The sequence below is a fragment of the Perognathus longimembris genome, chromosome 16 (genome assembly GCF_023159225.1).
Source record: "Perognathus longimembris pacificus isolate PPM17 chromosome 16, ASM2315922v1, whole genome shotgun sequence".
Lineage (NCBI taxonomy): Eukaryota > Metazoa > Chordata > Mammalia > Rodentia > Heteromyidae > Perognathus > Perognathus longimembris.
The window spans coordinates 43520119-43592207 of record NC_063176.1 but is presented as its reverse complement, the minus strand read 5'-3'; the positions used below and the strand labels follow the sequence as shown (position 1 = coordinate 43592207).

General features: G+C 35.1%; 1 pseudogene; it reads right to left on the bottom strand.

Moving 5' to 3' along the window:
• Positions 1-20751: 20751 nt before the first annotated feature.
• On the bottom strand, positions 20752-55197 carry LOC125364530 (annotated as a pseudogene).
• Between the last annotated feature and the right edge of the window lie 16892 nt (positions 55198-72089).

The following is a 72089-nucleotide window of genomic DNA, read 5'->3' as shown; positions in this document are numbered from 1 at the left end:
TTTGAAACCAACCCTTTCTCCTAGCCACACATTGCAAACCACTAAAGAGTGTTATCTCCTCCCTAGTACCTCCCTTTTTTGCTGTAATTAATAGTTTGTCATTCACATTTTTCCCTAAGTGCAGATAAACACCTCAGGCCAGTTTTTAGGCAAGAAGCACTTTCATGGTGGAAATGTGTGTGTGTCCTTAGCCTGACCTTCACACAATAAAATGCTTAAATCTTCATGCATATGGCTTGCATCTCATGCATATACTTAAAACTATGGCAATTTTGTACATGCACTGCTCTCTTCTAAATATGCTAAGTGACAATCCCATGGAGATAAGACCATTAGCAATATTATGACATTCTTCCATAATCCAAACATCACAGGAAACTAATATTTTTATAACCTGCTTCCTCTTGGGCTACTTTACTTGAGCTGCCATTTTCCTTAGCAGCATATTTTCTCTCTATTAAATTCACATTTTACACTTTATTTTATGTGGGCATGTTCACTCACTTCTTTACTGGAGAAGCCATAGTTATGGGGATCCAGAAATTGGCTATGAATGAGACCACTCAGATGGCAATCAAGGATGGAAAGAATTTTATTGAGCAAGAAAATACTGGCGTGTCAGGACTGCACTCGAGGTTGGGATCTCAAGGTGCAGTCCTGAGACATCTCAGAAGGCTGATTTAAAACCCCCAAACCACAAGAATTTTCCCTTTTGCCTAATTAAAGTGGCTTTTCAATTTTGAATTGTCCAGGAGCCAGTTAATTACTTTCAAGAAATATCCAGAAACCAGTTTCACTACTTTCTCACAATGTCCAGAAACCAGTTTCAAACAGGTCAGGGAGTCTTGACCATAAAGGAAACCACCTGGCCATATGGTGACGAAACAGGTTATAGTTTTCCCTGGGGGGATCCAGGTGAGGGCAATTGCAACTACATAATACAGGGCAAAGGGCCAGTTTCAGAAAAGTTTCACATTGACAATGATATTAATACCAAACAATATTAGCAATCTTTGTTGTATAAAGTTGGTATAGTAACAGATTTATTATTTACATCACTTCATAATGAATTCTGTATCTTCACTTTGGAGACCATGGCCTGGTCTTTGTTCTCTGTCCTCTATGTTAGACATGGACGCTCTCAAGAACCCCATTTTTTTTTTTTATTGTAACAAGCTAATACTGTACTGAAATTCCTATCAACCAGCCCAGATCCCAAACTTTGTAACTTTTGTCATTAAAATGAAGACAAGATATATTATTTTTCCCATATGAGAAACACCGGCAGAAATCACAAACAATTTTGAGTGCTTGTAAATGATCTTTAGATGAGCAAATGATAACTGAGCAGAAAGGTTGTAAGATAATCATTGGATTTTCAATACGCCTGAAGGACAAGTGTCTCTTGGTGGTTGCTAGTTTTTGGTGCTCACCTTTTTAATTTTTATAAAGTTTCTTTTAGTATAATAGGATGTCTGTATGAAGGTGGAAGAAAATGTTTACCCTTTCTAGATGGACAGGTAAATGAATTTCAGAGAAAGCCTTCCCCTGAGCTCAAGTAGGAAGAAACAACACAAATGTAGGCAGACCTTGATTCTGCATTTACTTTTAAGATCTTTAATTTCTTTTATGTTGAAATGGAAGGCCTTAATATGCTAAAAATAATTGCCATCATTTCAGAGATCCTTCTCTGAGCCTAAAAAACAGTGTACACTTACGAAGCTTTAGAAGTTAAAAGTTAACCTGTACTAATTATTCCCTATGAGGGAAACCATAGAGTCCTTTTTTCTTTGGGTCTGGCTCACTTCACTTAGTATGATTTTTTTCCAAGGCCTTCCATTTCCGTATGAATGGGGCAATATCATTTTTTTTCTGATAGAGGCATAAAATTCGATTGTGTATATGTACCACATTTTCCTGATCCACTTGTCTACTGAGGGGCATCTGAGTTGCTTCCATATTTAGCAATGACAAATTGTGCTGCGATGAACATTGTTGTGCTGATGGCTTTAGTGTGTTCTAGTTTGTGGTCTTTTGGGTAGATGCCCAAAAGTGGGGCTTCTGAGTCATAAGAAAGCTCTACTTTCACTCTTTTGAGGAATCTCCATACCCCTTTCCAGAGTGGCTGAACCAGTTTACATTCCCACCAACAATGTAGTAGGGTTCCCTTTTGGCTGCATCCCCTCCAACGTTTGATATTGCTAGTTTTCCCGATAATGGACATTTTTACTGGGGTGAAGTGGAATCTCAATGTTGTTTTGATTTACATTTATTTTATGACCAGTGATGTAGACCACTTCTTCATGTGTCTCTTGGCCATTCTCATTTCGTCTTCAGAGAAGTCTCTTTTTAGGTCTTGATCCCATTTGTTGAGGGAGCTGTTGGTTCTTTGGGGATTTGTTTTGGAGGAATTTACTTTTTTTAGTTCTGCATTTATTTTACATATGAGACCTTTGTTTGTTGTGTGACCTGTAAAGACCTTCTCCCTATTGTGGGCTTTCTGTTTATCTTGCAAGCTATGTCCTTTGCCCTGCAGAAGCTCTGCAGTTTGATGCAATCCCATTTGTCCAACCTTTCTTTGATTTGTTGCATTTCTGGGCCTTTGTAAAGGAAGTTTCATCTTGTGTCAAGGATCCCAAGTGTTTCCCCTATTCCTCCTTGTAGTGTTTTCAGGGTATCTGTTTTTACTTCGAGGTCTTTGATCCATTTGGAATTGATTTTGGTGAAGGGTGATATATAAGGATCTAGTTTTAATTTGTTGTGGGTGTTGAAACAGTTTTGCCAGCACCATTTGTTACAGAGGCTGTCTTTCTTCCACCCTATGTTTTTAGCTCCTTTATCAAAGATTAAGTAGGCATAGTTCTGTGGGTTCATTTCTGGGTTTCAGTTCTGTTCCATTGGTCCTCAGGACTGTTCTTATGCCAATACCAAGCTGTTTTTATTGCTATAGCTTTGTAATACAGCTTGAAGTTTGGTATTGTGATTCCTCCAGCACTGTTCTTTCTCCGTAGGATTCTTTTTGCTATTCCGGGTCTTTTATTGTTAGTACAGGTTTAGGCTAGTCACAGCAGAAGATCACAAGAGCCCAGTAGCTATGCCCTTATGAACACATAGATAATGTTAAATGAAATGAACTTCATGTTATAGAAATGAGTGTTATATCACTGTTGTAATTATTTTCAACATGCCATGTGAAACCGTAGCTTTTTTTGTTGTCGTTGTTGATCCTCTTGTATCCCCTTCCCATGGTTGTCCCCACGCTATCACTCTATCTTATCTGAGTACCCTGGATACTGTATATGCCTATATTAGAACTAGGGAAGGGAAAGGGAATATTAAAATCGAGAGACAATGGATAAAAAGACAAATGATTCCACAAGCAATACTTAGAAAACTATTTGGTGTAAACCAACTGAACAACTCATGGGGGGAGAGGGAAGAGGGGAGGGGGAGGGGGGATGTGAGGAAGGAGGTAAAAAATTTTATAAGAAATGTACCCAAGGCCTAACGGATGAAACTGTAACCCCTCTGTACATCACTTTGACAATAAGTAAATAATTATTCAGAAAAAAATAAAGGTACTGAGAGAGTGAAAGAAGGGGTGACATTGTCCCAAAAGAAATTTACTTATTTACCTGACTTATTTAACTGTACTCCCCTTTTACAACAGCTTTACAATAACAATAAAAATATTTTAAGTATATAAAAAAAGAAGTTAAGAATTAAAATGAAGAGTTTTGATTTTCTAATTAGTATATTCTGCAATCGTGGATCGTGGTTTCTCTTTTCTTTCTTTTTTTTTTTCATTTTTCTTTTTTTGGTCAGGTGTGGGTCTTGAACTCAAGGCCTGGACATTGCCCCTGAGCTGCTTTTTGATCAAGGCTAGGGCTCTACCACTTGAGCCATAGTTCTAATTCCATTGTTTTAAGTACTTAATTGGAGATAAGAGTCTCATGGTAACTTTTCTGTCTGGACTGGCTTTGAAGCACAGTTCTCTAATCTCAGCCTCCTGAATTGCTAGAATTACAGTTGCTAGGAGATTATGTATATATATATTTTTCCTAAAAATTTGTTTTATCATATAACTATAGCACATTTCCAATCTCTATATAACTTTTAAAAATCTAAACAAATCCACATATTTTGCTTACTTCTAAATCACACATGTACTTACATTTCTGTTTCTTGTAAGTCACACCTGTATTTACATGTCTGTTTCTACTTTCTTCCCCACCTTTCCTTTCTTCACCTTCAGACTTTTGAACATGAATCCCTGTTTTTCATTATTTCATTTTTGTCATCATTTTCCACCTTCTCTAAGCTTTGTCTTTGATTCTTTATATTTTGCTTGCACATTTCTACTTGCTTGGAAAATACACCTCTCAAATAATTAATCTAGTGTAATCATTTATGTTTGTTTATTTAATGCAACCTAGGCAAGGAACTCCTTGTAATCATTTTTATTCTAGAGAAAAAAGTGGAAGTGTGTAAGTTTTCTGGGTAAAGTTAATTAGCCTCTTAATTTTTCAATGTGGAAGGCTGAGAAAATAATACTCTTATCCATCTTGCATTCACTGTCTTGCTTTCTACTCTTTGCTCACATAATACAATATACGCTCACCTCAAGTGGAAATATCAAAATAAAAAAAAACAAAACAAATGCTTATATAGTCTTTTACCTTCAATTAAGTTAATGGGCTATTTCCACTTACATTAGGTACATGAATTTACCCAATATATAGTTTCTTACTATGGCTTTAATTTTATGAAGGACAAAATGACTAAGGGACATTTGAGAAATTATAAATTCAAATATACTAACTACCCATGCATGCAGACACATATCACAGCACTACATAAATTCGATGTGTTTAATAAGTTGTGTCAACTAGACACAAGACATTTAAACAATATCTAATAACCTATAAGACTGCATTTTATTAATTTCCTACTATATGAAAAACACAGTGCTGATATGTGTCAATCAAAGATGAACTGAGGTTGGGAATATGGCCTAGTGGCAAGAGTGCTTGGCTCGCACACATGAAGACCTGGATTCGATTCCTCAGCACTACATATATACAAAAGGCCAGAAGTGGCACTGTGGCTCAAGAGGCAGAGTGCTAGCCTTGAGCAAAAACAAACTAGGGACAGTGCTCAGGCCCTGAGTCCAAGCCCCAGGACTGGCAAAAATCAAACAAACAAAAGCAAAAACAAAAAACATAGATGAACTGACAGAAATAGAACTATTCGTAGATTCTTTAGAAGATTTTAAAAAAGCACCTATTGTAGCCATTGATTGAATCTTTCCTTGTAAGAATCTAAGTATATCCTCAACTCCAGAAGATTGAGGATATACTAGCATTTTCAAAGAGACAAAGCAAGTCTTCATTTTATTGAGAGATGTTTCTAAATACTCACTATCTTTTGAAGTCAAGCTCACTGGTCACTTTCCATGGTGAAATATTTTTCCTTGTCTTTTGCCATGTGAGCCAAAGGAAACTTTCCTGAACACATAATACTTGTTAGAGGTAACAAGTTTGACAAGAAGTGTACTCACTGCCTTACATATGTAAGGGTAAGCCCTCTATCCATCACCGTGACAATAAAAATAAAATAAAATATAAAAACATAATGTTTAAAAAGAGCAATAAGCCCCCCCTAAAAAAAAAAACTAGCACAATATCTTTCCTCCCTCTTCCTCCCCAAAAAGAACAGGTATCTAAAATAATTATATGCTATATTATTTTAAATGAATTACTCTCCTTTCTACATTTACTTAAGCTTTGAAAAATGACATGGGTAATATATTTCCCTTTGGATTTTTCCTAACATGAGGACAATAACAATACTGCTATTTCCAAAAGAGGGGAAAATTTTTTTTTCTGGTGTTCTAGTGTTGAATTACTCTTTAAAATGGAGCCTTTCATTAAATTCAATTAAACATTAATAGAGACTGTACCCAGAAAAAAATATTTTTCCCCACTGAAATGAAGTCATTCCACCATTGAAAACATAGCGGGTGTGTACATTAGGGTGGGCTGGATTCTCAATAGACTTCTATTTGTCTCCTTCCTTTTCAGAGTAAATACTGACCTGTTATTAACACTCCATGGAAAATCCTTTCTGTGATTTACATTTCCAGATCACTGTCTCCTTTGTTGGTTGCTACACTAAATACAGAATTCATTCATTGTTCAGAGTGTGCAGAAGCAGATGCTTCAGCTACTAATTCTTTGTCTCATTTGGAGCATTAAACCCAAGAGGTTAGTCCCTGCACACAGATCAAGGCTATCCTGTCAGCCTGCAGCCCTTTCTACACCATAGAGAGATGAAAGTTGAAAGTTTCTCTGTGCCCAGGGGCTGAATGGATGAGGAGCAGATTTTTACCTCCTGACCTCCTTCTTTCTTCTTGTGTTTTAAGTCTTTCTTACCTAGCTTACCTAGCACTGCTCCCTTCAGCGTCTTTCAATTCATTACTTGATTTCAGATTTTATGGTCATGTTGGTCTCAGATGAGAGTTACAGTAAAGCTCATCATTAAGAGTTATAATTTTTAGTGCTACCTATGATTCATGGATGCATTTTGAAATCAAACCACCCTAATAAATTGTCTTCAGCCTGTGAAAATATATCATGTAGTTAGCTTTTCCTTGTAGCATCATTTATAAAGACAGGATAATAAGACATTATGCCTGAAGAATATTTTTATTTAGATCACAACAATGCATTGGTGGATATTTCATAAATTATCTCAAAAGAGGACTGTTTCTGAAGAATAGAGACAAAATGTCCCTCAATGAGCATAGTTTTTCTCTAATATTTCTATCTGTCAGTATTATAATTTAAATCCAGTTATATATTCATGTGTTAAATTGGCCTTTCAAGATCCATTGACCAGACTTTCCAGTTTTTCTCCTAAGCTTGTCCTGAAAATATAGAGCAAGAATCTGGTCTATCTCAGAAGCCTTTTTTTTTTTTTTTATCCTCTTAACGGTTTTGATCACACACAATGCTTACTTCCTTTGAAGAAGTTGATCATGAGCACAAAGAGATAATTATCTACTGAAGTCTGAAATGCTGTGGTATTGTATTTCCCACATAAATTTAGGAGACAGAAGAATGTAGATGAATCTAGTGGTAAAAGTCCATTTTTAAGGAGTTTGGCAAGGAAATAAAATCAGATTTGTAAATCAGTTCACATTTTTCATTTTGGGAAGTAAAAATTTAAAACTCTTCAAATAAATGCCTAAACACCATTTAAATGGTTGCTAAAGAAAAGACAAATAAGCCTGGGTTAAAACAAGTCAACTATTATTCTCTAGCAATGTCATGCTTCAGTGGTATAAAATTTCTAAATATATTACTTAAGTGTATTAACATGTGTGCTACTAGTTGGTATATTAAATGATATTCACAGTCTCATATAGATTCTTATAATAACTTACAATGTATACTAAACTTTAATGTATTTCTTTCTCTCCCTGTAGATACTATTTCCACAAAGAATTCATTTGAACCTTTCTCTAGAGCCTTATAGAATGTGTTTAAGTATTTAGTAGAGTGTCACCTATGAGTCTGATAAAAGTTAAGACTTGTCTTTTGCCTGTTAAGCATAAAAGAAGTGATAGTCATTAATATTCTTTTTTCCTCTGAAAGACCATTCTCAAACTACAGGAATAAAATAGGTTTTCTTCTCTAATTGTAATTAGCCTAATGACCCTGAGAATAAAGTGACAGCACAATGTTTGCATATGTTAAGAAGAATCAGTATAGATGGCAAGTATGTGTCGGGACCTCAAGGATCCCTTCTCCTCGCTTCTCCGGAGGAGATGCCCAAATGTTGGAGTCTCTAGGACCCCCTTCCCCCTTCCGGAGGAATGCTTGAACCCAAATTATGAAAGACACTCAGCCCTACCCCTCCCACCGGCAGAAGGAATAAGGCATATCTTTGTGGACTTCGATGAGTTGAGGAGAAATGACAAAATCCCCTTCCCCTGTGGGCGGGGATTACAGCCCCCCAAGAGCTGGGTCTCTGTAGAAGTCCCCGCCATGATGGCACCCACGTGTTCACCCCCCAGGGGCAGGGACTTCTCTTCCAGTTACAGACAGAAGGGGAGGGGACAAGCTAAAGCCAACTGTGGCCTCTTAAAGGCACAGCTGTTCCCAACAAGTATGTTCATTTAACTTAATAAGATTTATTAGGTCTCATTCTCTAAAATGTACCTCCCAAATCCTCGAACTTCATATGTCCATTGAAAATATTTGCAAGACATGCAAGTCAAGATGCTCATTTTGTAGTACCACGCAGGAGGAAATGCCAAGTCTCTTGGAGGTTCCAGATCTTTCCATGTTGCTAAAAGATACTGGTTTAGAACCCTAACATGGGCAAAGACCTGAGCCGGTCTCAGAGGTTAAAAGGGAGGTGGTGTTTTTTTTTTTTTTTTTTTTTTTTTTTTGTATATTGTTTTTGTTTTGTTTTGTTTCAATTTTATGAACACAGAGTAGTCCTTTTAAATATTGGAATATTTCAAGCTGAAAAGTAACAGTAGCTGTATATTTTTTAACATCACTCTAATATCTTGATGGATTATGGCTTAGAGAGGTGATTGTGAAAATGATCTCTATGTCTCTTTAAATAATTTGGGTGAGTCTGTGAAGTTTCCTCAGAGATAATTTTTGTTTTAATTATGAAGTTATTTTCTTAAATCTTTCCATGGAAAATTCTTCCAATTATTTTATTACTCCTTTATACAGAGAAAAACGGTGTAACATGGAAATATATGACTAAAATTATTTTAAATGCTTCTTAACACAGACTTACTTTTGAAACTAAAAAAATATCAAAATGCTTATTGAATTAATCTTCATGTCTTTTGAGTGATCATCTCAAATGTATACTTCTTTCAACAGAGACAGATTGCCCGAAAGTGGCTTTCTGGAGTCAGGTACAAACAGGATTGACTTTACTACTTAAAGAAGAATATAATGTAGCCACAGTGATACTGGTAATGAACACTGTCAATTCAGGGATGACCTTTCCAGCAAGCAGGCATTGGTAGAAGTACCAAACACAATCTGGACCAAGTCCCGTGAAGACCGAGTATAGAGTATTTGCAAAAGGGATTTCGTAGAACACATAGTATACGGCAGATATGTAAATTACTTCAATCATTCAGCATAGTCATAGTCCTAATATGTGCTTGCATTATAGTTAAAGAATCAAAGAGTTTATTTCAAGACTAAAACAATAGGGAAAAGAGACTAAACTAAATTCTATTGATATAAATGACTGGAGAAATTTTAAGCAATGTAGTGAGTTCACCGAGTGAACAGACCGTTCATTGGGCAATATGAAAAGACCACTAGTGTTTGGTAATGGGTACTTATGGTAGGTAGACTCCGAGCCTCCTACAGAGAGTGGAAGATAAGGATACTAACTCAGGCTGTGGTTCCATTTCAGAGTTGGTTTCCAGGTCCTTGAAAAAACAAACAAATATTAATGGTCTGAAAAGGTGGCAAGAAGCTGAGAAAGGACTTACAAGCATAAGTGTTCTAAAATAAATGCTTAAGAAAAGAAACATTTTAGCCCTAATGTCAGGAAGAAAATCTATTTAGTTAATTAAACTGTGGGAAGATGGAAGGTGATTCTGTATGTAGGAGTGTGTGAGCGTGCATGTATACATGCATGCATGTGTGCACATATCTGTGAATGTTTTACTGTTTGTTATTGAAAGGAGGCATGAACAGTGAAAGAAAAAAATACAGATGAATTCGATGAGTAAAATGAGATCTAAAATTCCTCAGTAACTAATTAGCAATGCAAGTCCAGCACTGCATGAAAGGAAAGATATGCAGCAGAATGAATCCAATGTCTGCTAGAAAGAGAATCATTCTACCCCATGAAATGTTTTTGAAGTTATGAGTAAGCTAACATCCTCTGTGCATTTATTCTCCTTATAATAAGGATAAATTTGCTTTTCTTAACCAAATTTTCTTTTCTTTCAGCTCCTGAATGAGGAAGTAACCTTTTTTAAATACAAGGTTTAACATAGTATATAAAAACATCCTCAGCAAATAGTAGTTAATGCTTGCTCAGCTATCACTTTGCCAAAGGAATATGGGGCAAAATAGAAAATAATATTAAATACACTGACATGTTTGGAATCTCCGTGTATTTAGCAGTGTCATATAGATGATCTTAGCCATTAGATAGACAGGCTATGCTACCAACAGCACAGGTATTTGGAAAGGTTGAGAGAGATCTCACATGGTGAAGAATAGGAAATCCTACTATGTATATTATATACTATTCCTTATATGTATTACAGATTGTTAAAAACTTCAAACATGAGAAATAAATGCACCAAATAAAATTTGAAAAGAACCTGTTATATAGGAATCTGGAGGGTAAAAATAGCACAAGTAAAGACTTGTAAGTATAATGGAATATGCTGCAAACGGCTATGACATTTTTCCATGTGGGGGTGAGATTTTTTCCCCCCTCTGGATACAATCCAGCAATGTTACAGTTACGTAAGTCAGGAAATAAGTGCATTTCTTTATGAAAAGTATCATACCCTTCCCCATTCTCTCCCAGTTTCTCCCTCCAGAATTCTATCCCCTTCCCATGTTGCAGAGTTAATTCTCAACATGGTGTCTAGTCAGTATCTCTGCTGAATTGCTTCACCCTACATCCCACCATTTATGTGCTTCTTCTTCCCATCCCCGGATAAGATAAGATTATATACAAGACAAAAGGTATAAAAATCTGAAACTGGGACAAAAGATAATAAACCAAAGGTGGGGATGGTATGCGGATCACAAATACTCGCTTAACACTCAGGTGTTATGTCACTGTCTTGCTCTAGCCATGTATGTATTCACTGAAAAGTATGAGGAAGTTAGTATAGTTATGAATATATTTATAACTTAAAAGGCTACACATATCTCTATGAACGGTAATAGAAAAGAATATGACAGTTGCTTTACTCCAAAAAGATGAAAAAATTATGTTGTAGAATCTTCCTGGAATGTGTAATGCCACATTAAAAAATTAGTGACATCACACTACAAAAAATACAAATGAGTCTTTCTTAAAAACAATTTTAAAGTAATTGCATGTTTTTGTTCCATACCACACTGCTAATAAGTCATAGAATTGTTTTTTATTCCAAATTGTATATTTCCTTTCTTCTTTCCTCTCTTTCTTCATCTTTCTTTCCTTCTCTTTTGTTTTGTACTTTTCCTTCCTTCCTTCCTCCATCCCTCCCTTCCTCCCTGACTTCTCTCCTTCAATTATTTCTTTCTCCTTATTTCTTTTCTTGCTTCACTCCCTCTCCCTGCCCTTTCTCTCCCTCCCTCTCTCCCTTTCTTCTTTCCTCCCTTCTTTCATTGCTCCTTCTCTTTCTTTCTTTTCTTTCTTCCCTTCCTCACTCCCTCCCTCCCCTTTCTCTCTTTTCCTTCCTTCCTCCCTTTCCCTCCCTCCCTCCCTCCCTCCCTCCCTCCCTCCCTCCCTCCCTCCCTCCCTCCCTCCCTCCCTCCCTTCCTTCCTTCCTTCCTTCCTTCCTTCCTTCCTTCTTTCCTTCTTTTCTTCATTTCTTTTCTTTCTCTTTCTTGTACTTAAACATGGGCATGGATTCAGAACCCTGCTGCTGCCCTGCCACTTGAATAATACATCAAGTTCCAGCTATGTACCTTCATTGGGAATGAACTCTTACAGAAAGATCTGTCTACCCCTACTGGTTTTGAGCCAGAGTTTTCAGATCTCAACCCCCTGGTTAGAAATGATTACACAGCTGAGCCATTGGTGCCTCACTGCATGTAACATTTCTAAGCATTTCACAAAAGAAAATGCTTATTTCCTCATTTGGAATATATCTTTAGAGTCTCTGCATATGTTATTACTAGTACTACAGAGTACATTAAGTTGTAAGAGGATATAACTTTTTTTTTTTTTTTAACCAGTCCTGGGCCTTGGACTCAGGGCCTGAGCACTGTCCCTGGCTTCTTTTTGCTCAAGGCTAGCACTCTGCCACTTGAGCCACAGCGCCACTTCTGGCCATTTTCTGTATATGTGGTGCTGGGGAATCGAACCCAGGGCTTGAAGTACACAAGGCAAGCGCTCTTGCCGCTAGGCCATATCCCCAGCCCGAGGATATAACTTTATCTTGAGAAATATAAACATGGTTGTTTATAAAGTAAATGGACAGTGCTGGGGATATGGCCTAGTGGCAAGACTGCTTGCCTCGTATACATGAAGCCCTGGGTTCGATTCCTCAGCATCACATATATAGAAAAGGTCAGAAGTGGTGCTGTGGCTCAAGTTGGCAGAGTGCTAGCCTTGAGCAAATAGAAGCCAGGGACAGTGCTCAGTCCCTGAGTTTAAGCCCCAGGACTGGCAAAAAAAAAGCAAATGGACATATTTATGTCTACATTTGCATGCTGTGTATAGATGACAATCTCTTCATGTTAGTAGAGGCACTACCTCCCAGTAAAAAATAAAGTCTAATACAATGACACATCTTTGCCATGTATCAAATAAAAATACTATATTAATAATGTTGATAGTATGGATGCTTGTAGTAAAACAGGACATGCATATGCATGGTATGGAGGGCAAATAGGTAAAGTAATATTTGAGAGTTACAAGAAAGCAGATTTTAGCTTACTTTAGAGTCCTATGCTTCTTTATAAGTGAACAAGTTGCATAGTAAAAAGGTGAATTAGTATCTTCAATCTGACTGCTCTGCCATTCTTTTTTGAAGGTGACAAAAGCCATTGCTGTTTGGAGATGTTTCAGGACTATTCTCATTTGACGCTCAATGCTACACCGGGAAACCAGGGCTGTGCGGTGTCACGCTCAGCAACCGTTAGCTCACAGCAAGTTTATTGGTTCTCTGCATTTGAAAGTTGCAGGATGTGAATTAAGGCAATCACTGTTAGGTTGTTAGGTTGTGACAAGAGTCTGGGTGCAAGTAAACTGCATATTGAAAGCAATTAACCACAGGGAGAAACGGATTTGAAGAATGAGGTAACCAGATGCAGACATCTGGATAATGTTGATTGGCAGCCTAATGGCTCATGTTGTCACCAAAGTAGGTGTCCAGTGGCTGTTTCTATTCTTTCTTAACATAATCCTATATACAATGTGGCAATTTGGAGAAAAAGGTAATGGGATGAGGAAACTGGGAGGGCACTGAATGCTAGGATTTAGAAGTAGCTGGAAAATTTTCACATAGAAACTGTACCAGTCTGTGCCCCAGTGAGGAGCAGATGGCTTATTGAAATTAGCATAATCAAAAGAGAGTTTTATAAAGGAATTCACAAAAAGGTATGAGTATAATGTAGGTAAACCACAGACATTGTGCAAGCCCTTAAATTTAATGTTAGAGCTATTACTACCCCTGAGTTTCAGAGGACAAAATTTAGAAGTGTAAAGAATATAGAAGGAGAAGCTCTTCTAGAATAGCATTTTTCTTAGACTATCTGGAGTAAGCAAATTAAGAAGGATTATGGCAAATAAATTATGATTATTTTTAAGTAAAAATTAACTGGTATATTGCTACATCTGGCAATAATAGAACACCAATTGGTTGTTTTCTTTTGTTATTTGCAATTTTTTGTAAAGGCATTGTATTGTATGACATTCTTAGGAGAGGATCCCAAAGTTCAATAGCAGTGTGCATAGGATCATCTAAAATGAGTATTATCAAAATGAATTCCAAGAAATGGAAACAAGTGGGTTTTTGATTTTGCTTCCTTTTTCTTTTGTCTATTTAACTGTTCTTGATTTCTGTACCTATTGTCTTTCATGTAAGTTTATCAGTTTGGTGGGGGGGGGGCTAAGGATAACACAGAAATGATCGGACAGTGGTGAACAAATGTAGCAGTGACATTCATCAGACATTATACTGAAAATTATAAAACTTGTGGAGGAAGTAGGTCATGAGAGGGAAAAAAATGAGGGAAGAAATGACACTTTTTAGAAAGAAATGTACTCATTACCTGACTTGTGTAACTGTATTCCCTCTGTACATCACCTTTATAATACAAATAAGTAGGTAAATAGGAACATAAAATAACAGAAAATGCAAATTTTGTTTTAAAAATCACAACAGGTCTAAAATGTAAAATCTACAATGTAAAATGGTAAAATTTCTAGATGTTTCTTTTCACCAGCATTGATTCATGGACCATGCTTCCATAGCATTTCTTCAGAAACAGGCACATAGAGTGAATGGGGATGAGACGCCTTTAGAGCAAAGCAAAACATCCCCACTGCCCAGCTTCACATTTCCTAAAGTTCTCCACTAGTCAGAAGGAAATGGAAATTTCTCACATGACAATATAATTTGCCTTCCTATAACGAGACTAAAGTGAATGGGGAAGAATAAACTCTGAAAAGAAATGCTGAAGATACTTGGTACAGAAACCAAAAGCTATTGTGTCAAGCCATGTGTCTAACCAATAAGGCATAACCCTTTCACAGGTACTATTATGATTAGTAGCTTAGAGTCATCATTTGCAGAAACTCTCACATGTCTATGGTTATGTTAAAAGACTGAAAAGTTTTCAGCCATTATGATTATATAAGTACTAGAAGTCAAAAATTAAGAGAAGCCATTTTTGAGATTTTTTTCCTTATTCCATACAAAGTAATGGGGGAAGTATGTAGATATATCTGTTGAGAGCTTTATAAAGATTAATCTGATGCTGAAACTAATTTGCTGATTTCATGTACTTGTGTTTACATTAACTGACTTTCAGTTAGGGATTTCAAACACAAGAATGCATAACTCTGAGATTGTATTATAATGGCAAAAATAACCCATATTTGAATACCACTTTCCTCTTCCTTATTAGAACAATGGACCCGACTCTTTTATAGAGACCAGCTTTACCTGTGAATGTGAGCATCCTTTTCCCTGGAGGGACCTTTCACAATTCTTGGAATTGAGCAGAAATAAAACTTCCTCCTTATTTCTTGTTTGTGTTTGATGATATTTTAATGGCATTATAGGATAAGATGTTGTATCAAAGGCAAGTCCTTAGAGCTGATTGAATTCAATCAGAGTAATTTCAAACAAGTATATGAAGAAAAATTACTTAAGAAACTTGTTAAAAATATCAAGTTATATTCCCTGCCACCTGACACATCTGATCAAATAAATTCAGTATAGAAAGCTAGTTTCTATTTTTAGAGTGGCCTAGTTATTTAGATCTCAATGTCTTGAGCCATTGTGTGATCACAACATGTTTGAAGTTTCCTAGTACGAAATATATTTATACTATTTTGACATCTGCTTTGCTTGTCAGTGCTACTTCCAGGGGAGAAAGTGAGTTTCCCTGTCAAAGGCTTAATGTTGTTCTCCATGTCCTGCTCATTGACACTTGCATTTGGGTATTTGGTTTGAATATGAAAACTTTAACCTATCCCTGTCACAATGCAAAGGAGGGCATGACAAAAATGAAACAACTGGAGTTCGGTGTTCTACATTTCACTGTCCTGTGCAAGCAACCCTACATGCTTCAGGAAGGATATTAATGGACACCCCCACTCACATTTCTCTGCCTGATTTTACCACATTTCCCTGCCAATTTTCAAGATGAAAATTCTAACACAACCTAGCTTTCGACTGTGCTTATTTGTGGCTAAAGGCCAAACTCCTTATTTAGTACCTAGATAAAATATCAAAGTATTCTTTCAAATGTTATGTTTTTGCTGTATATATGTACACTGCATTCTTGAGAGTTTTCTCTAAATTAAATTATTTTTTAAATGTAAACACTTAGTCTAATGCTAAGTTTTAAAGTTAAGCAATCACAATATATGGACTTTCTTTTTATATAAAAATATGTTTTAGGTGCTGGGAATGTGGCTTAGTAGTAGAGTTCTTGCATAGCGTACATGAAGCCCTGAGTTCAATTCCTCAGCCCTACATAAACAGAGTAAGCCAGAAATGATGCTGTGGCTCAAGTGGCAGAGCACTAGCCTTGAACAAAAGAAGTCCAAGGACAGTGCCCAAGGTCTAAGTTCAAACCCCAGGACTAGCCAAAAAAATAAATGTTTCAAGATAATGAAACAGAACTTGCCCTACTTATAGGAACTTACTTGCTAAGATCCGAGACTCAAGGCTGTGTGTGTGTATGTGTGTGTGTGTGTGTGTGTGTGTGTGTGTGTGTGTGTGAAAGAGAGAGAGAGAGGGAGAGATAGAGAGGGAGAGAGGTGTATATATGTGAAAAATCTGGATGTGGTGAATTTCTAGAGATATAATAATACGTAATTTTTTTAATTCTTTGTTTCAGTGTGTGACATTAACAGGTTTATTCACTTAGAGAACACATTTAGGTGTATCCTCTTACATAGTCAAAATATAAGGCACATGTCATTGTGTGTATTTTCTGCCATTAATTAAAATATCATTTTGTGATGTATGTTTTTTTCTAAAAAAAATTATTTTAGTACCTTTAAGTACTTGTACAAAGCAGTTCATTAATACAATTTTAACAATTTTCCCTTCCTAGTCCTTCTCCACCTTTCACTTTTCTGCCTCCATAGTACCATAACTTGTAATCCTTATAATTCTTTCACAATTCTTTCCTATATAAAAGATTTTAAAAGTGAATACCTTTCATTGGTTGCTTCCTGTTGTCCAGCTGAAGAATCTATTTGATAGTTATCTTTCAAGTTATGGCATCTGGGTTGTGTCCTTGTAAGTGCCTCTTTTTATTTGCTTTATTTGAGTCAAGACAGTAACTTAAAAATTTTGTTTTAACTTTGTTAACACACAGGACCTTTTGCGTACTAACAGGGGATCTAAGGTGCATACCTAGAGGTGTATTATAGATTTAGATTTTGCCTATATGCCTCTAGAAGTACAATAAAAATAATACTTGAATCAAGAGATAGAATATACTCTAATTTTTTAAATTATAATTTTATTTTCTTTTTAGGAATGTAAATTATCCATTTTTTCTTCATGTCATTTTTATTGTTATTATAAAGGTGATATGTACAAGGCAGTTAACGAGAGATTATATTGTTTAATTTCCAAGCTTTGACAATTACTAGATAGGTCAGTAGTGCATATAATTCACATTTAAGTCACATAATTTCATCTGAAAAATATAAATGATAAATTACCCCATCAAGTACATGACAATACGTCCAATAAGCTTATCATAGTATTTAGTACACCAATTGTTAGCACTTCATTTACAACAATTTATCAGCACAATTAATAACAATGACTATTATTAGTTCATATTAACAGAATACTATGCTTGAAATATCTATTTTCCTTATTTTTTGTTGAATACTCAAAGTGGCTAAACACCTAGGGTTTAACATACACCTACTTGATGTTTATTTAAAGAACAACATATGGTTGGTTCGGACAATCAGCATATAGAAAGGGTAAAGTAACTACCAAGAGTACCTTTTTTTTTTTTTTTTAAAGAAATTTCACACTTACATGCGTAAACTTTATTGAAATACAATATTTTAACTTACAAACAAAACTATACTCTGAATATATCTTTAGGGTTCTGAATACAGTTTACCTAACCTCTATGTAAAATTGTTTATTTATTGCAAAATCTCAAGTTTGAGGTCAAGACCATAATTTTCTGTGAAATGAAACAGACACATGTATGTGAGGGTGTACATGTATGTATAGGAGAGAGGGGGATCATTTAGTATCTTTTATTTTATTTTATTTTTTATTATTATTTTTTTTTTTGGCCAGTCCTGGGCCTTGGACTCAGGGCCTGAGCACTGTCCCTGGCTTCTTCCCGCTCAAGGCTAGCACTCTGCCACTTGAGCCACAGCGCCGCTTCTGGCCGTTTTCTGTATATGTGGTGCTGGGGAATCGAACCTAGGGCCTCGTGTATCCGAGGCAGGCACTCTTGCCACTAGGCTATATCCCCAGCCCCTTTTACTTTATTTTTAATTTTGCTGTTATCAGTGACTCACAGTGGAAAGTATGAGTTCCTAGAAGCAGTTCTACCTTAATGAAATAATGACCAATGAAATCCTGCTACCTTGGAAAGTCCAATTGATTGCCTGAATATGAAGCTTGCATTTACTTGCACCTTTGTTTCGAGGTCAGTTTGTGTGCTTTTTCACTTAAAGCTATGAAAAATAGCTTTGGAAAATTAAGTTATGTACTTCCATTTCTATGTAAGACCTACATTTCATTGTTTACATTTGCAGTCTTTTCGACAGCGGAGTTCAAATGGCCAATGTTGATGTCCTCATATCGTGAGTCTTATTCTATATGTGGTCTCATCACTCTGAGATAATAGAGGTAAATTACAAGATCATAAATAAATAAGTAGTGATTGCCCTTGGGTGACATAAATACTGCTTTTAATTACTTTAAAGCAAGCTTTTTAAAGCTCAGAATATGAACTCATGATTTGATAAACACACTGGAAAAACAAGAGCCCTCATTTTGGCTCTTAATAAATTTATGAGGTTATGTTAATGGAAAGCCTTAGTCACACAAAGTCAGCTATAATGGAGTTGTGTCATCCTTGGGATAAGTGTACAATGATAGCAATAACTCAATGGATATAGAACATAGTTATTCAACTGGCTTTTGCTGCTCTAAGACAATATAAAATGTAACACCAACTGAAGAATGTATCTTTTTTTTTTTTTTTGCCAGTTCTGGGGCTTGGACTCTGAGCACTGTCCCTGGCTTCTTTTTGCTCAAGGGTAGCACTCTGCCACTTGAGCCACAGCGCCACTTCTGGCCATTTTCTGTATATGTGGTGCTGGGGAATGGAACCCAGGGCCTCATGTATACGAGGCAAGCACTCTTGCCACTAGGCCATATCCCCAGCCCCTGAAGAATGTATCTTTTAAATTTTAATCCTAAATTCTGCAGTTGATCAACCTTTACAATTATATTAACCAAAATAATATGTGAATAATTGTGGTAAGGAATATAGAATAGCTCTTAGATCATCAATACATTTATGGTTTCAAGAACTGTATATATTTTGTTTTTATTACCAGATTGCACCAAGTTCCTCCTCTCTGATTTCTGATGATGATAAAAAAAAGTTGAGAAAGTATTTGTGATTAAGAATGAGAACAGTCATAGATACAGAGATGATATATAACTAGAATTACAAGAGTATATGAGTAAGTGAAAAAAAATCTAAGAATAAACAAAGTATGAGAGGAAAGTAAAGCAGTGTCTACTGATGTCCAGAGTGCTACTATTCTGGTTCCCATTCTTTTATTCTTTGTCTTTCTCCTCACTTCTTGGCCTATTTAATTATTTACTGTTTTGCAATATAGGAAGATGAAATAAAAAAAATCACATTGCCTTTATTTTTTTTACTTTTGCTTTGTAACCTTTAAATTTAGAATATATTAATTGTACAAAGGATTTTCACAATGCTATTTTCAGAGATAGGTAGACAGACAGACAGAAATAGAGACATGTAGTTATTTCAGTTTGACTAATTTCTATAGATCTTTTTCCTTAATTTCGCCTCATCTACCAGTCCCATAGCCAAGCACTACACCTTCTCATCATGAAAACGAAGCCAATTTTCAAACATCCCACTGTGTTCACCCTCAGTCAATTCAAATGTTCTACATTACTTTAACAAAGTCCTCTGAATTTTAAGCTTTGCTATCACTTTTTATTTTTGTTGATCATATTTCCTCCCACTCCAGTGATATCTGCACTCTAGTCAATGTAAATTCCATGTTTCAAAATTGTAATATTTGTCTTGCATATACCCAACTGGTTTAAACTCAATTTACTCATGTATTTTCCCAATAAATTATAATGAAAGACTGAATATAATTTTTACTAAATTACTTCTTCATAATTTTTTCAGAAACTATGTACTTGAATATTTTCCTGTCATAAAGATTGTACCAAATTCTATAATGGTAACAAGCAATTATTCAATCTGTCCATCAACCTCATCCTTTATAAATAAAAATAACTAGCTCTTACTATCTGGTATATCAGCCACAGGAGGAATGAAGGCAGCACATCTCCATATAAAGATTTTGATGACCTTGGGTTTCTTCTTGATTTTTCTTGCTGTTCTCAATGTTATCTTTGGAAGGAGGGAATCTGTGGAGTAGTAATATATAGCTCTAATAAATAATTTATGTCTCTCCAATCTTTTACAATTGGACCTTGGAGGCATCCATCTTCCACCACTTTACCCTAAGTGGAGTCTTGGTATAAAGGTTATCCACACATTGAAAGAAAACAGGGATGCGATCTCTGCTGAGACTGGTAGCATCAAAAACTTGTCAGTGTTGACACTCCTGTTGTGGTTTGAGTGATAGGACCAGAGGCTCTTTTCTCACATCTAATTACCTTAAAGTGTTTTTGCTTCAATACAAAATAAAAATGTGTATTGAATTCAATTGAATAATTTTCTATTCACAATTCTTACTTCTATCCATGGGTAAAATTGCCTGCAATAATAATACACTGTATCATCATTTTAGGTCATCAAGTCACTTTTTCATCTTTTCAAAATTGCTCAGAAGTTTTTCATTCTTCAGAACATAACAGAATAGAAATTTTCTAGTCTTGGGAAAGACTTTAACTAAATTTAGGATTTTTCAGAGCTTGAAAGTCGCTTATGAAAATTTATATGGAAGTGGAAGATTTATTTTGTGTGTGTGTATGTGTGAGTGTGTGTGTGTGTGTAGGTGGGTGTGATCGCTCTCTTTTTAAAAAAAATCTTATACATGATTTCATTAGGCGCTGGGTAAGAAGTTTAGAACACTATTTTTGTAAGGATAAATTCCAATTGTTAGAGCAGAAACATCACATGTAACCTTGGGCCTGAGGAGCACCTTTGATTTGGGGTGGAACTTGTGAATTCCCGCTTTGTGCTCAAGCTCTGCTCTGTAAGCTCATATTTCTCTTTTTCCGTGTGGAAACTCTGGTCTTCCTGGTGTCTGAGCTACCGCAGCATTTTCTTGAAGTAATCTTTGGTGAGGTGTTTGGAGATTTTCGCCTTGCTGATAACAATTTTTTTGTGGAGGTGGCAATAATAAATTTCTGGTGTGATCTATGCAGAAGAACATGATTGAAGGTCAGAGGGACAGAGGGCTAGAGTGAGTCACAAAAGTCATAAACCACAGCCCAGCTGCTTTAATAATATCACCATCTTGCCTCTGGGGTGCCCCATGAGGATGATGGCGGTGGTCCCTGGAGGGATGCTGGCTCTCAGCTGTCGCATAGGCGGACTGATGGGCATTTCGCAAAGCGTAACTACCCTTTCATGTCACCACCAACTGGTTTGGTGTCACTAGCAAGAACCTTCTCGTTCTTTTACTTTCCAATCTTGCATTTATCAGCTGAGTACTTCCTCTTGTACGTGGATTTTCTGAAATACATCGCAGATGGAGGAGTATCTGCCAATTCCGACCAGAACTGCGTGTTAGCTGGAGGTCTTGCAGTTGAGATTTTTAAATTTTTCTCCCGAGGTCATGAAATTTGAGATAATTTAAGAGGACAATGACAAGATCCCTTTTCTAGTTTTAATTGTGTGTGTGTGTGTGTGTGTGTGTGTGTGTGTGTGTGTGTGAGAGAGAGAGAGAGAGAGAGAAAGGAGGGGGAGGGAGAAAGAGGAAGGGAGAGGTCAATATGAAGAGGGAGGGAGGGAGAGAGAATGTGGGGCAGGGAAGAAAAAAGAAAGAGAAAGGATAGAATTTAATTATTTTTGCTCGCATTGTTATTTCTTCAAGAATGGTATCACTACATGGTATTATAGCAATATTTCCAGTTATTTTTCACAATTGATATCCATATTGGTTGTAGTACTTTACTTTCAACAGAGTATTCTGGTTTGTTTCCTCTCGTATTCCCACCAGTACTTGTTTGTGTTCTGTTATTTTTTTTTCTTCCCTTCTCCTTCCTACATCTTCTGTCCCAAGGATAGCCCACTGATTAGGACCATGAAAAATTTTCCCACTCTAAGTAAACATGATCAGATTGGATCCCCTCAGATAAATCTAGGGCAATACCTCTTATTTCAAATGTTGAAAGTATAACTGTATGTCTAGCTCATGTTGAAATATAAGGCCATATATTCACATGTACTCAGTTTGCAGCATAAAGAACTTTGAGGGTGTAGGATTATTCTACCTGTAGCAATGAGTCCACTAGAAACAGATTACAGTGAGAAACAAATTCCATAGTTTCTTGGTGACCATGTGTCTGTGACCACTTGAGTTATGATGGTATCATCTGGACAAATATTCCAAATATCTGAATTGCAATTCTCTATAGCATCTACCACAAAAGGTAACTCCACTCCAAAGTATGTACTGGCTGTGTTGTTTTAAATCATATTGTGTGAGCCGCTTGATGATCATTATCTACCTTGAAAGACTTATCTAAGTACTACTGATCCTGTATCATTTTATGCCTATGTGATGATTGAGATTAAAAGGTGGTGAACACCATCAGAATTTATTTATATAGCCTAACAATTTCTAAGCAATATTTTAACACACTAAGTAAAATAATTTTTATCTTTAGAAATCTCTGAAAATTAAAATGATCATTTTCTTTTAGCAACAGTGCATTTCCTTTTTATAATCAATGAGAAAAAGTCAGTAAAAATACCTCATGTGCCTCATTACATAGTCAACAAAGATTTGGATTTGGTTGTGATTATAAACAAAATGTCATAGTGAATAGGGAATTGCATTTAGAAGTAACAAATCTATTGCAAATTGTTATTAGTGGTGATGTTATTGCGTGTATAATTAGAGCTTTTACAGATAAGAGATTTCCTTGGAAATCATATAAAATGCTGTAATATCATGTCAATTTTAGAATTAGACAATAGATATGCAAGTTTTAAATTTAAGCTTAAATACAGCGACATTTAGATCTTGTCTTTCCCAAGTTGGAAAAAATGTAACAACAAACAGTACCATTGATTCTTCCAATTAAAAAATTCTTGCTTAATACCCTTTAGCAAGAGAAATACAATAACAATTATAGTTATTCACAAAGGACTTTAGAAATGGTAAAAGGGCCAGCATGAAAACCCCAGTTTTTAATCTTCCAGAGAGAAACTGCAGTCTTTTATTTCTGTTGAGTAGAGTATAAGAAATCAATGACAGGTACAACTCTCTTTGGAATAACTTTTATAACCTTCCAGTGAAAAAGTGTCTATTCTTGGCATGCCACCCACAGTTCACTGACTTTGAACTAGTCATGTCCAATCCCTAGTCCAATGAGGCTCTTTTAGCTATCTCTTGTGGACGATTCCCCTGAGACTTCTTTACTGAGGTATTTCCGGTTGCTCTTCTCGTAATAAAGAACAGTCTTAGAGGACAGCCATGTTACTCATCAAATGAAGTTCATGGCTGAGTTATTTTCTTTGTTAACTTTTGAAGGTCATATCAATTTATAACTACATTTTTAAAAAGTAAGGATATTGCCAACAATTAGTTCTTTTATCTCCATGTTTCCTTATTTTAAAGAGCCTATATTAATCATATCTTTTATTGTTTTATTATTTGTGCAAATGAGTGAAAAGTACATTTTTAGTCATGACTATAAATAGAAAAAGAATGAGGTTCTTTTAATATTATTTATCCATTTGAAATTAATAGTTTAAATTACTTAAGATTTCAAAAGTACATTCTTTACTTTGCAGTTGTTAAAATTTTCAGGGTACCAGGCTATGTAATGCATTTTCCACAATTACTTGTTACATAGTATATACAATAAGCATTTATTGTGTTCTTACTAGTAAATACTGTATGATGTACATACAGAAGCAGGAAAATGTAGAAGAATTATTAGCTCTGGGACTCATTACCTTTCAACTGGAAGATAAAGAGAGGAAACATAAAAACCAATGTATTACAGAGAATATTAGAAGGTGACAGATACTAGGGAATCAAACCATGTGTGGGTGTTTGGGAAGGGTAAGCAATCAAATTTCCTGTTTCTTTTTTTGAAGAAACCAGAACACAATTTATATAGCAGGAGGCACTTGGACACAGTATTTCAAAAATAGTTGAAACTGGCAAGTGATAGTGACCAACAGAAACACACCTGGCCTCTTTGAAGAGCAGGAAGTAGGGCAATGAGATGCTATGGACCAGTGGGGTTTTGACTGCTCAGAACTGAAATGACACTGGAAAGCTACTGGTTGCTTTCTGAATTAGAATGCACACTTTTCTTGGACATAGCAGAGCAGGGAAATGATTTTACACTCTTGGCTGTATTTTAAAAAATAGAAGGCTGCTGCTTTTGAGAATAGTGGGAAAACTCAAGGTAGGTCTATATAAGGTGTATACTGGGTGCTGTGTTTTGTAAAAAAATAAAAATATGATCAAGTCAAATTGAATGTCCCAATGAATCAGGTGTTGTACTCAAATGCAATGTTCCTAAGCTGAAACATTTTTTTTTGTATGAGGACTTGAACTCAAGAGTTTGTGAACTGTCCTGTAGTAATACATTATTTTCATTCAAAGCTGGTACTCTACCATTGAAGACACAGCTCCAATTTTAGCTTCTTTCAATGAGTAATTGGAGATAAAATTCTCACAGACTTTCCTTCCCCAGCAAGCTTTGAAGAATTTTTAGATCTCAGCCCCCTGAGAAATTTGGATAAGGGTGTGAGTCACCAGCTCCTGAATCAATCAAGATTTTGTTTGGTTGTTTGTGTGATTTTCCTGATAGACTAGAGAGAGGGAGCTAGAGAGGGGAAGGAAGAGTGTGGGTAAAATAAGTTCTAGAAGAATATTCCACTGGTCACTTTTCAGATATTTAGCTTGAACTGTTCTAAAATGTAAAGTTAGTTATTATGTAGAGTTTCCTGGACCAATAATGTTTAAACATAGCTATCATTGGTACATAAATGCAATTGAAATTGTAGTACATGCTAAGAACATGAATTAAGAAGAAAATAACAGGTTACAAAAATGGTCTTCAAGGTCTTCTATGGTTCAGAATTTGGTTTAATATTAGGATTAGCAATAGACAAAACATGACTAGGGTCACAGAAAAAGGAAGTCCAGGGAAGGATGAACATATTATCAGATTGGCCTTGTTTCTTTGCGTGATGGAAGGAACATGAGACTTTATGTCAGTATTCTGTATGAGAAAAATGTGATCCAGATTATGATATTTGCTATAAAAATCTGTACTAATCAGGATGCTTTGGAACATATTGTAATTTTAAAATCCTCATTTGCTTGAAAGTTGAAATGTCATATGTCTTTTGAATGACACATGTATCTTAGCCTAAGTACTATTCTATGTCATCTACATTCAGGGAATGAAATTTTAAGATTTCTCTGTGTTTCCATCTTACTTTCTACTTCAAGGAAATTTTATTTCATGACTTAGGAGTTTACATGCACCTTCTATGAAGCTTTTGGTAAATTCTCTTTGCCATCTCAACTTGTAAGTAGTTGTAGAGCCACTTTTTCTGTGTTCAGAATTTTTTTTTTTTTTTTTTTGGCCAGTCCTGGGGCATGGACTCTAGGCCTGAGCACTGTCCCTGGCTTCTTTTTGCTCAAGGCTAGCACTCTGCCACTTGAGCCACAGCGTCACTTCTGGCCATTTCTGTATATGTGGTGCTGGGGAATTGAACCCAGGGCCTCATGTATATGAGGCAAGCACTCTTGCCACTAGGCCATATCCCCAGCCCCTGTGTTCAGAAATTTTTATGACAGAGCTCATGATATTTTGTCATACATGTCCGTCCCTGTGCATTTTTGACCCAAAGAACGGAGGCTGACCCTTGTGGATTCTCTGCCATATTTCAGGAATTGTGGGCCGTGCATAAAAATGGCAAGCATTAAATATACAATCAAGCATATGGAAAGATATATGGACATAAGCAAGATCTGCCTTTAATAATAACTCATAACTTCTACTATTATCATTATTTTGATAGTGAACCCTTGACCTAATTATACTAGGATCGTTCTATCATTATTAACATGTGTGCCATTTGGATGCATTCACAACTTCACAAGATAGTCAGAGAAACAGTCTTTTCCTATAATCTGTGACAGGGAAATTGTGTGTGTGTGTGTGTGTGTGTGTGTGTGTGTGTGTGTGTGTACAGAATTTTTCATATGACAGTTTATAGTGAATTGTTCTAGTAATTAAATGGTATTTGAGGCATTTTCTACAACCTATGATTTTTTTCATCTAAAAGAATTATTTAACAGCATAGAATCTTTTATGAGGAAACTTAATTAGCAAGAAAATACTTTCTCCCCCTCCCTCTCTCTCTCTCTTTCTTTCCAGCTTCCTCTTTCCTCTCTCTCTTTCTCTCTTTCTCTCTCTCTCTCTCTCTCTCTCTCTCTCTCTCTCTCTCTCTCTCTCTCTCTCTCTCTCTCTCTGTCTCTCTTCTCTCTCTCTCCCTGCACTGGTACACAAAGTGTGAAAATTAGGCTAAAATTCTTTTAAAGGATGGTATAACCTGAGTCCAAAATTTGGCAGAATATGGATGTTTCAGACAAAAATCTGAGAAAGATACCTAATCAACTTCTGGCTAGCAATAATGAGCTTCTCCCCCTTCCATATTTTTTTCCTCCATTCTGGTGGGTCCCACTTAGTATACTGTTTACTGTCAGTAACAGTATTGAGACATTGAGGAAGGTGGCTAGAATCTCCTCCATCAGATTCGATGACAGCTAATTGTAATTCAGAAACTGGAAACCCCTGGGGAGGAAGCAAAGTATGAGTCTGCCCAGATAAGGTTGCTTGAGGCTAGCTTTGATGGTGAGAGTATTTATGAGTTGTATTAATAATAAATGAATGAATGCTGTAACAATAAAATATGAAAACATTCTTATTTGACCATTAGGACGTTGCTTACTTGGCCACAATAATAAAAAGAAACTAAATATTAAATAATAAATCACTTCTTTAGAAGAAAGTCTTCATGGGATTTTTTTTTAATATTCATACTGCTTTTAACAGAGGTTGTATGGGGGCATTCTCAAAGTGACTAAGGTTTGCATTTTTCTTTATTTAGAAATGCTTTGTTATCTCTTTCCATAATTTCTGAGTATTTTTCAGCCTTGAAACTCTTTTCTGTGTATTACTATTATTAAGCAACTGATGCTACTTATAATAAAATAGTACTATTAGTTTTCTCTTTATTATCAAATATTTAATAAGTTGGTAATGATTATTACATTTTATTGCTTTCCTTACCAAGAAAAGATTGGGTTCTCAGTTCTTTCTGGTACCATTGTTAATAATTTTCTTCTCTGTCTAAAGATTTGTAGAGTTCACTGGAGAAATAAGAAATATAAGATAAACTCTCATTGCCTAAAGCCACAGCCAGACATTGGGGCCCAATACTTAAAATCACATCAAATGGGCCAGACTATTTTATTAATCAGAGTTCCTTCTTGTCAGCCTTTTGTTGCAAAAGTGAAGGAAAACCAGACAAACTTGTCAGTTTGATGTGGATAAGATTATCAGATACTTTGGGGTTACATGTTTGGAGTGCATTTGAGAGGACTGAAGACACATGCATAATAATAACACATTTATTTCTCACTATAAAGCCTGACTGTAAGACTAAAAAGGAAGACAAAGATGGACAGACAAACAGACAGAGATGACAAATAAGTTATCTTCTTACTCATAGGCTGATTTACCTAATGAGCTATATAATTTACACAGCAATTTTACTGTAAAAGCTAAAAAATAGAGGGTAATTCTTTTGCTCATTTTATTGACTATTCTAGTATCACAGTTGATGAGTAGGGACACACAGAAATAAAACATTTTGGAGAAGTCAGTAGGGAAATAGAAAATATTTAGTGTAGGACTGAATTTAGAATTCTAAATTTCATACATATTTTAAGCATATATAAATCCTCTTTCTGCAAGTAAGATTTTAGATACTTTGCAATACCAGTCTTAAATAATACAAAAACAGAAAATTATTACAAGACTAAAAGTGTCAAGGTACATGAGGAATGAGGAAAGTACTAAAGAAAATAAAAAAGCTCTGAGATTCTATGCTAACACAAAAAGAGCGACAAAGTTGCATAGTTCTATGTCAGTAAAAGGTATAATTCTTGTTATTCATGAGGGAGAAATATTTTCAAGATTTGCAGCTATAGGGCAATTTTTCTATATTTTTTGTTTGTTTGTTTTGTTTTTGTTGCCAGTCATGGGGCTTGAACTCAGGGCCTGAACACTGTCCCTGGCTTCCTTTTGCTCAAGGCTAGCACTCTGCCACTTGAGCCACAGCGCCACTTCCACCTTTTTTTATATGTGATGCTGAGGAATCGAACCCAGGGCTTCACGTATACAAGACAAGCACTTCACCACTAGGCCATAGTCTCAGCCCTATATAAAGTTTCTTTAGCTGTCTCTTAGTTTGTCCTTGATAGCAACTGTACAGAAAAATCAAAGAAAGTAATCTTCATTGGGTCTGGGTCACTTCCTAGAAGATCACAATAGCTCAGTAGCTATGTCCATACAAACAGATAAAATGATGCTAACCAAAATGAACTCCAAGTTATGGAAACAAGTGGTTTATCATTGTAGTTGTTTTCAACATACAATGTGAAATTATGCCCTTTTTCTTTAGTCTTTCTTCCCCATGGTTTTACCCCTGATGTCACTGTAATTGATTTTGGTACCCTGGATATTATATATATATGTGTGTATATATATGTATATATATACATATATACATATATATACATATATACATATATATATGTATGTATTGGAACTAGTGAAGGGAAAGGAAATACCAAAATCGAGAGAGAAAGGATAAAAAGACATACCAATGCAACAGCAATGCTTACAGAACTATGTGGTATAAACCAACTGTGCAACTCATGGTTGGGGGATGGGGAAGGGAAAGGCAGGGGGAAAATGAAGAAGGAGGTAACAAGGTGAATAAGAAATGTACACACTGCCTTATGCATGAAACTGTAACCCCTCTTTATATCACGTTGACAATAAAGAAATGAAAAAAATGAAAAAAAAATTTTCATGTGAACGTATGAGATATTTTATTAAACTACAAACCACAATTTATCTGTTAAAACATACAAATACATTCAAGGAAATCCGAACATTACCAACTTTGGGGGGAAATCTGCTGATACTAGAAAAACATTGGAATATTTACAGAAAAACTTTACTCCACGGTCCTTATTGGTAACTTAAATGGAACTGTAAATTAGGTGAAAAAACGTATTTGTTTACCTAGAATACATATCAAAGTGAGTACTCTGCAGTATATCTGAAACGTTTTCATTTAAACAATTTATTTGATTCTGAAAATAATTTGACCTGCTAGAATGACTTTTTTCCAATTATGTATGATAAAACTGAGGCAGAAAGATTGCCACCTTGGAAAATTCACACAGACTTGAGTGATGGACTAAGGCTGCACCCACTTGTGCTAGGATTGTGGCATCAAATTTGTCTTCCAAGAAGCTCAACATTCTCTAGGGAAGGTGATATGAAAGGGGCAGATGCAGCCAGATGGAAGAAATGAGGAGTGAGGGAACCACAGTACAAATTTTGATATGATATGAAACACAGTAAGAATTATAGAGTACAAAACTTGATTATAGTTCCATATTGTTTTGATAGCAATGTGGCCCTGATGCCATGTGATTTATTTGTTTATTTTTAAATTTCAATACAATCACTTGCTGGTGGCTTCATATTTTTCAGTGGTTTACAGATCCTGCAAAGTTAACTTAGCTGCTTCCATGGTAGAGTAAGAGTGATACTCTACAAGATTTTGTTTACCTTAGATTTCTGTTATTTCTTTGCTTTTTACATTCATATGCTCTTGTGCTTTGCCTCAGAAATACCTAATTGCACCAGCTTTCAGAATATGAAAATTGACACTGAATTTGGAATGCAAATGAGCCTTAAGATAGAAATGTTAGGTATTTTATCTCACTAAAATATGCACACCATTACATCAATGCCACCTCATTTGTTTACATAATTATTTTTATTAACTTAGGCATTAACCCCTTTATACCTGCATGGCTTGCAAAAGGTTTGTCACAGCCTGTGCGTTTGTTCCATTTCCACTCTGTTGATTGATGACTTTCCTATACAAAAGATTTGTATGTAAAACATTTTAATTTCTTTTATTAAAAATTCATTTATTGTTATTGTACAGAGGATATACAGAGGAGTTACAATAAGTCAGATAAAGAGTACATTTCTTTTGAACAATGTCACCCTTCCATGGTTCTCTCCCAGTTTATCCCTCCCATCCCCACTCACAAGTTACGTAGTTCCTTTGCAATTTAGTGTCTAGTAAGTATCACTGCTGACTTTGGTCTCCCTGTGTCCTACCATTTCTGTGCCCCTCTTACCTTCCCAAAGAAAGAAATTAACAAACAGGACAAAAGAAAACTGTAATGCCAGCAAAGGAAAATATAAACTTCTTGTTTCCGTTTCTTGGAATTCAGTTCACTAAATAGTATTTTATATGATCTGATGCAAATAACTATTGAGTCTTTATAATTCTCTCTTAAGAATTTCCTGTTTTGGTCTCAATTTGTGTGAATGCCTAAGACTTGTATAATTTATCACATCCCACTGTACATTTTTTTCTATCATACCTCAGCACACACACACACACACACACACACACACACACACACACACACTACCATCCAGTGTATTTACTTGTAGATTTATAGGCACATTCTAGTTACCACAAATGAGGGAAATCACGCAACCTATGTGTTAGGTTTGTCCAGAAAATTGGCCCCTTCCCCATTGTTTTTCTTCTGTGCTCAAGTGGCACTCTCTAGACGTCCTTACCCAGCAGCTGTAACTTGCACACCTGGGGGAAAAAGAGGGGTTCCTTCAGTAGGGGTAAGAGTCCCCCAGGTTCGAGGTCACTTCCTGATCTACTGTAACCACACCTACTCCCAGCCCTCTACTCTTCCTCCCCACCTCTCATTAGTTCCTACCTACACTGCACACTACATCTGGTGGAGGGCCTGATGGTTCTTAGAATAAAATCCCACGCCTGAACAAAAACGTGGGGGGTCTTCTTTCTCCAAATCCTTATACTTCGTTTCTTTGGGTCTGACTTAATTTGCTTATTATATTTTCCCTCAGTCTTCCCATTTCCTTACAAATGGTACAATATCATTTTTTCTGATGGATAAGTAGAATTTTATTTTGTTTATATACCATATTTTCTCCATCTATTTATCCACAGAGAGGAATCAGGGTTGATTCCATATCTTAGTTTCACTGAAATCCTATTCTTGTTTCTTTTGTTACTTCTATATGTGGGGTCAAGTCTAAAATGTGTTTGCAAAAACCAATGCTGGGAAGCTTTATCAGTTTTTTTATTTTTTTTCTCATTTACAGCTGTTTTCCAGTAGTTCTTCACCTGGCTATTTCTGATTTTGTCCTTTCTAATAAATATAGATGAATACATTGCTTTATAGGGGTGTGCATGAATCATCCTAATGAAATATCAAATATAGGACAGGGTCCTAGGAACTCTCAAATTTGTAGTCAAATTTGTCCTTGGACTAGCATCCTGGGAACTCTTTTTGTAGTTGTTCTCTGAATGAAGGGCAGTCTCCTTTGAACCAACCATTGACTAGAAGAATCTGTACTAACTCTGAGAATTAGTGATTGAACTGAATCAAATTGCTTTGCTTAATACCTATTGGTGTGGTAGATTTGGAGAAATGTTTTAGTGAAGGCAATGAGTATGTACTTGTTGCAAATACTACATATTAAATGTCCAAGTGGTATCAGAAAATGCTACATAATACTCTAAAAGATAAATGTGCTTGTATGTACACATAAATATCCTTTGTATTGCTCCCACATGCTTATACAAATAGATGTACCAATATAAGTTATATGTATACAATTATATAGGCATCATTCAATTATGAACGTAAGATATATGTGCAATGAATATATGTATACTTATACACACAGGTTTTTATGTACTTTCTGTATTTGATATATAAGTATGTTGATAAGTATAGACATATAATCATGTACACACTATGTTTTGCAACATTAAGGTTTATGATTTAACAAATTTTAGTTTTGATATATGTATGCAAATAAATCACTTACAATCTTATCCTAAATTTAAATAAAACTTTTGGTCCTTTACTTGTTGTGGAAAATCCTGATATAAAGCTCTTGCCTAGATGCCTGCTGTTGTACTTAAATTAGTTTTACTGCAATATTATTCTGTTGGCAGAAGAGCTAAAACAAGCATGGGAATTATAAGTTAGTATCCATTCTAAGAAGACAACAGTTTCAGAGCATGTGATTATTCTGATGTGCTAATATGAAATCATATTATCTCCAACAAGCAACTGCTTAAGACTCAACATTTGTGCATAAGTCAATTGCTTGGAACTTCACAGTTCTATTTTTCAGGAGTAACTTTCTACAAAACTGCTAGTTCCTCAGGCCATATCACAAAACACTACTTGACACATAAGATTGTTGAACTACTTGTTAAAAATACCTTTTGAATCATGCTTTAGAATTCAGAAGAAAGGAAGCTGATAAATTCTATTTTCCCTCTTGTGATACTGGAGCAAGAATCCAAGTGGGTTAATCGCCTGCAAGATTCATGATTCCAACTTGGAACAGAGGTGACCTCATGGCAGAACTAGCTATTTGTATAATTATGGGTTTTATAACATCTCAAGATTACTCTCTATTCTATGGAGAATAAATTCTCATCAACTTTCCCTTGTACAGCTGCCTCTTTCCTTATTGCTTGAGTTATAATTTATCTTTAAGCTGTCTGCGGATTTTTCAATTCATGTTCTCAAGCATTTAGGGAGGGAGCTGCTAGAAGAGGAGTGGGAAGAGAGGAGGAAGAGGAGATATATGAAGGGAAGGGGGAGAGAAACAGGAAGGGGAGATGCAGGAAGGGAAGGGGTAGAGAAACAGGAAGGGAAGGGGGGAGAGAAACAGGAAGAGGAGGAAGAGTAATGGAAGAAAATGAGCAAGAGGTGGAAGAAAAAGGGAGAGAAGGAAGTAAAATACCAAGGCAGAAAGAAACAGGAGAAGGAAGGGGTGGAGAAAAATCACAAGCAGCATTCCCGATTGGGCCTGGGTTTTAACTAAGTGTTGTGTTATGCACTGCTGTCTTTCCTGGGACTATGAGTCACGTGCTATGTTCCTTTTAAGGAAGAAAAAGAGGAGTCACAGAACGGTTTTCCAAATTTGCATTATTAAGTGGTGGTAATAGGATTTGAATTCCAATTTCTTTTGCTAGGCTGAAGTAAATAAACATCTGCTTTTCTTATAAGGCTATGCCTCAGGGCAGAAATTGCATAGGTCTAGCATTTCAAAACTGAAGAATTTTAGTCATACTAAATAGATTAAACTTGAATTACATAATTTGCTTAAAGTTACCTTGCACTAAGTTAGCCCAATATAGTAAACCAATGAAACATAAGTGTTTTCCGAATCTCCAATAATTTTATGTTCCTGAATTTTTTACCTTTCTTGTCTGTTTCTTGTGACAGAAACAATTGCAAAACTATCCTATTATATGAGTAATGAAAATTCTAAAAGATTATGTTTAAAAGTAAGTCATAAGTCCAATGAAAGGATTTTTATAATTGGCCAGATACCATTATTTGATGATTATGATGTGTTAGGTATGGTTATCAATATTTTTTCATATTTTCCCCTTTTATCTACAGATATAACTAACCAATGATTTCAGATTGCCTGACTTTTATACAAAGTTATTGAAGTACATTTTGCTTTTAATAATGTCACTGGTACACAGTTTTTTTTTTTCTACTCACTCCAAGTTTTAGACAACTGCATAAAACAAATGGGGTGTTGTAAAAAAATAAAAAGCAAAAACACAAGAGCATAATATTGCAACAAATCATAAACAAGCAGGAAGCAAACAGGACAAATGAGGCATTAACATGTAGTGACTGCCTCACTGGTATGAAAGAAAGGAATGTTTACCTCATTAATCCATTAGTAACTGCTTAAATGACAAGATTGACTCATGAAAAATGTCATAGAAATTCTAGAATGTCTTGCTTGATCTCCATAAATGTCTGTTCTTCCTTTAGTGTACTAATGCCATACTCGCTTCTTTTAAAATGTCATTAAAAATGTCCAGTGTTTTACCAAGAATCGAAGAGATAAAACGTCTAGGCTTTCTCATCTCTTTAGGGGGTCCCCAAAAAGTACTTAAAAGTGACTCTATATTTTCCTATGCCCTCCTCCTGCTATGGAATTTTCAGTGCTTGCTAACCTTTTATGTGCAGTATCAACACTTTTAAGTTGTCATCTGGGTTTGAGGTGGAGATATGCAGAAATGTGTTTCATGTTTAGATCAATGAAGAACACTGATATTTATGCTACTGCTCACTGGCAGTAAAAAAAATCTCAGGTGCAAGAACTAGTATGGCAAATGCACTACGGATTCTGATTCAGAGTGAGTTCAAATGGGTCTCTATGCAGAAGTTTACTTCCTCTGTCCCATCCTGCTACTAAGCCTCTGCCAAACTGTTTCTTCAATCTAGGAATCCTATTTCGTACCTGGTGTCCTCTTATGTATTTGTTTAGTGGTAGGTTTTAGTCATTTCACATGATGTTTAAGGACTCTGATTGCATTTCTATGGGGATACTGAGCTTCTGTACTGAGATGACTTCTTGGCTAAAACATATTTTTCTTTATTTATCTGTGCTTCCTCAGTTTTCTGCTTGGTTCCCAATACTCATTATCCTGGCTGAAATCATGTATTTCTAGCAAAGAGAATAGTGCTGTTTGTTGTTGAATGTTACTAGAAGTCAATTTCTGGCAGCTCTGTTCACATTTCTGCCTACTATTATTTGAACTTCTACTAGATCTACAACTTTCTCTGATAGGTCTTTGGCAATTTATCTCCTTGAAGCCTTAGGATCATGGGAGCCTTATCTTAGCTGTGGTCCCTTCTAAAACTTGTCTTAAATCTCTTCCTCTCTTTACTTTTTTAGACCAACTCAGGTAATTTCCGAGAGCAATTGTCACCACTCTCTTCTCTTAATCAGAGAAATTTCTCAATTTCCAGTGCAGTAAAGGGAGTATGAATGAAGATTCACTGATGCATGCATCTATTTACCAAACTTAAACTCTCCTATAGTTTCTCAAAAGTCATGGGATTTTCAATCAAAGAGCCACAGTGCTACGTTTTCAATTTAGATTCATCATTTTGTTAGCTCTACAGAAGATGGCTTTGAGGAGAAAAATGGAAGAAAGCAGGTGAACCAGTGATAAACTGTTCAGTACTGTTCACCTTTTACTTGACCTACATATGGAGTCAGCAAAATTTTCTGCAAAAGACCAGAATGTACACATTTTAGATCTTGTGGGACAGTGAAATCTTTGCAACTATTTAATTCCTTCTCTGTAGCTCAGTATGTAAGATGAAATCTAAATAAATGCACTGTGCTCTCAATCAGATATATTTTGGGCAACAAAATTAGGATTTCATAAGTCATATAACATTTCTATTTTAATTTTTCACATGATATAATTCATTTTTTGTTCCTTTTTTAATCTATTGAAGTATAAAATCGACTTCTATTTGTTGTTCATCGAAATACAGACCACAATCTAGATTTCTTCAAATTATCCATCTAACCAATGCCAGAAGTCTGTCACCCCCTTTTTTGTAGAAAAGGAAAACGTTTTAAAGTAGAAGGTGAGAGAGAAATGAAGGAGGGGGTATCAAGTTAGACAAGAAATATACTCAATACCTAATGTATATAACTGTAAAATCTCTGTACTTCACATTGGCAATGAAAAAAAATAATTAAAAATCCATAATAAGAAGGTATAAAGCTTTGTTTTTTTGTAGTTCACAAGATATTAATATAATTAATCCACATATTTGTTAAATGAATGGAAATATGCTTTTCAACATTATATTCTAGTAGAGAAAGAGCAAGGGTAATGGCTAGGGTATGGCGTGAGTATATCTTCCAAAGGGTAATGCATTGTAAGCTTGGTTGCCAGTGTGACCATGCTCTCACAGATGGGATCTAGAGGAAGGTGATTTGATCAAAGTGGTGGTATTACTTCTGCAAGAGTGTGACTGTGAGACTCTTACATTCTCATGAGAGCTTGATTTTGTAAATATTACTGTCTTGATCCCTAAATTTCTTTTACTGTCACAACACAATCTCTCCCCCTCACTAATATGTAAGAGTCATGCCATCCACCATGTTATGAGGTTAGCCATGTGCCTTCCCACCAAACCCAAGCAAATTGGGATACCAAGTGATAGCAACTTCAAAATGAAAGTTAAATGAGTCTCTGCTCTCTATGAAATAATATACCTCAAGTGTGTTGATACAGTATTAGGAATTATACAGATGCCTAAGGTAATTTATTCATATAGAGAATTCCAAGAGAAAGGATTGATTAAAAAAAAGGGCGGGGAGGGGGAAGAACAGAAAAGATTGCCTTCTTTCTTGTTTGGCTGACTCCTTTTGTCAGGACATGACATTAGGTGATTTTACATTGATTAGACATATCTACTTGCATTTTACCTGAAGGTTTTGTGCAGATACTTCTAGAACTATTTCTGAAACAAAAATTCTTTCTTTAAAGTGTATTTCTGATCAAACATTTATGACATTATTGTTCAATTCCAGGGAATCCCTTTTCCTTAAAAATATTTCCATTGGAGAAATAAAGAGATATTTCATGCCAATTATTTCATTCAATACTAGTGTTACTGTTGCTATTGATGTACAGTATAGACATAGCAGTCCTGTACAGGTAAAAAAGTTATAACACTACTAAATTCTTTGTATTTGTTTCAAACTTCCCAAGTCCAAAATGAAGAGTGATATCAGAGTCAGTTCTCTGATATTTCCTCCACATGCTTCTTTCCTTTTTATTTCTCATGTATTCCAATGACTTATTCAGGCTTACAAATGATTCTTCTTCCTCTTCCTCTTCTGCTTTTCCCTGTCCTCTGTATTCTGCTTTTGCAGAATATTATTGCATGAATATTATTCATGGTCATTGATACCCTTCATAATCTGGTTTCTAACAAAATAAAATGAATAACATGTAAAGCTAAAGTGTCCTATTTCTTAGAGAACATAAAATATTTTCAGAATGGAGTTATATGCCTTGAATTTAAAAATAACACTCAAGTTGTGAAGGAATATATCAAATACAGCACAGTAGAAATTTATGTCCCAAATGATATTCAGGCAAGTCATCTGTGGAAAATATGATGTTATTTTGGTACAAACTACGTCCAGTTTCAACAGTAAAAGAATTGCATTTTCAGAGTTGTTACACAAAGTGGGTCTCCTAGAATTTTGCTTTTATAAGCCTTGAAAAAAGTAAAGTATTTTATAGACTTCATTCAAGTGATCTTTGGAATTCAGAACTAGAGAGAATCTTTAACAACTTCTAATTAAAAAATGGCATAGGGGAATCCAAGAGTCTGGTTGGGTCAACTGCTTCCTGGCCTAGTTCTATGAATTGCAATTAGTTCTGCTTACTAATGGCAGTAGAAAAAAAATCCAAGTATTTTTACATATCAAGGTTATCCAGGTTAATGAAGAGCAGAGTCCTTGAGTATCATTGACTCCACCATGTATAGCAGTTGAAAAATCATTTTTATGAAAAGTAGGGTACATATGTATATACATATCACTGCATTTAGTGTTTTCTTTGGAATGATCTCCATTGCTTATTTTTTGTAGATTAACTCTCTTCTTTAATGTTCCTTATTAACCTATTTGTTCCCATTTTGTTATTTTTTCCATTTTTTCTGTTTTAGTATAATTTGGATGATTTTTACTTTCATATGTAGCAAATATATATACATAAATATATAATTTGAAGAATTTTACCAAACTTCTAACAACAGTCATAGTATAGTACGCATAATAGTCATACTCACCTCATTTTTTACTTTTATATGTGGTTGGATTTTGAGAATTATATACATACATAAATCTTACAATCAGAAGAGTAACAGCTGGCATTTAATCATCAATTACTATATGCCAACATAATATATCTAACACTTCAAGAACTATCGTTTAGGTGACATTGTTATAATTTTCAAGTGACCAGTGAAGAATGTGAAGCTGAAAGGGATCAAATCATTTTCTGGACAATGCAGCTAGAAAATGTCAGAGCAAGAATGTAATCTAGGGACTCTTGTTTTATCTACTACTCATAGTGCATAAGGACTTTTAATTTAAAGAAAAGAGAAAGGCAGTAAGAACACAGAGGGGGAGGAAAAAAATGTCTAGTCAGAATACTAATGTTAAAGGTGGTAGGGTAACTAAAAGATGAACATTTTGCCTAGTGCAAAAGACATATTTTAGGATCTTGCCACATTAGTGCATATTTTTAAAAATCCATAAATTACATGTGTTACTGCAGCACATTCTTACGCATGAGCAAATGTATGGTAATATGTTATCTTCTTTGCCAATTTATTATTTGGCATAGCAATACTTAGCATTTATAAATATCATGCATTAGTCTTTTATAATATATTCTTTTTTCCCTTTATTTTATTAGTATATATTAGTCCTTTAAGGGTATTTCCACATATGTATAAAATGTTCCTTGATAAAATTCAGCCCATCTATTACTCTCCCTCAAACAATTTATCCAATTTTAAAACAATTTCAATGTTTTATTCTATACATGTGTATAAAGCACTTTGACCACATTCACCCCTTTTTACCCTCTCCACTAGCCCTAATTTCTCCTGCTCATACTTGTCACTTTTTTAGCTCCCTCTCATCCTTCTGCGTTAGTGTATATTAAGTAACCAAATGGGTTTCACTATATTTCACACATGCATGCATTAGACTTCAATTACATTAAACTCTTCTGTTCTTCCTTTCCCTTTCCCCTCATGCTTACCTCATTCAAAACCTTCCAGTAAATTTCCTTACTATAGTAATAGATAGATAAAAGGTATTTTGTTATCATGTACACTCCATAGTTTCCCTGTATTTTTACCATTTTTCTACATACTTCCAAATGAAATATTCTCATAGTAGCATATACATATGCATATATAACTGAAAGGTTTATATTATATAAAATATATATTTGTACACATATTTTATAAATATATATTCTATACACACATATATAATCTGCAAATCACAGAAAACAAAGAATTTGTCTTTCTCAACCTGAGTTAGACTTTGGTTAACATGATGTTTTACAGCCATTTCCATTTTCTTCATATTACTTAATTTTATTCTAATTTATATCTGAAAAACACTTTTCAGAAAATCTCATTTATTACATAGGTTGCTTCTTCAGCAGGAATTTATATATGTATATATACACATTCATAATTACCTTGAATATGCCAATTCACTGCTCTACTTATCATGCACTTTACTCCTTCAGATATTGCCCAAGAGTAGCCTTGTAGTTCTATATCTGGTCTTTCCATACTATTTTCCATGTTGATTGTACTACTTCCCACCAGTAATGTATAAGTGTCCTCTTCAGCCTCACATCCCTGCTAGAAATATTTTTTCTGCTGTTGTTTGTGTAACCCATTCTTACTGGAGTGAGATGAAATATCAATGGCATTTTCATTTCCTTTATGGCAGAGATTTTTGAGCATTTCTTCGTGTTTTTATTGGTTCCTAGGAACAATGTATAGATCCTGGTAGGAGTAGAATAAATAAATAAATAAATGAAAAAGGTTGTTGGTCTGATTAGATCTTGATGCCAACAATTGATTTCCTCGATAAAAGTAACTAGAATGAAATTGAAGAAAAAGCTAAAATACTTTTTAGCGTTTTGTTTGTGGTGTAATTTAGTTAAGGGTCTGAGAAGTCACAGAGAAAGGACGTTTTTTTTTTTTTTTTTTTTTTTTTTTATCTCAATGCCTGAAGTTAAATCTTACATATAAAGAGGAAAAGTCTGAATTAAAGTAGTTGGAACTGTCACACATGATTGTTCTGGCTCCCAAGAGATGTCTGGGAAGCCAGATTTGAGGGGGCTGAGGGTGGGAAGCAGAGGACAAAGCAAAGACTAGGAAATAAGGAGCGGGGGTGCAGTGAGAAAGAAAAGAAAACACAAGATAATTAGCTGCCATGATTAAAAGGTTTCAATTTTCAAATCACTTTTCAATCTAGTTCCTATCATGTGAAAAGTTGAGGTCTATTTCTAGAGGAAGTAGTCTGCTGTACTGAAAGATGTCTGGTAAATAATTATCTTCCTTTTTATCCATAAAAAATATTAAGACAGATTTGTTTAATTGCCATAACCAATCCCCACAGGGCACTGGCTGAATCCTGAGGGATTGCCATTTGCAGTCTGACCTAAATACTTGGACTTGAGCCTGGTGGTATACAAACACTGATGGCAGAAACTGGCCAGTCTTCTTCAAGGTCACAGTAGACAGAGCCTGTCCCTGTGCTCATATTCTGAGGTATGAGCTCTTGTGTTCCCTTAGGGAATTGGATTCCAAGAGGCTCTTTACCTTAATACATTGATTTTCATATGAAACCATCACTTTCTCTGACTGCATGTTAATTCAGTAACATGATGAAACAAAGTGGGATTTTATAAGGCAGATAAACTAGGAGACTTCTTTTTGGAGGGAAGTATATTATTTTGCATGTTGTACTGAAGTTTCAGAAATGGAGGTGAACGAGGCCTGAGAAACCAAGGTGAGTTATTTGGCAATATGAGAAAAATGTTCCACAAGTACAGCTCCATGTATACACGTAATCTATTAGCCCTCACAAACTACCAAAAATGTTAAATAAGCCTCATAGTAAGTGTAGGAAATGAAGTTTTAGTAAATATCAGACACAGATATTTCACTTCTACAATATGGGTGCAACATTTATGAACTTCATTCATAAGTGAAATTATGAAAGTGCTAACTAAGTGTGTGGTGTGGGTGTCTTCATCATTATGTAAAGAGTATCCCAATACACAATTTTAAAGATAATTTATTGCTATTTGTGACTGGTGTTTGCTGTCTGCCAGTATTAGATTACCAAATCAGCATTTTACTCCTTTAATATTTATTTCATCTTGACAGTTGGTTCAAGTTTGCATGGCAGTGATCAGATCTGTGTAGCAATGGAGCTTTGCTATTAATAGGAATTTGGTATAAAGAGCGTTTACATGTCCACTTTTGGGTAGCGTACTTGGATAAAGGTGGATGCAAGTGCTCCCATAGTCTATCCTTAAGTTTTTCTTACTCACATTAGGGAAACATAGTTGTTAGATTTTTGTTATTAACTGTTATTATATAGTTCTTCCATCTCTCCACCGCAATTACTGTAAACAGATAAAACGTTAGGTTAAGTGAAGTAAGTCAGGCCCAGAACAACAAACAATGCATGTTTTCCTATCCCATGTTGAACCTAGATTTACTTTATAAATATGTAAGTAAACACATACAGGGTTATATTCAAGTGTACACAATGAATTAACCAGAATATGGTATGTATGTTCAGAGGTGAAATTAAATAGCATATTTTTTTAGAAAAATTATTCCCAAGTCTAACAGAATGAATATCAGAAAACTGATACTTGATATATGGGAGAGGAGGTGAAGAGAAGTAATAGATGAATGAAGGTGAGGAAGAATGCAGTCATAATATCCAATGCATATCCTATAAAGCTAGGAAAATTGAAATGAAGGGTTAGGTCAGGAGAAAAGGGGGAGAATGATGAAAGGAGTCATAAGGATCAAGATTCATTTTACTTGCAAACTGATTTGTTGAATGTTAATTTTTTGGTACAACTACTTAAACATAACAAACATATAATTAATAAAATAAAATAAAATAAAATGTTTAATGTTAACTATACAATGTTTCATCTCATACCACAGAAGCATGTCTCATTACTCATCATTTTACTGTTAAAAAGAGTTTTTACTGTAAAAAAGAACTTTTTTCTTTCACTTTTATTATTGGAATAATTGTACAAAGAGGTGTCATTGAGAAATTTCCATATTGTCTCTAAGATACTTTCAAAACATTCACTATAACAGGCAGGGAATATGAAATTAAAATAAGAAGCTAGGAGGATTTCTTAGGGAAAAAACTAACATCCAAATAACAGGCATATTGAAATTTAGAGGACCGGAAGTGGAGTTGAAAAATTATCCAAATTTGTTCCCATTATTGACTGTCATGAGATCATAGATTTTTATGGCTCACAATGAGTTTAGTCCAATGGATGATAAAAGACCTCATCCGTGGTCCAGCAACAAATCATCTACATATTATTCTAAACAGCTGATATACCTCAAACAAAAGTGTGGTTATTAGAATGATTGGATTTCTTTGTATCACTGTACTCCCAATTTCAGTGGAGTTAGATATTATTTTTTTCTGTCCTTCTTTATGATTCTTTTTTTTTCTTATTTATTGTCAAAGTGATGTACAGAGAGGTTACAGTTTCATATGTTAGGCATTGGATACATTTCTTGTACTGTTTGTTACCTCCTCCCTCATTGGAGCTAGATATTAATTAAAATAATTCAAAAACACATATTTCAATGAGGCTACTAAGAATAATAATTTTAGCAGTGTGCTGGTGGCTCACACCTGTAATCCTAGCTACTCAGGAAGCTGAGAGCTGAGGATCATAGTTCATAGCCAGCCCTGACAGGAAAGTCCATGAGACTCTGTCTTCAATAAAGTAGCAGAAAATCCGAAGTGGCATTTTGGCTCAAAGTGATATAGCACTAAGCCTTGAGCAAAAAAGCTCAGGAACAGCACCTAGGCCCTGAGTTCACGCTCCACAAAAGACTAAATCATCATCATCATCATCATCATCATCATCATTTCTTCAAGTCCTCAAGTGCTCATCCTTAGCAAGATTTAGGAGGTCACTTGCTCCCTTTTGATGGGGGCTAAAACTGGAAAAATAAATAAATAAAATGGGACTGGTTACAAGAATTGTCAACACAGAGGAGACACGAATGCTGCTAGAGAGAATTCCACAGTGAGATTTTCATATTAGGAAAAACAATCACTTGTAGCTGACGCAGAAGATAAAGATGTCTAATCAGATAGAATGTCTCAAAAGAATTAAGAATTAATATGCGAAGCAGGCTTGATCATTACCAATCCGAAGAGATCACCGCAGAATGACTAACCAAGGTCATCACTATGCCAACCATGAGAAACAGGAGACAATATACTTATGCCCATTGCCTCTTGGGATACTATTTCTAGATTCTTTTATATGCTGGTTACCTATTTATCTGAGGCAGAAAGTCAGACAAAGTGGGATTAATACTTTTAGATAGTTATCAAGATACCAAAGAAGGGTGGATTTCATTTTGAGATTGACCCCCAAAGTTCCCCCTACTACCAGTCCCTGCCCAGACCTCATTTATATCAGAGCTGAAGAACTCTGAACAACAACAACCCTGGGCTATATACTTCAGGGAACCTGGGGCTCACTGGGTGAAACTCTGTTTGAAATCCTGCTTCTAGTAAAAAGAACAACAAGAAGAATCCTAAAGGCTGTTATGGGAAACTTTCCCTAGTTCAAGATTTACTTCTTCCAGAGAAGGGCATTCTTACAAGCTGCTTCCCGCCCCCGTACCCCCTTATTTTTTTGCCAGTCCTGGGGCTTGAACTCAGGGCTTGAGCACTGTCCCTGGCTTCTTTTTGCTCAAGGCTAGCACTCTACCATTTGAGCCACAGCACCATTTCTGGCTTTTTCTGTATATGTGGTGCTGAGGCATTGAACCCAGGGCTTCATGTATGTGAGGCAAGCACTCTACCACTAGGCCATATTCCCAGCCCCAAGCTGCTTCCCTTCTATTATCAACTTTGTGTTATATAGGCATCTTGAGAAGAGGTGTGCAACCCAAGGGAAAGTGTAGCACTCCCTCCCCTGCCCCCCAGCTCCTCGAAACAATAGGGCTTATAAAATTTCACTGTCTTAGTGTTTACTCTTAGCTTCTATAACTCCATTTTGGTGACTCCATGCTGGAGAGCTGGACCCCCACCCTTGAGACTAGTTCCTTGTAGTTTGACATTTAAAAATATATGTATCCCTGTTCTTCTCTGTATCTAGGTAGCAACTGTAGTAACAGATTGTTAAAATGATCATAGTAATAGTTTATAGCAATAATTATATTGACAGTTATAGAAATGCCATGGCGACTGTCAGATTGGTTTAGTTATGATTGAGTACTGAGTTGTTTTAGCCCGCTCATGTTTGCTTAGTTGATATTAGGGGAACATGGTAACAAATGTTAAAATAAAGTTGGTATTAGGTCAGCCTGACCACAAAATTCTGCTTCTGTAAGCTGCTTGCTTAACCCATTTGTGACTTGCTCTAACCCCAGCATTGACCCCCTGTGTCTGCTATGTGACCACCTCCTATAGAGTGCATATTTTCTATCTTTAAAAATCCAGCCCTGCAGTGGCTCATTGCTGTTCTTTGCCATCCCGATGGTGGAGAGCAGACACTGTGTACAGCTAAATAAAGACTCCTAGCTCAATTGACTGAGTGCTGGTGATTTGATTGTGAGGAGTTTGAGTCCCGTGTGACCAGGATACAACAAGAGGGTCAGTTAATTATGTGCTGCTAGGTTGACCATTTTTATTGAACCAGGAAATTGGCTGCCCTACCAGAATCACTTTATAGGAAAGAAAGTATTGGAGATTTCAAACACAAATAGGTTAGAAGAAAGAAGCAATAATTATTGAGCTCAACCTTTTTACATGGTTATTTACTTAATTTTTACATCGGCCATTCAGGATTGGTGTAATTAGCATTTTATAGAGGAGGACACTAAGGAGATTAATTTGTTTAGAGTCACACAGATATAAAGGATAAAGCTGTAATGTGAACCTAGGTCTGTCTGACTCCAAAGTTTAAACTTTTTCTGTTTCATCAGGCTTGGCATCGGGTCTTACCAACCTGTGTCTTGTCAGTATTTTGAAGGAAGAGATAACCACAGATAGGAAGATGGAGAGGATCACAATGAAAACAAAAACAAAACTTATTCCTGGGAGATAGGGGAAAGTTCTGGATTGGGAAGGATCTTTTCAGTTGAGGACAAAAATTATCTGGCAGGGGGTCCACGGGGGGGGGCGGGTAGGTGGCAGAAATGCCTGGGTAGAGGATTCTGGCAACAGCTGATACCTTTATATTTAAGATTCTCTTTATCCAGGTGTTCCAGGAATTCATGGTGAGAAGTAAAACATAGTGACTCCTTAAAAATGCTTTTTACTTAATAAAGGATTTATTTATATGGTACAAAATCTGAAAAAAAAAAGATTTACTTCCTCCATAAGGGGCAGAAATAAGGCCTGGGCTGTTTCATAGTCTTTCAGTCACCTATAATCTGGACATCTATACAAGAGAAATGAGGAAAGGTAGGCTGGCTTGATGTTTTCCATGTAATGATGCTATATAATACCTAAGATTCATTATTTTCCTTTAAAATAGTTCATCTGTTTAGCATTGGAGTTATTCCGTGGGCAATCAAAATTTTCCTAGCAACACTTTAAAATATATTTCTTTAGGTAGTTACACACTGGAGTTGCCATTCAACAGAGCACTTTATGAACAAAATGCCTTTTGACTAATGTCACCCCTTTTAATATTCTCACTCACCCCTTCCACTCCACCCCTCTTCTCACTTTTCTTCGTGTTTTATAAAAGGGAGAAAAAATTGAGTTTGTGAAGAAGACTGAGTTGCAAACAAATTAGACTAAGAAATGAGAAGTGCAGTAAATATATTTCATAGATAATATTTTCACAAATGAAGACCAGAAGAAGTAGCTTATAGAGTATACGAAAGAGAAAGAATTAGAGTTGGAGAGCAAGAATGTAGAATCGATGTCTTTACTTTGTAAGTCTTGCAAAATATTTTGAATCATCAAGCTGTATCTAAGTACACTGCTGATTGAATAAACTCAAATATAATTGATTTTAAAATAATAATGAAGCTGGAGGCTCATGGCTTATGTCTATAATCCTATTTATGGAGAAGTCTCAGATCTGAGGATTTGAATTTCTAAGCCATCTCAAGTACACAAGTCTAAGAGACTGTCTCTAGGATTAATCAACTAAAAACCAGACAGGATATGGCTCAAGAGCTAGCATGAGAAAAATGCCTAGTGAACACTTAGAATTATCCTCACTATCAGCAATAAATAAATATATAATGACTAAATGGGATAATAATAAATAATAAAAATAAATAATGGAATAAATAATAATAATAATAATAAATGGAATAATAATAAAATAAATAATAAGAATAAAATAGGTAAATAAATAATAAATAAAAATGAAATTTAGTAGCATTAACTTTCTTAATTTACCCAAATAGGTAAATATAGTATTAAAATATCCCAATAGCTAACTGCAGTTTTGTATTTACATAGTAATGTGCCAGACTATGAAATAAATTGCTTATGTAAATTACTCATTTTAACCTTTAAAACAGCATTTAAATAAACACAAGTATTATTATGTTTATTCTTCAAGCAGGGAAACTCAACTTAGAGCAGTCGACATGCTTCCATAGTTCAAACATATTCCAAATACTACAGTATACCAGAATTAGTAGAAGTGATTTTTTTTTAACAACTAGCATGGGAAAGCCTTTGTAAGGTATCCCACACTATTAAAATTTGACTACCAATCTGAAAGCAGAAAGTAAAAATACACCTAGAGCTGTAGTTTTGTACTGTCCTGGGACTTGAATTCAGGGATTAGGTTCAAGCTATCACCAAGTTGTTGTTTTTTTGTTTTGGTTTTTTTTGCTCAAGGCTAATGCCCTACCACTTGAGTCATAGCTCCACTTCCTGCTTTTTGATAGTTAATTGGTAATAATAGTCTCATGGACTACTTATCTAGCCTGGCTACAAAGTTGATTTCTCAGATCTCAGCCTCCTGAGTAGCTAAGGTTGCAGGCATGTACCATAGGCCCCTGGCCGTTGTGAGCTTTTTTTTTTTTAACCAGCAATTTTCCCATTCTTTCAGGAAGGCCAAGAATGCCTGACAGACAGGAGATCACACACTCTTCTATTCTCCAGATTTGTGGATGCTATAAGGAGAAGTCTGGTCAGTTTGGGGAAGAGGAATCAAATGTAAAGGTAACTTTTATATCAAGGATGTGTCATGAATAGTTATGAGTACTTTAAATATCATTTCAATTGAATTTAGCCTAACCCTAACACTACATCAGAGCCATTATTCCTTTTCTTATAGTACAGTTATTAAGTTTATCTTTTAAAATTTAATTTTATTGTTAAGGTGATGTACAGACGGGTTACAGTTACATAATAAGGTAGTGAGTACATTTCTTGTCATATTAGTTATACCCTCTCTCATATTTGTTTCCCTTCCCTAGTTCAGATGAAAATATATATCCCAGTGTACCAAAATCATACACAGTAACAACAGGGGATAAGCCATAGGAAATTCACATAGAACGTTAAAAATAACAACAACAAAATCCTCATTTCTATCTCTTAGAGTTAATTTTGCTTAGCTTCATCCTCTATAATCATATGTACATAGCTGTTGAGCTATTGTGATCCTCTGCTATTATGAAGCTTATTAAGGTACAAAAAGAGCAAGTGATATTTACTAGGACTCAACAACCAGTTAGTGGCTAGAACTAGGGCTCATGTCTGGAATTACCATGTTTAGCATTTCTGCTCTCAAAATGACTTTCAAGGAAAGTTAAATGTGGGAAACAGAGCAAAAACATGTGTATTTGGGGACTATGTAGATTAATTTGAGCACATGGGTTACATAGCTCTCTTTTTCTTCACATGTAAACTTCAGTTAATATTGATACACAGATGGTTGAATGACAACATATAGGTTAGCAATTTACAAATAATTAAACCATATAAACATTATTTACTCATAAGGGAAGCAAAGTCCCATGGTTGATATTTTGTAAGGCACAGGTTACAAACTAAAAATATATACCAGCAGAAGCTACAGGGCATGTGTTTGCAACTTCTGACCCTGTAACTCCACAGAGCTGAACTGAAGACTCTTTTTAAATTAGGGACCATTGAATGACAGCTTACAGTGCAGTGGGAATTGCAGTGTGCTAAGATCCATCAATAAGCTCACCTATGAGCAATAGAAATTGAGAACTTGGAGAGGCAATAAGATTTTCAGGCTTAATAGGACAAATGTAATTAACTGAATATTAAGTCTTCTTTCCCACAGGACTGCAGTGGAAATTGGCCTTTAACAAAATAGCACATTTCAGTCAATAATCACATTGAAGGGATGAGTATAATTCAAAGATGAAGGATGCAATTAGATACACCAGAGAATGGGTCTTTTTCAATCTTCAGCTCATTCTGTTGGCCTGAAAATTACTTAGTAATATTTTTTTCTTCATATCTCCCCAAATTCTTAAACTTTGGAATTACAGGTTCTGAAGGTCCTAGGTGACTACAACTCTCTTAATGGAATGCAAAGTTATGATAAAATGCAACTCTTTCAAGGTCAGGAGGAAAAAATCTGTGTTCCAGCATCACTGAAAAAAATTAAAATAGCAAATATAACTTGAAGAAAGTCTTAGGCCTTTTAATCACTGAAAACTTGAATTTTAATACTCAGTTAATTAGTAGCTGGCACATCAAATGATATACGTTGCCAGTTTTGTACAAAACAGAGCATTAAAAAATAACATGAGTAGGTAGGGAAAGCTTTTTAAGTAAATAAAGATCAGTAAGATTCTGAAATTTGACTGCAGTTCAAAACATGTCAAAATTTAATCAGGTTTTCACAGAATTATGTCAACTCTTCAAGATTCATAAACATCAATGGGTATGTCTCATGTTTCCACTGGAAATCCTTTGAATTAAGCACAGAGGAAAGAATTGGTAAGAAATTCAACATTTCTATCATTGTTCGATATATGTTACATTCCAGGTCCATATATTTAATTTAGAAGTATATTTTGTTAATTTTTAGAACTTTGCAAACCTAATTTCTTACTGCTTCAATGTGATTCAAATTCTTAAGAACTAAAAAACATTCCAAATATCCTACTGATGACAAAGTGAAAGATTACTTCATAACATCATGGAGATGCTGGCCTTGCCAGACTTTTCTTTAAAATGTAATGAAGAATATGCAAAATAGAAAAAGGAACACTGGAAAATAGATGGGAAAATAACTATGCCCTAGGAAAGCTAGGAATGGAGGAGGAAGCTGCTAACTCTATGCCAAAAGCTTCAGCAAAAAACACAAATTCCCAGCCTACAGATACTGTGTCCCCAGAAAACAGGGCACTCACGTTCATGATCAAAGTAGAAAGAGAACTGATGGGAGAAATGAAGAGTCCTTATGAAATACCAAGAGAAATTTGTGGGGTCTACGTTTTCATTTTTAACTCTTCTGAAAAAAGAAAGAAGTTGTTCTGAAAAATCATGCTAAAGTAGCCTTAGAAGCCTCAGGAACGATTTTATATCTAAAGATGAAGCTCAGCTATTAAATAGCCCTAATTTTGTTTGAATAAAATAAAAAAAAATCTTTTAAATCAATCACTTTGGATAATGATCTGTAATACCTATATTTCTTGTCACTTCCTGAAGAAACATGAAGGTGACATTGCAAAACTATATTCAGTTTAAAATTCCAAATACACACACATGCACACAAATACTTCTTTAACTCAATTTCCTGTGTTGTGTTCATGTGTGCCTAATTCACCTTTCTCCTACTTTTTCTCTTTAAGTAACTAGGAGTAAGAGAGATTGCACAGTTTATATTGAATATTACATGCATTTCCTGGTGGACTGATTATCACTCTGTGCATGTCAGAATAAGAATGCATGAGTTCTTAAATAATCTCATGTAGGAATTTGCTGTTGCTTGATCTTTTGCAAAAACAACAGTCCTAGGTTCCCCTTCCACCACTATTGCTGGAGTTAATGTCGGTCTTTGTAAGGTAACTCATCATCAAGAAACCTGCAGTTCAAACTTGAGAAAAAGTACATGTATATGTTCAAGCTAATCATGTGACTGTGAGTTCTTCATCAACGTCCATTCCATCATTTGTGACTTTCTCCCATTCCTGTTTCATCCTTCTCAAACAGGTCCAGTGGACACATTTACAGATTTTTATATACATATTTATAAATCTTTATTAAAGGTAAATATTTATCCTGGCAGCCACTCACCTCCTGGCAAGCAGGAAACAAAGGTCAAAATAATGAGGAAGCCATGACAAAATATTCTTCAAGGGCTCAACATACCACCACCACTGAATAATGCTATGGGTGTCACTGGTTTATCAATGGACTGACCCTTGTCTAAATTCAGCACTCATAGGGCCCAGTCACTTTTAATGATTGGATCACAAACAGCTGGACACCAAGCTTTCAAGACATGTGCCTTTGTGGTGATACTTCATATTTAAAACATAGCATCTATGCAAAAGATACCTCCGATTCTTATTTGCTTTCTTCACATTAGAAACTTCATCTTCTAATTCACTAATATAAGTAAAAGAGAACAATGTCGAGTAAAATTTCATATATCAAAGGTTAGCTCTACCATTTACTTAGTGGTATATATTTAGATTATTAATTAAATTCTATATTTCAGTGTTCACACTGACAAACTGATAATGATAATGACTATTTTATTGTATCAGTCTAACTGCCCTCAATTGACAAATGAATAAAACAATGTGGTATATATACTCATCTATCAGAAAGAATTATATTGTACCATATTAAAAGACTTGGAAAAATTATATTAAGCAAAGTAAGTCAGACCCAGAGAAATATAGGATTCATGCATTCCTTCATTTGTGATAGCTAAAATTTGCCTATAAATCTACAAGTAAACACATTGGGTGGTAAGCAAGAGGTTACAAATGAATTAACTGAAGTGTAAAAGATTCTATGGAGAGCTCAGATAGTATAATTCTTTTAAAAAGACTAAGTCAAAGCCCAACAAAAAAAGGACCAGGAAATGAGACCCTGCAAAAAGGGGGTTAGGGACAAGGGGAGAGGGACAGAATAATGAAGGGGGTAAGGCAGAAGAATGCAGGCAAGAATTCATTGTAAATACCACAAAATTGAGAAATATGAGGGAAGAGTTGTGGAAGGGGGGGTGAAGATGTGACACACATCAAGAAAGTGTACTCATAAACTGCTTTGTTAAATTGCAAATCATTCAATACATAAAGTTAAATTCAGATAAGTGTGGGAAAGGGTAGGTTGGAAGGGGTGGATGAGAATGTCAAAAAAGGTAACATTGATCAAGATGCACTGTATTCATAAGCTTTGGAGAATGGTAACTCCTCAGTACAGCTACTTAAAGATAACAAAATTATTTTAAAAAGGAAGTGTTCGTATAATACGTGAGAAGTACAGAACATAGTTGGCATGCAATGATTAGCTATGTATTAAGAATGATTTTGCATTTGACATCTATTCTGTTGCATTTAAAGAGAGAATTAGAATATCATTCCTCCCGATCTCACATGATAGTTAGTATTTTCACATTCCAGAAAAAAGCAATAGAAATTGAGAGCACAAGTACTTCCCTAAATTCCCACAGTTGGTAAGTATGACAATCAATATTTTAACTCGGATTGGTTTAGATTTGGGGACCCATATATACACAAGCACAAACATATACTCTGGAAAGTTTAATTTTCTTCAAATGACCTTACTTTTTGAGAGCAAGTTAATTTTTATCAACGACTCTATGTATGTTTAGATCTAAAGTTTTTATGAAGGTAAATATTGTATCCTGATCTGGTCTTTATTTCATCTCAGAAAGCTCTGACATCGTCCCTGAATGTCTCTAAAATTCTTAGATATTCTAGCTTCCTTTCTCTCTTGCCTATCTCAACATATGTCAATTTCCCTGCCAGGCTTGCTCCACCATCTTCCCCCTTCCCCTTTTCCTTGAGAAAATTTGATCAATATTTATTTCAAGACATATTCTCTCTGAAGACTTTAAGGATCAACTTCCTGTATATATTGTGCTATTTGGCTATCTTATTAGTGTAGGTAGTAGTGATCACTAATTATTACCATCATTGTTTAAATCTATGGTATGAAATGCAATGTGAAAAATCTTATATCAATAGCTAATGCCAATAGACATTTTAATTTAATTATTCTAATAAGGAGTATAGCTTACATTTTTTTCCTAGAGGAAATGGATCATTTATAGATAAACAGCATCTTTAAGACTGAACCTACTGTCCATATATTTTTTAGTGAGGAAAGTCTTCTCATTCCATTTTAGTGACAAGAAAGTTTGCAGTTGAAAAAAATTGAAAACTATAATTTAAATTAATGTTTGATCCAAACTAAAAAGTTATTTTTATCAGCATCTGCTATCCTTCACTCACGAGTTGTTGATTATTCACTTCCTTCTACTTTTCTTCCTCCTCCAATGTGTTAGCGAGAGATTTATGATATATACATAATATGTATTTCAATAATATATGTAGACCATATTTTATCTCTGTGCCTGAAACTTTTCTAACTTAAGTAAAGTCCTAAATTCAGTGCAGTTCTAATGTTACAACTACCATGATTGCCTTAAGAATGATAGGGTTATTACAGAGCTCATGTTTCAAGCTGAGGATTAGGTAATTGGTGAAACCAGTTTGTGGTCCTGCAAATAACTGGCTGAACTAAATGTTGATTTCACATTACTTTAAGAAGATAACATGTAATTAGGCATGTTTTACACTCAGTGATTACACATATATTTTGTAAGGAAACGTAAAAACAAATCTCCCAGAAATAAGGTATAATTTATAAAATCATAGAGAATGTAATGGGAGGAACTATGCAATCTAAAATCCATTTCTCTTTGAAAATAATTTTTCAAGGTACTGTACATTCCAAATACTTCAACATGAGAAACAGTAAAAGTATCTAGTCTGACAATTAGCAAATATTTTGGAAATTAAAAACATTTGCCATTGAAATCAAATCATACCTAAGTTTAAAACATCTTTGACATTTAGTAGAGATATGAACTTGACCATGTTACACAAATTCAAGTTGTTTAGTGTACTTACATGCAAATTGGGAATGATGCAGTACTCTGTGACTTATTTTTAAGGATGTCTAAAATAATATATGTAAACAATATAGTGTATAATCTAGCTGAGAATCAATAACACCCATAGCACTAGATACATAGGAGGCAGAAATCCAAGGGGCACAATTTACTGCCACCTTGGGGAAAAATATCCTCGAGACCTCACCCTCAATTAACCGGAAAAATACTGGACTGGAGGCAAGGGTCAAATGATAGAGCTCAAGCTATCAGCAAAAAAGGGTGGAGTAAGAGTCCTAGGGTTAATCTTTTTATTTTTTTTTCTTGGAAAATGTTGCATCTATGTTCCTGGATTCTCTCATTTCTGGTTTGTGTTTTTCCTGCAGTGCTGATGATTGAACTCAACCTTGCATTTGTTTTTATTATTATTATTTTTATTGTCAAACTGATGTACAGAGAGGTTACTACAGTTTCATCTGTTAGACACTGGATACATTTCTTGTACTGTTTGTTACCTCCTCCCTCATTCCCCCTCACTCCTCCCCCTTTCCCTCTCCCACCATGAGTTGTTCAGTTGGTTTACACCAAACAGTTTTGCAAGTATTGCTTGTGTAGTTATTTGTCTGTTTATCCTGAGTCTCTTGATTTTGATATTCCCTTTCACTTTCCTAGTTCTAATACCAGTATACAGTTTTCAGTGTACTCAGATAAGATACAGTGATAGTGCAGGTACAACCACGGGAAGGGGTTACAAGAGGATCATCAACAATAGAAGCTAAGTTTTCACATCGCATGTTGAAAGTAATTACAACAGTGATATAACAGTCGTTTCCATAACATGGAGTTCATTTCATTTAGCATCATCTTATGTGTTCATAATGGCATAGCTATTGGGCTCTTGTGATCCTCTGCTGTGACTAGCCTAAACCTGTGCTAATTATTGCCTATGAGGGAAACCATAGAGTCCATGTTTCTTTGGGTCTGGCTCACTTCACTTAGTATAATTTTTTCCAAGTCCTTCCATTACCTTATGAATGGGGCAATGTCATTCTTTCTGATAGAGGCATAAAATTTGATTGTGTATATGTACCACATTTTCCTGATTCATTCATCTACTGAGGGGCATCTGGGTTGGTTCCATATTTTAGCTATGACAAATTGTGCTGCGATGAGCATTGTTGTGCTGGTGGCTTTAGTGTGTTCTTGTTTGTGGTCTTTTGGGTAGATGCCCAAAAGTGGGGCTGAAGTGCTCCATCACTTTGAACCACACCCCTAGTCCATTTTGTCTTCAGTTTGCTTTTCAGGTAGTGTCTCAAGTTTTGGCTGAGGCACTCCATGAACTACTACCATCCTACCTCTGCCACTCCATTAACTGGGACCACAGGCACATTCAACTATATTCAGCTTATTTTTGTGAGAGGGTCTCACTAAATTCCTCACTAAATTTCAAGGCTTTATATCTCTGCTTCTCAAGTATCTAGGGTTAAAGGCACATGATACCACACCCAGCTGATTCATATAACTTCTAATCCAAACTATTCTCTTTGAACCATAAATAACCCACTTCAAGTGGGTTATACAGCCCAGTTGTAGAACATTTGCCTAGCATGCCCAAGGCTGTGGCTAGCATCAAAATATATGTAAAGTCTTATGTAAACATAATATCACATAAATAATATGACAGTTTAATACCTAAATCTAATAATACATTTGTAAATTTCCTATAAATATAGGGAATACTATGAAATCATTAGAATAATTTATATGAGCATTGAACATGGGAAAAAGAAAACAATATTGTAAAGTGAAAAAAATGACCTCAAATTATCCATTTTTAACCACAGAAAAAGACTAAATATTTGAAATACATGTTCTAGTTATGAAGAGTATTTCAGATCAATTGGATTGTATTTTCTATGAGTTCTTTCCAAGTTATACATATGCATTGATTGCTTTTTTTATTCTAATTTTGTAACCAGGAAAACCATTCAAATAAATCAAATATTTTTAAACATTGATTTATTTCTGCTCTTGGACACCTGTCTTCAGATATTATCTCTGGGCCCCATATTTATCTTTCTCAAGGACCTGGACTCACACCAATCTCACAGTTGCCATGACCACGAAACTCCTGAACCATTCCGTAACCTGCCTCTCCATACTGTTCTCAGACATACTAGTTTAGTTCCTATCACCAAAAGTCTGGTCACCCAACAGACTTCAGGTTCATTTGTAAGCGTTCTATTATTTTTTGATGCCAGCCAGAACCAATGTGCTCATTTGCCCTTCGGTTACGTCAACTACCCAACTGACTGTGGACATGATTCATCCCTGAATCTAGTGTCCCAATTGATTTTTTTGTGGTTGTTAAATTGGCAATTACTTATGAAGGCTCTCTTCTTTGCAAAGTGACAGCATGAAAGGATGTGGGTCTTAAGTCTAAAACAAATGATTATCCTTCATGTATAGCCTTGATACGTTAACAAATAGTTACAAATAGTATTTGGATAATTCAAATACAATCATTCTAATAAACAACTACTATCCCCATTGCATATTCCAATTTGAGGCCGTCTCATAACCTTATTTGAGTCAATTTGTTTCCCCAGCTCCAAGTTCTCTCTCTCATTTCAACATCCCTTGATGTCATCAAATCCAAGGATTTTTTTTTAACTTAGTGCACCTGAGTCTGTAGCCACAGAGCTATGGCATATGGAATCGGTTAAGGTTCTTCAGGAATGGAGTATTTATTAGCACCTTTTACAGCTTGAAGAAGTCAGAAGATACTGAAGGAGAAAGCCATTTGCGGCCAAGAGCCAGAATTGCATTTTCTATTAAAATCGCAAGGCTACAACAGCCTCTAATCCCTATTTTCCCAAGCAAGTCATACCCAATTTACATCACCAAAATGAAAGGGGGAACCTGTAGTCAGTGATTTATTCGTGGTTTAACAATCATTTCAGAAGGTAGATTTGCTTGTGGTTAGGACTTGGTCTTTCCCCCTCCCTAGATCCTCAATTTGGAGCCCAAGCAGATGGAATCACCCATCTTAACACCTCTAGTGTGTACTTCCAATGCAAATATTACTATGAAAACATTGGAATACAGGATGATGGAATAAACATTAATCAGCTATGATTTTTTTAAACTTAGAAACTTGGGGTCTTGAGAAAAACACCCTTTCACTAACCATAATCTAAATAACATTCTCAGCTCTCTGCTTAGATGTTTTGTTTTTGTTTTTGTTTTTGTTTTTGACAGTCTTGGGGCTTGAACTCAGAGCCTGGGTGCTATCCTTAAGTTTCTTTTTGCTCAAGGTTAGCACTCTACCACTTGAGCCACAGTGCCACTTCTGGCTTTTTCTGAGTAGTTCATTGAGGATAAGAATCTCATGGACTTTCCTGCTCAGGCTGGCTTTGAAACACTATTTTCAAATCTCAGCCTAGGATTACCTAGGGTTAATCTTTGTACCACTACAAAAAGAAGATGAGAGAGAGAGAGAGAGAGAGAGAGAGAGAGAGAGAGAGAGAGAGAGAGAGAGAGAGAGAGAGAGAGAGAATGAGGAAGGAAGGAAACTTATTTGACACATAATGATTGTTTCAAAGTCCTTGTTCTTGCTATGGAGATCATGCTGAACCTTATTCAGATGTTGAGATTCCCTTCTTTTTGAGAATCTTTTATTTAAAGAGAATTAGTGGCGTTTTCATGAAAATGCCCTATATTAGTGAGTTTTCTTTCACTTGACTAAAAAAAAAAAGAAAAGTTGAGGGAAAAACTAACATAGAAAGAGAGAAATTCATGTAGGCTCACTGCTTTAGAGATTGCATCCATGATTAGTGAAGTTTACCTTTCCATGGCCAGTCAGTACATCATAACTTAACCAAGCTTCCAGGCAGCAAAGAGAAACAAGAAGAAAGTTGTGGCAACATAATATAGTTTCAAGGGCCAATGGCCCTATATCTTCCAAGTAGAGTTATCTTTTATTATCTCCATACCCCTCCAATTAAGTAAAAAATCATAGAAGGATTCATCTGTTTCTCAGCTCAGAGCTCTCATCACCAAAATGTCTCTCTAAATACTGATATATTGCATCCAGAACTTTCAACATATGATTCTTTGGTGGTCATTTAAGGTACAAAACAGTGTTTGCACAGAAAAATCTCACTCACCAAAGAAAGTGATGTGATACTAAATATATGAACTATTGTATGTATGCAATTCATATGTCATGTGTAAGCCTATTTTGTACATGCTTTTTTCTTAATATTAAGGGATCATGGCTTTTAATTCAATTTAATTATATTGTTACTGTAAAGGTGATATACAGAGGTATTACAGTTACATGAATCAAGTAATGAGTATAATTCTTTTGAACCATGTCTCCCATTCCTTTGTTTTCTCCTTGATTTTCCCTTCAATCCCTAACCACAAGATATATTCCCATATAGTATCTAGTGAGTACCACCAATTTTTGTTCCAAATATTCTGTGACCCTTCTTTTCCCTTCTCAAACAAACAAACCAAAGGAAAAGAAAACAAAAAGAGCAAAAACAGCAACCAAAAACATCTCTTTTGTATTTTCTTGGAATTCATTTAATTTAATATCATTTATATGATTATATGTATATAGCTATTGAGCCTTTGTCAACCAATCCTATGCATATCTTCTTTTGACCTCAGTGTGTGGATGTTTAGAGTCCTATGTAATTTATCATGTCCTACTGTGTGTGTAAGCGTGTGTATGTGTGTGTGTATGTATTAATCATTCAATATGCTTATTTGTAGATTTATAGGCACAAATGGGGAAATTGTGCAAACTAAACTTCCTTGGCTTTGGCTTACTTCCCTTAATATAATTTTTCCCAATAATTTTCTTTTCCTTACAAATGGTACATTATCATTTTTTTCTGATGAGTGTGTACAATTCCATTGTGTAGGTACATATATCACATTTTCTTCATCCATTTGCCCATTGCAGGGTATTTGAGTTGAGTCCATATCTTGGCTATGATAAAAATGTTGCAATGAATATGTTTTTTCTGGTAGCTTTAATGTGGCACTGTTTGTGTTTTATTGGATAAATGCTCAGAACAAATTAATATAATCCATAACAAACAAAAATTGGACGATAGTTAAAAAATCTAAATTATCTGAATTATAAAAATTATCTGATGATTCTCTTTATCTATATACTGACTGATTATCTTTCAGTGGCCAAATACAGGGTTAATGTAATAACAAGTTTAGCATACCTATATATATATATATATTTTAGAAACAAATTGTTTATATATTTTAAATAAAATCTTAGTTATTTAAATAGGATTAAAACATTTTAAATGATGTGAAAATGAAAGAAAAATCCAGTAATACCCTAGTATAAAGAAGAATTGTGAAGAAAAGAGGAACAAACAATGGCAAGAGAAGACAGGGTGGGGGGGCGGGTAAGGAGAGAAATTTACTGGCTCTGCTCTGCTCATTGTTTTATTGTTTAGTCAGTTATTTTAAAAAGGTAATGGCACAGAAATAAGAATGAGATACTTCTTCTGGTTTGCTCAAAACCCAGTTTCCAATATAGCCAACGTGTGTTGTGTTCGAAACGTATTGAACAATAATAAAGCAGCAGTATTGATGATATTCCAATTCATACTCATTTGACAATAAGAAAATACAGTACATTTTGAGTATAACTACTGGCAGACATTTAAATTGTTCTTATATCTGTATTCATTCTAAATTAATTTTCTCTAAAATTTATAATGCTATCACAAGTCAGTCACCAGCTAGAAAGAAATGGAAAAAAAGGTAAATTGAGTATTCTTTATGTTATGTATGCCTGTGCGTAAAAATACCGTTATGTAAAGGCTGATTTACAGTGGGGTTGTTGATTATTTACTGTACCATTGTGGGGTAACTCTGTTGTATCTTTATGATTTACCAAGTGTTTCATGTAAAATTCTTGTTGTTGATTTAAGGTAGCTCTGCAAATAATTCTTTTCTTCTCTTGTCTTCTGATATTGACTTTGATTTATGATGTCAGATTGAGGATGCACTTCTGTATCCATCTTGCATTAGTAGGTATCTTTCAAAGGCAGCAACATGCCACACACTCATGCATTTTTGCTCAAGAGCTTAACTGCAAACTGTTTTGACTAGAGACAACATTTGAATTTGCTGACCTCCATAGATGCCCAATTCCCACCTTGTACACTAGCCAATACCACCTTTAAATCTCACCAAACATCAACTCAGGTAAAGAGCTCCACAGTAATCAAAACTCCACAGTGATCATAACAAATTTCCTAGAGTTGAAAGAAAAGTTCATCAGGTGTACATTATATAAGCTTTATGTACACACCTTACTAAGCTGATAAAATTACAAATAGCTGATAAAATATTTCTGTGAATCCTTAAGCTGAGTAAAGAAAACTGCTGTGAGCAATGTGAAAAGGCATCCATCATATCCACTGAGGACTAGAAAAGAACAAAAATGTAGGGAAAAGTAAATTATATAGGCCATCCATTTTAGCTTCATTTGGATACTGGCCTTATAGGTCTCATATCCTTCATCAGGAACTGAAACAAAGCGTCTGGTTCTATTGACACCAGTTTAGAGATGGTAAATGATAAGACATTTTTATTTCAACAGGTATGTGGCTGAACTTTATAGATATCTCTTTCTGTATCACTTAAAAACAGGGCTACATTTTGAGAAATGCATTTCCAGGAAAATTTGTCAGGTGTTAACATCCTTTAATATACGATCACAAACAAGAGCCACTATGATATCACTAAGCACCACCATTGTACTGTAGTTTGTCATTGAATGAAATGTAGTTATGTTGCACCCGACTGTAATATAATGTGTTCACTCTGTTTCTTTTGAAAATATTGATTAATTCATTGGGATATATTTTCTTTGATACTGTAGGGAATTTGATATTATAACATGTTAACTCTCCCACCAACATATTTAATATCAAACATTTCATATAGTTTTAATGGTTATAGTGAGTAGTGGATTCCCTGTTCACTTAAGCCTGCTTCCGTGACCAATCCAAATAATTTACAAGTTGTGGCTAACTGAAACTTCACGAAAAAATGATGATAATTCAATGATCAAATTGACTATGTGGTGTTAGTTATCGATCACAATATTTACCCAAATCAAGAGACTGATGTCAGATTGAATCTATCTTGCACATATTACAACATAACCAAAATGAATTGGTTTGTATAGAGTTATAAAAGTTTTGAAAGATAATCAAATGTATCATACCTAAGGCCGATGAAATCAGTAAATATTTCCTAAGACTCACTAAACTTTTGTAGGGGGGAAGGAGACTTTTTTTTTCTGCTGTATATCCACCAGAAAGCTGAAACTTGTACCTGTCCTCCTGGGTTCTTTAGAAGTAATGACCTTGAAGCTTGACTCAAATGCAACTTTTCTAGATATGTGTTTTCAGATACTTGTTTATGAACTCTCTAGTGCACATAGTATCAAAAGTCAATAATATTAGCAATCATAATTTCTGAATGTTTAGATTTACTATCATGGTAAATTAAGATTATCTCTATCTATCTATCTATCTATCTATCTATCTATCTATCTATCTCTCTATTGTTATGCCAGTTCAGGGGCTTGGACACAGTTCCTTAGTTTTTCACTCAATATTGCTGCTTTACCACTTGAACCACAGCTCTATTTCCAGCTTTTAGTGGTTAGCTTTGGATAAGCGTCTCATGGACTTTCCTATGCTGGCTGGCTAAGTTGTGATCCCATGATTTCAGCCTCCTGATCAACTCAAATTACAGGAATGAGCCAAGGGTACTGGCATAAAAACCTTTTTAAAAATTACTGTTTAACAAAAGTACTGCTTTTTCTATATATGGGCACCTAAAAATTCCCATGTGCTTTAGAATGTTTGTAAGCAATATTGTCTATAAAATTGTACATGCATAACTTTAAATACACCACTTTAAATAAATTGGATTTTCTTCTTTCATTCTTCCTTTCCTTTCCTGTAATTCACCCAAGAATTGATCCTTTAAGGATCTTGGCTCCTGTTGTAATGCTGGAAACAGATTTTCTACCTTGATGAATGAGTTCTGCCAGAGCCTATATACTTTGAAGCCCTAGAACCTCTTGCAGTAATAATGAGAACTCGGCTTCCTAGTAGGTATTGCTGTTAACTTTACTGAGGAAAAAGGGGTTTTACAAGATGATTTATTGACTACACAACATGATTACCAAACTGATTTGTTGTCTGACAAGTAACAATAGTATTACCAGTTGATAGTAAACTTACATAAATGGAAAGCTAATATAGAAAATGATTTTTAAAATGTTTCAGTGCTGACATATCTAAAATGAAAAGATCTAAGTCCTATCTTAATGAATCACAGGCTTGGAAATGGACTCTATGTAATATAAGTAGTAAGAATATCTGAAGTCTGTGAAAGATCACAGATAACCTTGAAAAAATAACTATCTTTGAGCCTTTCCATTTCCTTGCCCTGATTTTTGTCATCCCAACAGACTGAAGCTTCTTTTTCCAAATCTATTTATAATAATATTTTGAGCATAATACTGCATAAAATGCTGTGTACTAGCTATTAAATGTCTTGAACTACAGCTCAAAGTTCAGAAATAAAATCAGTTTTAATCATATTAAGTATACCATGAAAAGGAATTTCTCCATGTTCTGTAACACAAAAGTGAAATACCTTCTGTATTTCTTGCATGATGTGTGTGAGTGAATGTGTCCTGCTTAATTCTGCCAAGTAAGGGATGGGAGCATATAGTTTCGTACACATACAAGGAGATAGTGAGAGGAAAAACATTGTCTTAAATCCAAGTTGAAGCTAAAATCAAAGTCAAGAAATGCTTGTAACTGATGTTGTCCCCATAATTTTAGTAATGACATCAAATTGTAAATACATTATCATGACAATAATTGGCTTATAGGATAAGAGAAATACATATTTTAATAAAAAGTTATTAAGAAAAGTAATTTTATTTCCTTTGAATTTGATATCTGCACCCAGAAAAAATATAGTTGTGGCTATATTGTGTTCTCTTTAATGAAATCCATCAGAATTATTCAAGGTGGGGTAGAGGGGTATGTCTCTACTGATTTCAAAATAATATTTGTTCTCCATGACAACTGCTTAGATTTTTCTTCTAAAATGTACTTACAAAATATCTTGGTTAACTTACAAATAAATTATTATGGAATCTCCATTCCTGTACATATATTCTCTATTTTATAAATGAATCATTTGATGCTTGAGGTCAAAGGAATGGTATGTGTTTATCCAGTTAGAGGGAGCTCTGGGATTCAAAGTTGTATGTCCTGATTTGCCTGAATGAAGTTCTTTGCACTTTACAAACTCACTTTTTGTGATATTTGACTAGCTTTGGAAATTGCAGATTCTAAGGGCTGTGAATCCAAATGCTTGTACATTTGGCTTTTCCTTTGTACATTTTATAATAGCTCAGTGGCTGTGGAGAAGGTAATCTACTTCTCAGTGTGCATGTTCTTTTACTACGGGCGATAATCTACTGAGTTCTGGAGTTCCCATAATATAAGCAAGTCCCTTTGTGACTTTCAATTGCTGTAGGTTTGTAATGGTGCTTGGCACTTTAATAATTAGTCTACAGGGAGCTTTAATAGAGTAGGGCAACTGTTTTAATTAACTTAATCCCCAGAACACGAGTTGACCATTAGACATCAAATCACAGTTTAGCTCTGAGAGTGTTTGAACTCTGAGGAAATCACATTTGTAACTACAGTGGGGATAACATTATCTTCTGTTATAAAACAATGCAGCTGCAACCGATTTGGCTCCACTGGCCTCTGACACTGTGGTAAATGGAAGCCATTATTTCCATTGGAATGAATGTATAACAGAAACGGCTCAAGAGTTTGGCTCTGGGTAGTGTAGAAATGATGTGTGCTGGCCTAATTCATGAGAAGCAAAAGACAAATAGAAAGGAATAGCCATTTTAACCTTTCAGACTGTTTTCAGCTGAGTAAAGAAATGCATTTCTAAAACCACCTAAAAAGCTAATTCGGCTCAAAAAGTGTAATATGCAAGATGGCATTTTTATGCTCTGTTAACTTAATTTATGTTATTTTTTTAAATGGTAGGATTATGTTTTAGTACCTTAGTAATTCAATCTCATTTAGTCTTTGTAAACAATGTATAGAGAAAATACTTGAGGCAGAGGTCATGAAAAAATGCAAATATTAAATGATTGAAAGTAAGATTTTCCAGCTATCTTCTCATCTTCATAAATGGATTTAATTCTCTCAGTGAACTAGATTCTCTCATTAAACAGTGTGTCCAATAAATCTGTATTTCATGCACATGAAATCTTAGACAAGATGGAAGGCATAAGGGGTCAAAATTTAGAAGAAATACAATATGATTTTGGAGGACTTCAAGCAAAATAGAGAGGATGAGTAAGCACATGATCAGTAATTATTTTGTGATTAAGTGTGGTGATGATCTTTTTATGGTGCTAGAGGAAGACATAAGGAAGACAACATACCCAGTCTAAAAATTTTAAAGTTTCATAGATAATATGATATTTGAATCATTCTAAAGAATTAAACACAGAATAATTTAGGCTCAAGAGCAAAGGGTTCAGCTTTTCATCTTTAGGAGATCCAAAGTAAGTAGCTCCAGTGGCTCACATCAATCATCCTAACTACTCAAGAGGAGTGTCCCGGAGAATCATGTTCAAGACCAGTCTGAACATATGAGTCTTTGAGATTCTATCTCCAAAGTAATCATAAAGAAGTTCTGGAGGGAGAGCTCAAGTGGTAGAGTTTCAGACAAGCAAGCAATTTAAGTTGAGCACAAGGTTCTGAGCTTACATGCAAGTAACAGGAAAAAAAAATAGTAGATGAGCCTAAAGGTTGAAGCAATCATACCTCACATTCAAAATATAAAATGAGATAACTTGAATTTAATATTGGTGTGTATGACATATAAATTAGATAATAAACTTTTGCTTGGCAATCTTCTTTGTTATTAAAATCATATATATGCTATTTTTTAAAGATAAATTTTAGTCATCATTAAGTAATTTACCTAAGGGGTTTCATTTCGATGTTTCATGGTATAATGTATCATGATAAGATATCCCTTCCATCATTCTTTTTATCTCTCCCAACCCTACTCATCCCCTCAGATTACTTAGTTTCATTTTTATATATGTGCATTGAGTATGGCCTCATTTTCCCAGTATTCCTCTCCCCATTCATCTACCTCCTTCCTTATATACCACCCCTCTCCAAAGGTGTTCCAGCTTCCTGAAGTTCAATACATTTCACTGTGTGCTTCTAGTGGCTACCACATGAGATGACTCTAAATCTTAACAAATCTCAGGCCTAAGTGGCTCCTGTAACTGAATGTCAATTTCTGGGGCAAGGCGTGAGGGGACAAAATGTTTAAATACCTATGAGACAAAGAACACTGGGCTTAGCAAACTGTTTCCATAAAGAGGATATTTGGTGGCTGTTGAACAATCCTTTTGATTTTCAATTTTTCTCAGAAAAATGTGAAGAATATATTCATTTTAATAAGATTGGACAACTTAACTTAAATAAGATTGGACAACTTAACTAGCCCCAAATCAAAGGATGGAAGGGAAATTAAAATTACAGAAAAATTCAAATCCACAGCATAGACAATTTTTACAACCTTATAATCAGAGAAAATAGCACAAGGGAAAGGTTTCATGGAGCTTTAGAGTTTCTCCTTGTCTCTTTGAGTAAATATCGCTTGGTAAATACTAAATTCCCATACATGTGAATCCAGAGTTTACGTTTAGTATACTATATCAAACTGCATGGGATTTGCTCAGAATCTTCAGAGATATATATTCCAATTACAAGCTATTTATATGTTTATATGTATATATGCATATATAATTGAATGTAAATGTAAATAATAGTCTGTGGCTGTATGTCTATTTATTTTATTTATTTATTTTGAATTGTTATTGTAGACATGATGTACGGGGGGTTATAGTTATATGAGTCAGGTAATGGGTACACTTTTTATTTTAAATACTATATTGCTTCTCAGAAAGTTTGAAACTGTGTTATTAATTTGCATGCATGACATTGACCATTTTACATATGATATTTAATTTTTAGTAGAGTCTGTATTAAATATGAATGATTCAATGAATTAAGGTAAAGTTTGCATTGAGATGAACTGTGGGATCATAGAATATCAGATATGAGAAAGATCTTCATGATCAAATATACAATGCTGTTGATTTTCAACATTTCTTTTTTTTTTATTTTTTTATTTTTTGGCCAGTCCTGGGCCTTGGACTCAGGGCCTGAGCACTGTCCCTGGCTTCTTCCCGCTCAAGGCTAGCACTCTGCCACTTGAGCCACAGCACTGCTTCTGGCCGTTTTCTGTATATGTGGTGCTGGGGAATCGAACCTAGGGCCTCGTGTATCCGAGGCAGGCACTCTTGCCACTAGGCTATATCCCCAGCCCCGATTTTCAACATTTCTAATGTTTTTGATTAGTGTAATTATAATACTTCATCATGCTATTTAAATAAACCATTGATTTTTCAGGATTTTTTGTCCTGTTCAAATATTCCTTGACTAAGTGGGTGTGGTGATCCACACCTGTAATCCTAGCTATGCAGGAATTTGTGATCTGAGAAGGGCAGGTTAAGAGCAGAGAGAGCAGACAACCTCAAGAGTTTCTCATTTACAATTAAGCCCCAACAAGAAGGAGAAGTATAGTTTATCTGGTAGTGTGCCAGCCTTGGACAAAAAAGCTACTGTACAGCACCTAAGCCCCAAATTCAAGCCCCAGTAATGGCAAACTGAAACAAACAAAATAAAATAAAACTTCCTTGACTTTTGAATCCATATTCCCAAGTGTTAATTGAGCCACGGTGCTGTGTTTTAGGTCTCTACAAGAATCAATATGTGAAATAAAAAGTATACTTGAAAAGCTAACACCTAACATCATAATCAACAATGACATTTTTTATATGAATGCCTCTGGATGACATCATGTGACACAAAATAATTAGGCACAGAAAAAATCTACTAAATGATATCATTTACATGTGGAATATATAAAGTCAGCACTAGAATAAGTGGGGGTGAATGTGTCTTCAGGAGGATAGAAGAATGTGAAAAAGAAAAAAAGAAATAAAAGAGTTGTCAGCTAAATTCAAAGGGTATAACCTTTATAAGATGAATAATTGGTGCATATAAAGTATTATATAGCAACTATAGTTAATAATACTGAAATGTTTACTTGAAATTTGCTAAAGAATTAGGTCATTTAAGTTCTTTGGTATTTAGCATAAATAATACTGCAAGGAGGGTTTCATTGTGATGAGTCTAATGATGTGTGCTCTGTAATTTATTTTATTTTTCTTATTTATTGTCAAAGTGATGTACAGAGAGGTTACAGTTGGGCTCCTTGGCACAGGACAGAACTTCCTTAACAAAGACCCAGAAATGCTACAAATCAAGGAAAAGATGGACAAATGGGACTGCATCAAACTGCAGACCTTCTGCAGGGCAAAGGACATAGCTCGCAAGATAAACAGAAAGCCCACAGATTGGGAAAAGATCTTTACCAGGGCTGGGGATATGGCCTAGTGGCAAGAGTGCTCACCTTGTATACATGAAGCCCTGGGTTCGATTCCCCAGCACCACATATACAGAAAATGTCCAGAAGTGGCGCTGGGGCTTAAGTGGCAGAATGCTAGCCTTGAGCAAAAAGAAGCCAGGGACAGTGCTCAGACCCTGAGACCAAGCCCCAGGACTGGACAAAAAAAAAAAAAAAAAAGAAAAAAGAAAAGAAAAGATCTTTACCAGCCATACAATGGGGGACATTGGACTTCTGATAATTATAATTTTAGGTAAAGAAATATGAATAGGAATTTTGTTATATTTTTATACTTGTGCTTGTTTTATCTCTCAAGAGATAAAAATATAAATTATAATCAGATTGTCATTGTCTTGCTTTCAACGGCTGCAAAATCAACAGATGAGACAAGCCTATGTAGTATTAACTCTAATATGAGACAGAATAACAGGTGTCTAATCAAAATAAATAGAATGTGCAAGGGATAGAACAAATATTATAACCTAGATATACAAGGAGATTTATTCAGCAGTCAGGTGTGGGTGGGTGTACATGTGCGTGTGCACGTGCATGTGCATGTGTGTGTGTTTTGCCAGTGCTGACACTTGAATTCAGGGCCTGGGCGCTGTCCCTGAGCCTCTTTGTGTTCAAGGCTAGTGCTCTACCACTTGGGCCACAGCACCACTTTCAGCTTTCTCTGAGAGGTTTATTGGAGATAAGAGTTTCATGGTCCTTCCTGTCTGGGTTGGATTTGAACCACGATCCTCAGATCTCAGACTGCAGAGTAGCTAGGATTACAGGTTTGAGTCATCATCTCACCATTAAGAGGTTAAAACAATTTGCCAAGATAGACTTAACTATTACGAGGTTAAGACAATTTGTCTAACAGACAATTAAATACATGGAAATAGGAAAGGAGCTGAACAATAGGGTATCTGAGGGAAGAACCAGTGCAACTGCTCTTGGGGGTTTATAGGTCTAACATGTAGTGAACATCGAGGAGAGAAATGGAAAATGATATGAGGAGGAAATGAGGGACATGGCGTAGGTAGCCCTATGTAAGATCTTGTAAAGCCCTGGCCATTTTGTTTTTGTGAATAGTAAATAAGAACAAAGACTAAATTGCGGATAGGAGACATGTAATGAGTTATTCCATTAAAAAAATGTTTTTGCCTCCTTGTTGAGAGCAGTCAGAAAAGAAGTGAAGATTGAAGCAACAGGATAATTAGAATTGTTGCAACAGTGCACAGGCAATGTTTATATACACACCTGTGAGCAACGGTTGTAGAGAGATGTGACTTTCTAGTGAAGGTAGAAATAATATGATTTCAGAAAAAGAAAAAAAAAGTGAAGGCATGAAGAGCTGAAAGAAGGTGGTGAGTATTAACAGAGTCAAGAAGTTCTTGGTGAGGGTAGATTTGGGAAGCAAGCAAGGACACACAAGGATTGCTCACTGGCAGCCAGCCAGAGCCTCCACACAAACCCTCCCATACCAACTAAAAGTGTGGAACACCCTAACCCTTTTCATGTTCCACCTAATCTAAAATTTTATTTTTTTCTTTTTAAATTTTTATTGTCAAACTGATGTACAGAGAGGTTACAGTTTCATACAATAGGCATTGGATACATTTCTTGTACTGTTTGTTACCTCCTCCCACTTTCCCCCCTCCCAACTCCCCCTAGTGGACAATCCCACAGAAGTGACAGGAAATTTATGTAAGAAGCCCATCACCTCATGATGCTCATGGGGGTTCCTGGCTTCCTACCAAAGAAACAGTGCAACCAGTGACGAGAAATCGTGCTAAAACAAACTTGGCTGTTTCACCAAATCAAAATCTCAAAAAGCCTCCTGAGAGTGCAAGGATGACATGATTTTTATGCTTTCTAGCAAGAGGCATGTAATGCCCATGTAATGTTTAAGTTTAATAAAACCCAGAAAATAAATTAACATAATCTTACTTGGGCTTTATTTGTCTTTCCACCAAAATAATTCCAAAAATAAAATTAAAAAATATTTATTCTTATTTGTATTAGAAGAAGCCCACAAAAGAAAAAATTAGCGATAATACAGAAAGTCATAGTTCATAGATAATAAAGAAAGTCATAGTTCATCTGAGAAAGACATGCTGGACTCTGCCTACTCTTTATGACTCTGTATTGCAGTAATGGAGATTCTCCTCTTGACCTAGTCACCTAGATACTCATCATCAAAGGTCCCAAATTCTATTTACTCAAGAATCCATACTGTCCTGGCTAATTGATATTGTAGACATCTTTTTTGAACAAGGTCTTTTCAACTCTTGATTGTAACAAAGTATTGATGTATTCAACAATAAATCATTTGAAAGCAAACATGAAGTACAGAAAAAAACAGCAGTATTTAATTCTTTCATTAATCAATTATCTTGCATGAAATTTTTGGTATTGTTTTTGGCTGAAAGTTGGGAATCTAATTCAATTATCACAGGAAACAAGTGCAGAAATGAGCTACTTTGAAGTATACAAAAGCCATAGTTAAACTTGGTCCCGTAGCGAATAATCCAGCGTTGACCAAGATGTATTTTATGTACCCTAAGAGGTACAAATAGAATTAATGGCCAATAGCACAGTTTTTAAAGGTGAATGTTAGTGCCAACATTTTATATTGGAAAAGTGAGCCAAAAAAGATTTTTGATTGATTAAAACAATCTGTCTCCTACTCATTCACAGCCGTAATAGTCATATAAAAACAAATAATAAATGAGGCTATTCCACATTCTTGTGATGCATTGATTAATACCACTTTTTCCTTTAGAATTCTTTATTTTATTTTGCTTATATGGCAGAATCAAGAGTAAAGGCTACATCTATTTAGCCAATGGAAAATCCAATGTTAAAATACTCTTGTATTTTTCAATCCAGTCACACCAAAGTCTTTGAAGTATGTTTTATGTCAAGATTCAGAAATGAGGGCAAGTGGTAGCAATATTCTTGGACTTTCCTGAGATTTGTAGTGAAAGTTTATGAACATAACCAAGAAGAGAATAGGCAGAAGACAGTACATATGGACAAAAGTCCAATGTTGGTGAGCAAGAGGTAGAGGCTGAATTTTAAGAAAGAAGATGGTAACTAGATATGTATGTTGTTCAGAAGACACATGTCTTAGATACAAACGTAAATTTCTATCTGAACTGAGTCCCATGATGGCCCAAAGAGCCTTTCATTTGGACTGTGCATTTTCCTATCTGCCCTTTGTGCACTGTGAAAAAAACAACTTAGTGAATAAAAAAGTTATATCTGAACATCTTATAATGAATGTTTGATTACTTGGTCTTGTTATTGTGGTCTTCCCCAATTTAATAACAGTCCAAACTTCTTACAATAATTTTATTCATTTAATAGGCATACCCATTAAATAAACACCTCATAGGTTTGTTTTGATGGATAAATTAGATAATGTATAATTAGACTAGAATGTGATAATTAAAATGCTGAGTAAATCCCTGTTCTTGTTTCATTACTGTTATAATAGCCTAGAAACAAAACATGTATTTACTTAAAACTGATACCTGATTAAAAATATTTGTATACAGAAACACATCTTTTATTCTTTAGTTGCTTAAATCTCCCATTTCTTTCTGAAGTAATATTTATTAGGAATAAGTGGTAAACTCCAATGACCACTTTTCCTAATATCTCCTCAGGAAGCAATGTATAAGCTTGCCAAAAATTCATTAGGTCTCTGTTGTGTATTTTACTATATTTAAAATCCTTTTATTTGAACACAAGTAGTTGTAACAGTTTATTACACAGAAACTGAGAGTAAGCCATCATTATGATAAATATACTCAAGTAGCCAAATTGAATACTTACTGCCAATAAAAGTATAACATGTTTTGATAATTACCAAAGTAACTAATAACCAGATAATGCCACTAGTGTGGTTAAAGTTAAAGATTTTCCATGTAAAGAATACCTTTTGAAACTGATTGAAATTGTTTTGGAAAGGTAAGAAGGAGTGACAAATGGAAGGATGATGGGGTGCAATTGATTGTATTATTTTGAGAAATGTAACAATGGCTAACTACTGTAAGCTAACACTTTCCCCTTAAATAATTGTAGCACTTCTACCTGATTTCTTATTTCTGTTATAATTCTGTTTTCTTTTTCTTTTTGCATCTATCCATTAAAAACTGTAGAACTCCAAAGTTTGATGGGTATAAGATAAAATGGTTTGCTTCATTGCTTTACTGTATATAAAAAGAAGATGAGCTGAGAAAGAAAAAGCAATCTGCCTTTAAATTCAATAAGCTTCAATAAGCTTCAAAACAAAAAGAATTACACTGGTTCAGAGAAGCTCCTGTTTATTGTTTTCTTGCCTTTAGCCAACATTTAGCAGTTTATTTCTACCTCTTTAACTGCTATTAGACTTAAAGTAGTCTTCATTCATCTCAGCCTTCTTTCTTGTGATCTATACACACCCTTTTTTCCCCCCACATAGCTCCTGGCCCTCAGGTAATATATTTTCAAAGCATGAATTATTGCAATGCTTTTGATCTTATTTGTCGAGAATCAACTTGTTCAGTCAGTATTTTCAGAGCTGAGAATAAGTCAAAGGATAATAGAGACCAAGGCTCTAAGTAAGGTGAAACTCCTATGGAACTCTGCCATACTAACAATCCTAGAGGTTGCCATTTAATTGGCAGATGGTCCTAATTGCACTTTTCCTCTTCATATTCAGAATAATCTGAATTGAACAGCATGGACTTTCATTTAGTAAACCCAATTGTTCATCCAGAATCACCATCACAGGCATAGTGAGAATAAAATCTCTTCAATGTCTGGGAACCTTGTAACCCACTCAAGTTAATGCTCAAAATGACTCATCATAGCCATATTCTTGGGCTGTACTGACAAAGCCATCTGAGCTATTCAAGAGTATTTTTTTCCAGAAGTGCAGCAGTATATTCTGTGCATGTACTGGACTCTGTTGACTATTTCTCATTATCAGGATGAAGGCAGGGCATCGAAACCTAATGAGATAACCAAGTCCTATATATGAATATATCATTGTTCCAATGGAGGATTAAAAACTAAGCATATTATCTTCTCTCTTTCTCTGCTTCTCTTTTCCTCGCTCTGTCTCTCTTTCTTTATATACATGTAACAGGCATGCACTCTTAGTATAAAATCACATAAAGGTATGGGACTACTCCATTTCATTTTTTCTTCCTTCTTTTTCTCCATGCATCTTTTTGCTACTCCCATTCCTCATTTACCAGATGGATCTTAGTAGAATAATAGAAACTCAAAGTGAATTATGTTTTGCATGCTTTCATTGTAGAACAGTGGTCCTGCGGTTCTTCAGAGGGTCTGAAGTTCTGACAGGAACCAAGGCAACAG